The 72,089-nt window shown below is 35.2% G+C and overlaps 1 long non-coding RNA gene across 1 annotated transcript; it reads right to left on the bottom strand.

Moving 5' to 3' along the window:
* Window positions 1-29,006: 29,006 nt before the first annotated feature.
* Window positions 29,007-44,598, bottom strand: LOC150096583 (uncharacterized). Its single transcript, XR_016549823.1, has 2 exons — window positions 40,694-44,598; window positions 29,007-29,440 (listed from the first exon to the last, which is right to left on the bottom strand). It is a non-coding gene; the product is annotated as an uncharacterized LOC150096583 (long non-coding RNA).
* Between the last annotated feature and the right edge of the window lie 27,491 nt (window positions 44,599-72,089).

Raw genomic sequence — 72,089 nt, 5'->3', positions numbered from 1 at the left:
ATATAATATAAATATAATATAATAAATCCCTTAATAAATAGGGGATTTATTCTCTGTATAATAGTTTAACACCTCAGCAGAATGTGATGCAATGTTTCCATGGCAACGACAAGTTCCTTATAGTTACTCAGTGGATTGTTTCTCGATTAATTTTAATTTCAGTATCGCTAGATTTCAGTCCAGCTCAAAACGGCGAAAGGAAATACATAAAAACAACCGGAAATTGAATTAAATAAGCTAAGAAAATAGACTCTAAAAGATAGCAAAGTATAAGGAAGAACTGCGTGTGTATAAGAGAATGACTTCTGCTTTAACACCCTATGCATGATCTTTGTATATTTGTTATAATTATTACTTGTATGTATAAGTTAGTCGTAAACCGCTTTTGCTACATAATTAATTGCTTGTGGCATATTCGTTCTCATCCGTAGAATCTTCAACTCGCAGCTATACCCGGCAATGTATAGACAGACGTGCGTATTTCAAATTTCGAACAACGACCGTTGGGTAATTATTCATAGGCATAGACGATTGCAGTGCGCGTGTGAATGCCAGTTTTACCTGTACACCTGTGTAGTTATTCAATTCAGGTTGAATTCACTGGAGATTCCATACGCTCATTGATGTCTTCCAGCAGTGTATTTATAGTTATTGAATCAGTATGACATCATGAGTAGTTTCGTAAACTACCGATTTATGTTTCTAAAATTTGTCAAGTGCCAAGCAGATGAAACGTTTGTGTTCGCATTGTGTGGGGTTCAGTAACACCAATTGTGCTTAAGCACAGCTGATTCACCAGTTTATAATCAGCGGCTGCAGAATTATAAACGGGTGATTATAATTGAAGATTGTTATCCGTCTGTACATGACATAATTTCTCCTTTGACATAAATCTTAGATAACAGAAATATACAGTCTGTTATATTGCACATTTTTAATCTGGGTTTTATACTAAGATAACCATAAAAGTTTTATTATTTGATTTTCGTTTTATTTCTACTTAGTATATTTCATCAATGTAATATTGTTATTTAGAAACTTGTTATTTTTATCAAAATGAAATAATACATCTTTTATAATTTTCAATACTAAATATATAATAAAAGAGAATCTAAAGTTCATATGGTTTTCGAAGTTAGTTTTTCTGTATTGTTCGTTAATATTCCGTGGAGCATCAGACTACTTGTGGCTTGAATGAACGTATAGGCATAGAAACACGTCTATCTTAATGCTCAAGATGCGTGTCGATGTTATTTGAAAGGAAAATAAAGTAAACCTGTTCACCATTCATGTCATTATTACTGTTTTTCTCTTATTAAAAAAAAAATGCATTGTTTCTTAGTACCTGTGAGCGAAATATGTTTAAACAGACATCATAAGGCTTCCATTCTGAGTCAACATCGTATCACTTTGAGAATCATTAATAGTATATAAAACAGGATTAAAAAATTATTTGGCCAATTGCCAATTAACAAACAATGTCGTTAGCATTGTTCCGAATTTGGCACTCTGTCAACCTTTCTTTTGTTATTAACTTAACAAAAATAAAAAATAATATAGTTTACAATTAATTTCAAACAAATATTTTATTTGCTTTCATGCTTAATTTGATACCTTATTACTAAATGCAATTCTTTTCTTAGGATAAAGATTAGTAAAGAAATAATTTCAAAATAAACACATACCAAGATAAAAATGATTGCGGAATACAATTTACAGAGATATTCAAACCTGAAATCACAAAGACTTCAAAATGCAATTTATCCATTCATCAGTTTATCTATGATTAATTTTCAAGTCACTCTGCAAACGTAGGCTAAATTAAGTTATGTCAGCTATTAGTTGTTTCTCTCCCTTCCAACAACAGGGGGTTTAATGTAATCACATCTAGCTATCTGGAAGCATCGCTTGTATCACTGCGGTTGTGCTGATGGTAACGGAAAATGAAAACTCAACAGATTCATTATGTATTGATGACGGTGGCACTCTACCTTGACAAAGTAAAGGCAACGCGTGTCTTTAAAGAAATGTGCACAGTTGATTTTATCGATTAGTGACACAGATCTACGATATTTTTATTATTTTTTATTTTTATTTTTTTGACTACTTAAATCTTTTCTATGGTATAGGCGTAGTTGACTTAGTGAAGATTTTGCAATTGAAAATTTGAATAAAAGTACAAACGATTTATTATTTCCTATTTAGTAAGTTTATACTTTTTGTTTACTTTCTTTCTCCTAGAGCTCTTTTCTGATTTTCCAGTAATTTTTCGGTTTCTAGCCGTACAACACCAAAGACATATCTTAGTCCCGAATATTTATATTACACTCAAATATCTGTACATGAGGCTAGATAACAGTCAGTTAAAAAATCGTTTTATAATAAATATTCCTAATATTTATGGAACCTGATTCTTTTTTCAACTATAGAACACATATATCAATTCCCAACACATGTACAGCATACTAGGTCCTAATTTTTTATAATTCATTAGAATTATAAAAATAATACTTTTTAAAAAATATTTTACTTTTAAATGTACACTTTAGGAAATTCACAGTTGTAAAAAGTTCACTGGTTTTTAATATTAACGTGTAAATAAATAATTATAATGATAAACCCTTTATATCTCATATTCGAAAATTTTCTTCTGCACAATATACAACAACATTTACTCGTAATAAAAAAGAAACGTATCGTTTAATTCATTCATTAAAGCTGGATATTTTAGATAATTGAGGCATAAAGATGCTCCTCTTAAAATCTTTTTTTTTTAAACTTCACGTTTGAAAAATAATTTGCTCTCTTCTTACATCCGAGCAAATTAGCCATTTTCATGACATTTTCTTTTATTATCGTAAACTCTTAAGATGGGAGAGAGTCTTGTAGAATTGAAGTGGTTTTTTCGCAGTTTTTATATACTTAATTTTGTACCGTGTTTTGGTTTAAAGATTAATAAATTCATGATACATTCCGAGATCATTTTTGCAGCCATAGGAGTAAGTTGATTCTCAAACAAATTTATTTTTTTCATACTATCTTATAATAGCCATATAGCAATTCACAATGTTAAGTTATTGTTACGTACATTGATGTATTTAGCGTAGGTGCGTCTGCAATGTATTGCATGTACACTTGACACAGTCGAGCTCTAGGTTTGCGTGCTTCTATACACACACACACAGACACACACACAATTGCGCGACATAGATAAAAGAAATAGAATTTATGGCGAGCCAACAGGTGACTTCGTAACTTCAGCGCTCTCATGTGTTCGCTACAACGCACCACAGTGATTTAAATTCGTTTATAGGCAAGTATTTTAATGTCGAATATAGACGCTTTTTTGTAATTAATTAACGTTAATTATTTATATATGCAGAGGACATCATGCGTGAAGCATTGGATGAGCTCAGGACAGGAATTAGGATAGGAGGTAGATTGATCAGTAATCTGAGGTATGGTGATGATACAGTACTCCTTTGTAATGACACGGAAGAACTAGGACTAATTCTTAACAAAGTTAAGATGATCAGTAATAACAGAGGACTTCAACTCAATTCTAGCAAGACAAAGATCATGGTTCTCAAAGGAAAAACAAACAGAGAAGCTCTTGAGAAACAAGTGTACCTTAATGGAGAAAGAATTGAGGAAGTCAGTAAGTTTGAGTACCTGGGATTCTATTAATGTGAAGAATTGCTGTTCAGAAGATGTCAGAAAAAGATTAGGAATGGCTAAAACAGCAGTCAGATACCTGTCAAAAATCTGGAAGGATGGATCTATCTCCATGGGAACAAAGTTGAGAATATTAGATGAAGCTGTTTTTCCAACAGCGACGTATGGATGCAAGACTTGGAATCTAAAGAAGTCAGATAAGAAACGGATATCTGCTTTTGTGATGTGGTGTTACAGAAGGCTGTTGAGGATATCGTATACTGAAATGAGTACAAATGAATGGATATTAGAAAAGATTAGTAGAATTTTAAGGGTCCTTAAGGATATTGACAGAAGAAAGTTAAAATATTTTGGACACATAGAAAGGATGGAAGGAGGACTTCTCAGAACAAATGCTCGGTGATATTCCTGGAAAAAGAGGCAGGGGTAGACCATCAATGAGATGGATGGATGGCGTGTGTGTGGAGTGACTGATCTTCAGAGAGTTGAGGCTGCCAGAAAAGCAAACAACAGGACTATATGGCGAGACCTAGTGTGAAACATCACCGAGCATCGGAGTGACCATACGGCATCTGTAGATGCCCAGTGAACATAGAGAGAGAATTATTTATATATGACAGGCCGTATGTTGAACACCACTGCTATAAAGAAACAAAGCAATCGCTATCTTCTTTACATTGAATTATTACAACGTTCTTGATACTGCCAACAAGCTTTATTAAACCGCCCGCTGAATAATAATCACACAGTTCACTAGGGTCAGCTCAATCAATAAGTACGAATATTGTATTTGTATGCAAAGTTATGTTGAATACATGAATGACGTTGAATTTATGTTTCCATGGCAACGTTGGTTTTTTGTTTCTCAGATTAGATAATTAAACAATAATTAGACTTGAATGCAAAACATTTGAAAGTATTTGCATTCAAGTCTAATTTACGTTAAAAATTTGTCAACTTCGCTTTCAATAATGAAATATTGAAGCATGTCTGCTCACAATTAAGCATTAAAAGCAAAATTTTTAAATTTTGCTAATCCATAATAGATAAATTAGTTACATTTATTTAATGTAACTAAAATTTTTATTTTAGTTTCTGTACCATACATTTCTGCTAGGTAAAGCTGTGTAAGCAATTCAATGATCTTATTTCAAGTTTTTGATTTTACCTTCTTTCTCTCTACTCTGATTAGAGTATATTTTCGTCCTTCGTTTAATATTTTCTACATCTCTGTGGCTTAGAATGTAAATAAGATATTTCAAAGGTCACTTCGTTTTCTATTCGGTATGTCAGAATGCGAGAAAAAAATTAAATAGATTAACATTCACTGAGCATCTGGGAAATGATGAGATTTAAAACAAAATCTTATTTTAAATCGTTGTGATCACTGAAAAAATCATTATACCAATAAGGATGTAATCTGGTGGCTCATGAAATAAAATCTTCTATTGAAAGAAATATATATTTAATTATTTCCCAAAAATATTCTATTCATGAAATCTCTGCGACAATTTCAAAGCAAAGTGACTTCTCATACACCAAAATGGATCCAAACCAAACGTCCTTGTAATGTCATAACTAGAGTACAAAGAAAATAGTAGTAGGAAATACTTCTGAACAACCAGGTAGTATTTGAAGTTTATTTTATGGCTCCAGCTGAAATATTTAAAAATACATAAATACGCGAAATATTTTACCAAAAAATGTTAGACTTAACCATATTCTTAAATCCTTGTATACACAGGAATTGCATATTTGGATTAGTTGCCAAACACTCTCTGCAGCAAAGAGATATTTGCTTCCTGTCCCATTCTCACGTCGAACTTAATTGGGTTACAGGAAATTGGGTACTCTTTCGGGTATACAAAGGGTTATTTGAAATTTAAAAATCAAGCTAATTTTATATAACGAGAAAAAGGCAATGTTCTGACACCAGGAGATGAAAATCATCTAGTTTCCAAATCAAGTGTTCTAGAGCCAGTTTGTTTCTTTTATGTGTGCGTAAGAGAGGAAAATATTCCGCTATCGTATGGAAAACCAGCTAATCCTGAAATCTCTTATACCAGATCTTAAATGCCTCGCAATGATAGACATAAGTACATTTCAACTTAGAAGACTCCAAGCTTTCAGGAGACTGTTGACATTTTGGTATGACGGTGAGAAAGTTTACAGTTTATGCCAAATTTCGTCCGAAATCAACCAAATTCGTGTACACACGCTTTATCTGAAATTTCTGTTCATCTGTAGCACTATTGGTATCGACAAAAGAAAGTCACTGCTTTATAATGAAACAAGAGACCGTCATAAAGACTTTTCAACTTAAGATTAGTCAACAAGTCTAGTCTGCTGGAAGCACCATACATTCTTCCGTAAACTTAGTTTATTCTCTTTCCGAAAAAAAAAAAAAAAGAAAGAAAAAACTAGCTATTTAAGACTATTCACGCTTGCCTCGTAGTTATAGTTACTTGAAGAAAATTAACAAACAATGAACATAAAATTTATTTGAAGGAAACACAGGCGCACCTGGAGGAAAAGTTATAACCGTAATTCGAGACTAGTGAGATAATAAAAATTAACCATATATGTATGATTTTATTTAAGTACTAAAATGGAATACGCATGCAAAAATGAAATTCAAGATAGTAATATCATTACAATCAATTTTCTTGCAATCTCAAGTGGGCAACTCTTAACAATAACAAAATGTGTTTAATTAGATTTAAAATTTGAAACTCAGGCATAATTTCGATTACAACATAACTGAAAAACTTTAATCACTAAATTGAATTTTAAAAAAATTTTAAATTTACTACAATGTAAATTGCAATTATGTAATCTAATTTTTTTTATTAATTTTTCCTCTTTTTCCGCGTGATATTTTCTTTAACAGGTTTGAAGATTTTTGTCTTCTCTCTCACACAAAAATTTCTGTTTTGTTTTTTTTTTTCAGTTAACTTATGGATATGTCTGAAACCCCCACAGAACAAACAAATCTCAGAGATGTAAAAATTACCAGCTCGTAAAGGCATTTCGAAACTGTAACAGGAGAGGTATCAAATGACACCTACTTTATCATTTTTTCTTAAGATGTCGGCGAAGAAAATGGTATATCCATAATTTCTTGGTTATAGACCATCTTTGATGGGATGTTGGACTTGGTGAAAAAAATAGCGAACATTCGTTTTGTGGTTATTTCGCACAAATCGTGGTTATTCGTTATAAAAATAAAAGAAAAGAACACAACATCAGCTGCTGAAGTATTAACATTTTTAAAACACTCTGCCTATCACGCGGTTTGGATGACACAATTTCCGGTTTTCAGTTTTTGTTTGTAAAATTAACCAAAACTATTGCGCTGAAAATTGAAAGTATAAAAAAAAACTGTTATAACAAGTAGTAAACGCGATGAGTAGTCATCATTTAGATGATACTTTTAAACGCAGTTGAAACAAATCTTAATGTTATAAACTCTGTTATATGACTGCAAACTAACAGGATGAGAGAAGAATCCGGAAGAAATCCTCCAAGAGTCTCCAGTTATGATTTTTATATTTGGAATTGAAGAAAAGACCTTAATGTTATAATAATTGTCTAAGGTTACGTTCGTAAAATGAGAGATAACTTTTAGACAGTAGTGTAGGTTTAGATATTTTAGCAGGGTCCTCTGAGAGATTTCATTAGTCCTTCGAGTCTATTGGTTTCCATCCTCGTATTGTTGGATTAGGTAGCATGACAGCTAACTTACTGCCATCTGCATAAAACAGCACTGACCAGGAGTCAGAGCATGTTAGTCATATAGCTTCTGTCGCCTAGTGAGTCATGTTACCGGCACTGCACAAACAATGATTTGATTCCACTGACAAATGTAAATCACGTCAAACAAATTTCTGACCACTCTGCAGAGAGTGTTCAGAAATTAAAGTCATCTTACCAAAATTATTCTTATGAAAAAATCCAAATAAAATAAGTGCCCCTAAAACTTTAATAAACTTTGCTGCAATCTTCATTTCCTTAGACGTACTTCAGAGTTTCCAGCAAAATAAAAAATAAATAAATAAACTCTATATTACCAGGTAAAGATATTTAAGTACTTCAATTCCATTTACTTTAGGCGCTTTAGAACAAATAAAAAATTTATTTGTTCTATTTACTTTAGTAAATAGAACAAATCACATTAAAATCAATTTCACTTTAAAAAAAATTGGAGAAATCCAAGATAAGCATATGTTTATTTTGACAGTACTTTTGTATGGAGTGAGTTTGTGTTGCACTTATGATAAGGAGAATAATCGTATGCACTGATTGCGTTATAACTTTGGGGGGGGGATGATGAGGGTTTTGAGAACAGATAGTGCACCTTATTTCAATACATATAGGACTGAGGTAAATAAAAACTAAAGGCAGATATGCTTTTATGAGTGATTTTGAATTCACAACTCAACAACTGATTGTAAACAACAGCGTAGATACCACATAATCATCTCGATTGCAAGTCGTCTGCCATATGGATTCTAAACAATGAGACGAAAATAAAGTTACTAAAAACATAAATGGATAAACCTAAATAAATAAACCTAAATGGATTATTAAATTCACTGACTTGATTTTTATACTTTCTTAGGGGACAGTGAAAGCAGTAGTTCTTTAGCACGATTTTAAGTTCGCTTGCTCGAATATATCAAACTAATATTTTTCCTTTAATTAATGAAAGATCAGTCTACTATGAACAGTTTTAGCCATTTCAATTATCTGCCTATTAAGTGACAAATTATGACCTTTATTTTAATCCGACGAGTCTTTTGCATTAGAAGTAAGAATTTAATTGGCTGAGGAATAATAACTCTTAGTTATTATGGATAAATTAACCTATGTTTTTTTTTTCTCTTTCTTTCTTTCCACATCTTTCATCTGTTGATAATAATATCTTACTGAATATTAGTGAGGATAGTTTTACGGTCTTCGAGTAACGTATTTTACTAATCCTTTTGCAATTTCGTTTTTTAACATCCGTAATTGCTTTTTTTTTTTCATTTTCAATTGAAAATTTAAAATTTTCACTTGAAAATGAAAGAAGAAATATCTTCGTTCATTTTCCGATAGAAGAAATGTCTCATTTTCGGTGCAATTTAAATCTGATTATTCGCTTTTCTTGAGAAATTTTATTCTCTTGCCATTAAAGTGTATTCGTAAGTCGACTGCTGCTACGTGATTCTATTTATAAAACAAGCGGAGCGTGTCTGGTTCGGAATTTCTAATCAGATTGTTACGACAGATCACTTATGTTCATTGAATGGTTCGCATTTTCTGTTTGCGAGTCTGTGTTTTGTCTTTAAAAAGAGAACTAAATTGCTAAGTCGGAAGTCACGGATAAAATATGATAGATATTGGAGCAAATACCTGTATACAGAATTCAAGAATAAACTAAAATCTCTTATTACAGCAAGTGGATTATTTGAACTAGAGATCTCGGACTTTAGCAAGGAATAAAACAGGTAACATATACATTTTCTTCTTTCTATGAATATCTTCTTCTTTCTTCTTTCTACAGCCCAAATCCAGCCTTGGCTTCCTTGATTCATTCCTTCCAACTTTGTATCTCGTGGCCTTTCTTTCTGCTGTTCGAAAATTGCAACACGGTATTGCTATCTTGACTAATAGTATATATCCATATATCCAAGAACCATGTTGTTACATTGTTCTTGGTTTTCCTCTTGGTCTGTTACCAAGAATATTACTATTTAAAATCCATTTCAGAATACTCGTATTTTCCATATAAAAAAACATGTCTGCTTACTTGGGACATTTAGAACTTGTTTTATTCATTATCGAAAACATAAATTCAAATTCCGTCAAAAGCCACACCACTACTCATAAAATTAGTACTTTTGTATTGCATTATACTGTGTGCGTGTGTGTGTGTGTGTGTGTAAGGGGGGGGGTTCTAGAAAGTTCTCATAAACACCTAGAACAACAATTAATTAATTTTATTTGTTATTTATCCTACGAAAAAAGATATTTTCTAAAAAGAAAAATGTTTATACAAAATATTTTTGTTCTAGGTGGAAATCATAAATTTCCACAGACTCCCCTCATATATATATATATATATATATATATATATATATATATATATATATATATATATATATATATATATATGAGGGGAGATTTATGATATACACCTAGAACAAAAATATTTTGTATAAACATTTTTCTTTACGTAAAAATGTTTTTTTTAGAAAATATCTTTTCTCGTAGGATAAATAACAAATAAAATTAATTAATTATTGTTCTAGGTGTTTATGAGAACTTTCTAGAAACCCCCCCCCTTATATATATATATATATATATATATATGTGTGTGTGTGTGTGTGAGGGGAGTCTGTGGAGAAAAAAATACACACACACACACACACACACATACATATCCCGGCTTGGTTGGCCGAGTGGCATGGATGTCTGTGATTGTCTTCCACATTCATACGTTCATTCACCCAAGTATAGATACACTCTCCCAGTATGGACTGGGCCACTATGGGAGTAGTAGACTCAAAACCTCCCTGAATGAGAGAGGCCTTCACCCTGCAATGGGTAGAAAAAATAGGCTGTTCATCATATATATATATATATATATATATATATATATATATATATAATTTTATATTAGTTTTTGGTTTATTTTCTATAAACAGTTTATCACACATCATTTCCAGTAATAAATGAGAATCTGCTTGCTTTGTCTCCGTTTCTTTTGTTTGAAGTAAATCGGTTATTTAGTAACCTAAACAAGCAAACATCTGTAGCTTAGAGGTAATACATTCGTCACTACTTCGAAACGTTCTGGTTCAAAGTACTTGGAATAGGAAATTAAATCAAGTTTCTTGAAAAGTTGGTATACAGATCTCATTTAAAGAAAAGGGAGGGAAAAGTGCTTACTCCGTAGTGAGGTTCATGTATGATGGAAAGTGTTTGTTGTCACATTGCAACACACACACACACACACACACACACACACACACACAATTGACCAGCCTTTGTCGGTACTGTTGTCGCTCTTACGAAGCACAATAGCGTATATGCACAAAAGAGCGCTTAAACCCTCCAAACACCCACCGGAAGGTTAAAGATTATTGTTCGACCTCAGCCAGTGTCAACCTTCAAATAAGTCTTTGTTAGCATTAACATCATCATCTAAGATTGTTAACAGTGTTTACTCTTATGCCTCATGCTTCCGAGTGTTGTGTTGTGTCAAGCTGTGTTTTCTACGTTTAATGAAGCACCAACTTGGTATTTAATGCCTTCTGTTAAGCCGGCAATATGCAAATTAGTTTGATATGGATTGGAGTTTTTAAGATTTTTTTTAGAGTATTAAAAGCATCATTTTGTAACACTAACGTCAGGAAGTTTGTAATAAGTGACCTGTTAACATCTTGTTTACACGAACGAATATAGTTAATTCTATTCAAAAACTGAGAAGCTGCAATATCTGTATCGTATCAGTGATGTGCGAGCCATAATTTTATAGAAACAGTTTATGAATTTAACTGTTAGGTATACTTAGGGAACTGTTTGTAAATGCTGAAACATCATTATTTATTTTAAATTGTCCTCTTTTAAACAATGCCATATACATATAACCAACTTGTGGTCTACTAGCAAAAAGTCCTCACTTCATGTGAAATGATTTTATAATCAACGGACGAGCCCTCAGGTGCAAATAATAAAGGTTTACAATTATTAATATAGACAACGCAAACCACACCTATATTTTAACTAATAACTCTACTTACTAGCATCATTCCAGTCACTTCCTTTTTACTCTTTGCCCAAGCGATACTGTAGCATGAAATGATGTAACGCTAAACCTTTTTCGTAATTTATTTGCGGATTTTAATGATATTGTTATATGAAACTTAGATCAACGTCACATGAGAAATTTCGTCTGCAGTTCTATTATTTCAACTAAAACGATATTAATAACTAAATAGTATAATAATATTAGTGTGGCGTAATTTACAATATTACTTTAGCTTTCTTAGGTTAATTATACTCTTGACAATACTAAGAACACAAAATGTTATTTAAGCTTATCTGTAACAATAAATTCTACCTTTTAGTTGTCCACTTCTGTATTTCTATGCTTAGTAATTTTCCCTAGTAATATTCCCTACTAATTTTCTCATATTTTCGCCACCTACAAATTATTGAATTGAATAAACATATAAAATGAACTAAGTGCGGTTGATATCACCTTCTGTTCAAATTAAATAGAATTAGTGACTTAAAACATGCAGATATTGGTTTGGTATGGGATTTGATATTGTTAGCTTGAATATAAGTGCACAATTGAGCACGTAGTTTTATTCAGGAATAAAACAAAATATTCCGTTTTTATTCCGTCTGTGTATTTAAAATCTTTGACTTAATGCAGACTATAAATTTGCAGATTTTCCTGTTGTAAAAGAAGTCTGTTTGAAGTTATCGTTGTAGGAATTAATGAACTATTGCAGCCCACATTAAAGAGAAAGTGGTTGAAAAACCACCAGGGAAGGAATTTATTGGCACTAAATACTTCCGTGTAAAATAACAGCTCTTGTATTCTGTTTCTTTGGCCCGAAGCAGAGAGAAGGGTCTGTTAGGTTGTAAATTTCCCCAAAAACACTGCTTCCAACAACGACTATTCTTAGGCGTTGTCTTTCTCATTAATATTAATACTTGGCCTGTTCTTGGGGGACGATAAAAGGAATATATATATATATATATTTTGTTTTAAGAAAGTACTTAAGGGTCGACTTCCTCAGCGGCGATCGCATAAACTTGCTTTTGATCTGATACCGAGGTAGAGTATTTGATAGTAGGGTATCTATGGGAATGATATGCGCACACCGAATGAATATTTGCTTTTAAATATAGTTTTTATCCGTTCATATCCATTACCAGTGTTAAGATTACTAATATCAATTTAACTGATGTCAGTCACACTAATAACCGACGCAAAAGATTGTGCATGGTGCTATACCCGTCTTCAACTATAAACAATATGTTTTCTAAATGTACAAATAAAATGCAGTATTAAATAGCACTAGAATCTCTATTTAATTTGAATCTTCAGTGGGTCACACGCCTACTGCTAAAATTTTCGACAAAGGACTGTTTTATGGCAAACCCAGACGCATTGGTGTTTAAGAAAAGCATGGAGTTGTAATCACAAATAAATCGCACCTAATTACAGTTCCCAGTTAACATTATACACAAACACAGGTCCCATATAGACTATTTAACTTCGTATTCTTCACATTACTGAGTGACTCACTTAGACCATTCAATTAATTATGAATTATATGATAGTCAATGTAGAATAATTAGTCCCTCAAGAAAAAAGATTTTTTTTTCCGATATGGACTGTTAAGTCAAATTGCAAACGCCTGTCCTCTAACATTAGTTGTCAGATGAGGAAGTTCTTAATTGTTACAAGTCTTTCTTCAACTTCATTTCGTCAATCCAAGTGTTTCAGGATGTTGATTAATCGACAGTAGCATACCGATGTGCTTGGTAATTACCTCAAAAACCTGAAACCAGTTTGAAAACTTTCCGATGACTTCGTGACCACATATCCGACTGACTCAGCTCAACTGTAATATCAAACAATAAAACCGAGGACTTAAGAGTGTGTAAAGTATTTTCCCGTGCTGACTATATCATATTCATTATAAAATCGAAGGGCCAGGGCTTCATAAAGAGCTCCTTAATAATATATCGTCTACAATATTCTACTAAACTGTGTGCATGATATGCTAATTAACTAAATTGCAGAATAGCAACGTACAATAGCAACTAGGTACATATTTTCATTCGTTGCCATAGCAACGCATAATTTCATAGAATGATTTACTGATCTCTGCAGTTCTAGCATCTTTTATCTCATCAATTTCATCTAGGAGGTAATTTAACAGACGAAATAGCAAATGACCTGACCTCCGGTATACAATCATTCCAGTACCAGAAGCTTTGAAAAGGCATCACAAAGAATTTACACTTCAAAAGAAGTTTAGAAACATGTTCCAGAATTAGAGATCTTCGCGAAATTATTCAATCGCCGAAATCTGCTTTAGGAGTTCCACTGTGGTTCCATCTTGCCAGAACCACATCTCAATTGCACCCCCTCCCCAAGTCAGTCCTGTACCGTTGGGGGGGGGGGATTTTCATCATGGCGCAATATCGCTCCACAATGACTGTAACTGCATTACCGTTGTCATCTTGAAAGCAGTAAGGCTCGATGATTCCCTCTGATTACGCTACACCGCTTTCACCCTGTGCACCGCAAGTGCACAGGGTGCAATTAAAGGTGGTGAACAAAACTTGTATTATCCGAACCCAAATTCCTGCAGTTCTGCTTGTTTATGAAACCATTGAGGTAAAAGTGAGCTGATTGGACTTAATCAGAAGATAGATAAAGTCGTTTTCTTATTTAGCTAGTTGTTGAAAGTGGATTGGAAAATTTATTCATTGCAGATAGTCTATCGGTTTTAATGCCTGTACCAGTTGGATCTAGTATGGGAAGAGGCAAAAATGGTTTATAATGCGCCTTAGTAACGTCCGAGACACAACCAGCTGAACCGAACATCTTCGGGTCCACGTTGCTTGTTCTTCTTCAATACTGACCCGCACACGTTGATGCTTTCCTCAGACCTGACTGAAAGGGGTTTCCCGGATCGTGGCAAGTCACTTAAGGAACCCACTTGCTGGAATCATTCAATCAAGCGATCAGTCATTCTTTCAGAGGGAGAATTTCTGACATTAAAATGGCGTCCAGGTGGTCCTTGTATTAGAATAATCGAATGCTGATTTTCCAAACGAACTTGTAAGATTTGGTTCGTTGTTTGATACTGAACTTTTCCAAAATTAATTACCCAACTGTTCCATAAGATAACTTAAAATATATGAAAAATATTAATAATCAAAAGGTTTTTCTAACTTTTATCTCCTTTTTAACTTATGGGCCACCCTGCATTTTCAGGAACTGTCATGATCACGCCATCTTTCTAGTAGATTTACCTTTAGCGAACTGCCTCACTGCCTGATAGCGAAAAACATTAAACAAAATTTGTTTTCTTGAATTTTGTTCATGTTCTTTAGATTTTTTAAAAATTATTTGCTCACATTATTTTTAGAGCTTTCTGTAGGTATATATATATATATATATATATATATATATATATGTGGCGATTAGTTTTTACTCGGTTGTTATACATTTCAAAAAATAGATTTAATGACTCCAAGACCGAGATAACATTTTACAAGATTTTAATGATAAATACTACTAGTTTCGGCATATAGCAGCCTTCTTCAGGTATTTATAAAGGAAAGGAATACTAATAAACATTGAATTATTTAAATAAACAAACTGGAAATTACAGGTACAAATTGCCTCACATAATCGATACATAAAAACGTTGTATTTTTCAAGTTGTTCCAACTGGCGTGCCATTGTTTGTTGCAATTGTGCGTGCAAGTTCACGTGAACGCCAATATTGAATAACTGCAGCATGGCTATCTGGGATGTTATAACTTAAATTATTATTTAAGTGGACCGGGTTCAGTAGGATTTCCCTTGGGAAATCCTACTGAATTTCACTACTGAATTTTCCTACTGAATTTTCACCTACTATCTATATATATATATATATATATATATATATATATATATATATACAACATATATATATATATATATGTATATATATGTTGTTGAAGTGGAAGAAGTAACTGTTTACAGAGAAAACCATTTGTGAATTCTATGATGAACACCAAAAGGCTAGAAAATGTTTACTATGCATATGCAATACAAGCTGCTATGCATAAAAGGTTTTATGTTTCCATTTTTACGTCATTAAACATTCCATCGATTTTTTTTTAAACTGACAATGATTATTACTATGGTATTTCAGTATAGTCTTTATGCTAGAGTTCTTTAGGAAGAAAACATAAGAGAAATGATATTATTAATAGTCTCTGGCATATGTTTATCGTATTATCTCGCATTAAAAGTAATAATATTTATTATTTTCAAGTCCGCGCAGTTAGCCTAGTGGTTGTGCGCTTCGCAACCATATACCTGGTTGTGTCCTAGGTTCGATATTCCCGTCGGAGACGTGAGGATCTGAAGGATCTTCTTCAGCCATAGCCAAGTTAACCAGTCTTGGTCGTGGACAGTAGGATTTTTTCCCCAGAGAACTCAACACCACTACGGACATAGAATACACCGGGGCGTAGGGCTGACCATCTTATCCTCTGAATGGTTTAGGTCCGATGATTAAGAAACCCTCGACACCGCAAGGTAAAAGAGAGTAAAAGAAAGATTAGATTATTTTCGTAATTAGTCATACTGCATAAACATGAGCTGCAACACTTTTTGTTGCATGCAAATATTGGCAACAATGCAATAAACTTGACTTTTGCAGGCGAATAACATTAGCGACAACAGAATCATCTTCCTTTAACATTAAAAAATATCAGTAAATGGGAAATACAAAAGAAAACTTTTGTTTTAAATAATAAAAAAAAGATTACGATCAAGTCATTATTTTCGGTTATGGAAAATTCCGATTTCTAATCTCATTAGTTAGTATTCCATCCAAATTATCACTTTTCATAAATTATCATTAACTTAATTACTGTAACATACTTCCAGCCAGAACATGCATGATATCTCATAAATTATTACTAAGTATCACTTTCAATCAGATAAATTACACCTTTAACAGTCTCATCGTAATTATCCTGTAAATACCTTCCCTTTTAATGCTACAACTTTGCTAAAAAAGATCAAGGAACAAAGGTAGATTACTGGCAATATTGAATTATTATAAATAAAGCTAATTTAGTTAAGTAGAGATAAATGTGTTGAAGATAATTCCAATCATTGCAATACTCAAAAAACAGAGGCTCTTATCTGTTAAGCGCTGGTGCACTTTATACTCGTAAAGCTGATTTATGAAAATTCATTAGAAATGTAATGCATCAAAGGGCCAAGAGTAGGGAGCGGGGTTCAAAACATTTTTACACTGAAAACTTCGGCAACTTTAATGGACATGAATTTGCCGATTGCATATTAGTCGAATTAATTATTCGCTGTTTGATGTTCTCTTGTATTTATTTGTATAACATCGTATACCTATTTTTATACTTCAATTCGCTTGAATAAAGAGCGAGAATCTCTCAGCTGATGCATTCAAATTCAAAGTCACCGATCATTTGAAATGATAATTCAGTAAGCTCTGCAGAACACCTAGAATGACATCTGACACGATCAAAGAACCTGCTGCGTGTGTTTATTCAAGTGTATTAAACTACAGTATCTTCACACGGAGCGCCAGCGATAAACCATTAAACTGTACTGAACAATAAGATTTGGATAATTCTCTCAGATGAAAGATTTCAAAAGAGCACGTTGTTATGGTAACCAAAGGAGTTTCTGGAAAGATTACGATGCTTTTGTTTTATCTATTTTGTCTTCGTTACGTAATATTCAAGAATATTAAATATTGTTTAAAACTGCACTCTTACGGAATTTTGATTTCAACATACCATAATTTTGTTTCAAATTGCGCTATTCTGGAATTATAATCTGTAAGATAATAAGCGATATTAACTTACAATATTTTAATCCGAGAGTTAATTATCCATTTATAATTGAGTATTAGTAGGTAACCTTTTAATAAAAAATATTTTTTCTTGACCTCTAATAAAATTATTCTTTTTATTACACCTCCTCTTCACTCTCTCTTTCATTTCTATTCTAAAGTGGCACTCAAAGTAATTTTGGTTCTGTAGATTCCTCTTACTGTTCTTCCCAAACGATTTCTTGTAAACGTCAATAAGACTTTGTGAACCTTTTTGTAAGTTGTATTCTTCCAAATTCGTTTTAGTTCAATCCCGTCAACTTCGAAGCTAATATTAAGGGATGGGAAAATGTCATATCTGTGAAAAATGTCACCAACACAAGACTTGTAATAAAGTATCTATCGATCTACAAATCTGTCTTTTTCATTCGCCTGTCTGAGCTGAGTAACTTGTCAACATCGAACTATTTTTTAAATCAAAAACGTATAAGGATATGTCATCCATTATAAAAGTAATGGATATATGATTAAGCGAATAAACGTTCAGTTTTAGCAGTTTTATTTGATTAATGAACTTTTATCCTCCCCTTTGTGTACAAATTCGGGAGTCGTTATTTTGCACCATCTCTACACCTTAAGAAGTCATCATACAGAAGTGCAGCTGATATTATAATCAGTTTACACCATATCAATATTAGAGTTTTCGATAGTTTCGGATTCTCTCTACAACTATCATTGTTGCACTCGCTCTTGCTGAGGTTTTTGCATCATCGATGTCACAATGCCACAGCAAGCAAACAAGATAAATTATGCACATTAATCGACCAGTAGTAATATAATGCAAAATGATAATTCTTATTACCACGTATAATTGAATTACTTTAAAACAGTTCCTTTCGGATGGCATGTTTAATAAAGTTATTTATCGATTGCAGAGTATGCATACAATTTGTTGACACTTGTTTAATTAATACAACACCGTTTGGCTAAACTTTTTCTACAAGTCAGCTGTTTAATTATAAGCAGGCTGGCTTCTGTTCGGTATTTTAATTTTGGTTGATCAGGTAGCGTTAGAGTCAATAGAACTGCCGAATAAAAATAATCTGGGAATACCACATTGATTCGAATGTGCGTTGGGAGGAATGCCTTGGTCGATAACATCCCCCATAAACCTTGATTATTAATGTAATTGGAATGTAAATAAATCGAAGACGGGTATGTTACTGACCTTAAAAGGTTCTTTCTTTGCCTAGGGAAAGCACGAATGCGAACGATAATGTCAGGCAATGATGAGAGTGAAGATTAAAATTGATCTGTAAAATAGTCAGAGTTCATTCCAATGAAAAGAACGCATGAAGGTTTAATATTCAACCTGTTTCCTAGACAAAACACGAGCTTTTGATTGAGCATAAATAATGACGTATTGTGCTTACAACAATTCGCGCAGTAAAGTTTGTTCGATGACTTTCACACAGCAATCTCAATTCCACACAATACTTGATAAAGAGACCAAGGTGGCTGTCAGATTAAGCTGTTGATATCTCTTTGTAATGAAGAAGTGCTCATTATTCCTATTTTTCAAACTCCATAGTTTCTGCTATGTCTCTGCTGAGCACAGTACAATGAGAAATTCCATTTAAGAATTCGATATTGCCTTTAATGCAGTTTGCCTTGAAACTGCATTAAAGGATTCTAAGGATAGAATAAACAAATCGGATTCTAAGGATAGAATAAACAAATCGGATTCTAAGAATAGAATAAACAAATGTATTGTTCTATTCTTAGAATCCGATTCTAACCAATGAGCTATTTTAGCCGAGCTTTATCCTAGACTACGTTATACACACAACCTTACTTGACTCCCCATATAAAAAAGAGAACACTTTTTTTTGATCTGCAAATGAGAATTTGACTCAACCAATTACCATACGGAAAAGCATCCTTTTCCCAAACTATGACTACAGTCTCATCGTGCTTGAATTTATTTTATTAACGACTGGATGTTTGCTTGGTTATTTTGAGGTTGCTAATTAGAAACTTTTCCCAAGTCGACATTTATTAATTAAAAGCTTTGCAATTCTTCAAAGAAACAGAACTAAGTTTGTCTAATACTTAATGATAAGATAGGAAACAGGATTTTAAGAGTTACTTTGTTCACGAACTATCGCATTTCACTGATCTTTAGGGGTCGTATAATAATTAAAACAGCAAAAACAGCTTGGGATATGAAAACAGCCTTCATTTAAAATCAAAGCGAGGTCACAACTTAAGTTCTCTTTGAAGTCATTTCTCAATAGAGGAATGGCTGTAAATTTTGATATTGTGGTCTTATAACCCTCTCAGACTTCAAGGGGAGTTTTCGTATTGGGTACTGTACAACTTCCTGTTAAAAGTTTACATATTGACTGTAAAATGTTATCAGGAAGCAATTGTGCGACATACTACTTTTCCTTGCATTAACTTTACTGTATTTTCTGGCACAAATAAAGTGACTGAACTCTTCCATTTATTGCTGGTGCGTTTCACTGTTAAACTTTGTCCTTTATCACAAATGTATTTTAATGTTGAAGTTTGAAATATAATTGTGATTAATGGCATTGTTGAACTTTACCATTTATCACAGTTATATTTAATTGTTGAATTTTGCCAGCCATTTTGTACGAAATTCTAACACCGTCATTTAAATTCCGTTCGTGAAAATAAAACAGTGAAGAAATTATTAGAGTTAGTTTGAAGTCCGGAATGGCTTGTTTCCTAATTTATCGCACTCATAACTTTTCCTTTAACTCTTTAGTTATAATCACCGTCAATTATAGTTGCCAGCTAACCTTATCTATAATAAAATAATACGTACGTTAGCCAAAAATTCAGGATATTGTATTGTACTGATTAAAACTAAATCAGGAACATTTAGTATCGGTACCTTTCATTCTATACAAATTATTCATACTTTATGAATTTTCTAAGATAAGTGTATAATGGATGGTTTTCAATATATTTACTCCATATCGTTTTAATGCATGTAAAATATTTGCATATTTCTCATTTTAACCAAAGTAAGATGATTAAGAAAAAGTGGCATACATGCTTTTTAGAGAATATCTGTTTCTCTCATAGAGAAAATTCATATAAATTTTTGTCTCGTGCAACCTCATTCCTTACTCGAAGCCATTGACGGTCTGAAAATACTAGCAAAAGAATGCATCATTAGAAAGCATGAATAAATCATATATATGAGACATTTCAAATTGCAGTGGCGACTAATATTTATCTGCCTGGAATTCTAGACATCTCATAATATTGCACTGAGTTTTTTTTTTTTTTCCCTTGTGACTGAACATGATTATCGTCAACAAAAAATTAGCTAAGTTATCATTATAGTGGACACTATTCTAAGTAAATAAGCGTCTAACAATAATAGAAACGTTCTTTCTAGAATTAAGAAAAAAACTAAATGTGCAATTAACACTAAAAGTATTGCATATAGACTATAGGAAGGACAGGTAGAGTTGAAGGAACAGCGAGAAGGGGCCCATAAAGCATTATGTTATTCATGTTGTGTTCTTTCAAAATTATTAGTGTTGTAGTCGGCCTGTTTGGCAGAGTGGTTAGCGTATCGGCTCTCCAGCCAAAAGGCTGCGGGTTCGAATCCCGTCGTGATCATGGATGTTTGGGATTGTCTGTGAAAATACTAGCGGTGGTGGGAGTGGATGGTAGATGACGTTGGTGTTGCGGTTCGTTGTAGTTGGTGGAGACAGAGTTGTAGAGTAGGTGCCTTCCCTCGATGAGTCTTTGGACTCCCTGGAGGTGTCATTTAAGAATAATAATCATTATTATTATAATATAGCAGTCTATATGTGAAGAGAACCATGAGATTCGTAGGGTATACCAATGCATCATTAACTCCTGCTATAGACAATATATGCACAGATTTAAATTCTAAGATTTAACTGTAAATTAATGGAAATTCTTTGGCATCTAGAATTGTATAGGGAAAAAATCAGATGTACCCAGTTGGTGATTGAAACCAAAATATAACTCAGACTTTCAGGAACTTTGAATGCAACAGACCTTTAAGGCCAACAGTTCTCTGAAATGGAAATAAAGAAAATGGAAGAATAATATAAGAGGTTTGATATTGTATGTTATTACGTTAAGGAAAGAAAAGTATTCATTATATTCTATCAAGGACTCACTAGGAGTCATTTTATTCCCGTTTCTGAAATAAGAAATATATCGAACTAACTCCGTCATATTCATTATTGGTAAAAATACATTACAATGAAATGAGGGATTGGAAAGATGTTGCAATAACTTACAGGTGTTGCTACAGGTAACTACATTATTACTGCACATTTTGTATTGAAATTAAGAGAGAGGATATTATTAGGGGCCCGTCACTAGAAGACAGTTAAATATATTGCTTGGATAGAAGTTAATGTACAAGGTGCGTCGTGCCATGTAATGAGTCAGGGGTTTGTAGACGGTGTAAATTGGAGGAATATAATACTCCCAAGTGAGTGCAAATGCATCCGGTTAAATCACTGCGTTTAGTTCCCTAAACGCAGTGATAGGATGCCATGTTGCAGACCTCTGTTCAGCAAATTGTTGACAAATCGGACCATCCCCGCTGAACAATCACTGATACTATACTGATATGGATGCGCAGGGAATCAAGTGCAACTGCATATCACACCACACTCATCGAACGTAACAGTAAGGTGCTACGAAGGACAACTGTAAAAACAGCCATTCGTCGGTTTTTGTCCAAGGAAAACAAAATATAGAGTGTGGAATTTTTGATAATAAAACAAAAACTGAAATTGATCACAAACATGAAGATGCTAGAACTACATCTACAGAATCAAAAGTTTATTCTAAAAATATCACGTAATTTTCAGTACTGGAGCAACTCGTAAAAGTGGTATGACTTCACATCACTTGCTTTAGTATCCCATAATGCAAGGCACAATACCTTGCGGACATGTATAATGCTATGCATTATACATTATATACTGTACATTATACTACTGTACATATACATTATCCCATAATGCATAGTATTATCCATGTCCGCAAGGGGTTGTGCTTTTCATTATGAGATACTAAGCCAAGTAATGTGAATTCATACCATCTTTACCACGTACCTTAGTCCTGAAAATACTTCAGGCGCAAACTTTGTTTGTTTACACTTGGATAAAGGATCAAACAATTATATAATTTCTTGGTATCTTTAATTTATAAGTATAACCAAGTGAAAAAATTTCAATATCACGTAATTTTGCTCTTAAAAATATCTGTCTGTCTACTCTTGGAAAGAGACTCAAATTCCAGTTCAGGATAGCTACAATTTCTTCGGTGGTATTTCTGGTAGATAACACTGCCACTTTATAAAAATCGATACTAACATAGCTGACCTTGCTTTACGAGAGCTATATTTTTACTTTACAGTGATATAAATATTTCCCAGGCATTAATATTAAAAACCGTTTTTAATTTTAATGCCTTTTCATTTTAATAATTTATAAAACCATTTCTGTAATGGATTCCTGATCCCAATTTTTAGCGTTGTATTTTAAGTGTTTTAATAAAGCGTTATATACTGTTTGTAAGCTATCTGCTCCCCCCCACATACAGATGGCATATAAATATAACTATTTAGTTCACCATATAATGTGGGTTTGCGAAGTATCATCGACCCAGATACAGTAGTGCTACTATTTGCATCTGTTATAACGAGAACGTAAATAACCCTCCACATTTCTTGTAAAAACAGTTCCCTCAATAATTAATAAATATCCAGTCACGGTAAATAATTCTCAATGCGCCACCGTAGTTACAGCCGAAGAATCAACGTGTAATCATGGCGGAATTCAAGATTCAACTCCGGAAGTAGCACGTGACCCATAAACTTGGTTTATTGTCTCAAGAATTAATTAAGTTGTGTAGGTCCTGTATTGTGCAGATATCTAGGAGGACATTACTTACGACTCCATCTCCGTGTCGTAGACTATAAAGTACACCGTTTTCGAAGAGAATTCAAATTACTCATCTAGATGAAACATTATATTATTAATTTACAAAAAAAAATAGTCTACAAGATGAAGCACTTAATATATAAATAGGAGCACAAAGAGATGATGAACATATTATTGGAAAAGATAAAATAAAAGGAATCCTTGGTTTTTTAAAAGTGCCTCATCATTTAATATAGTACTTCATCTCTTAAAAATAAAGTAGTTATTTTCTAAAAGTATGTGCTCGTTTCTTAGAAAAAAAAAACTGGTCAAGCATATCGTCATCATCTTTAGTCTCTCAAAATGCAATACTCAAAACAGGCAACGATAAAATTCTTTATTCGAAGTTATAAAAATAATCAATAGGTAATTTTTAAGTTACATTAATGATCATTTCTAATATTTTGTCTATCCTTTCGTCAAGTACTCCGTCTATTAGAAACAAGCACTGTCGTTTTCAGCAAGTGCCTTGTTCTCTAATAGAAATGGATCTCTTTAACCATTTTTCAAAAATATTATGCCCTCAGAGAGTGAAGCAGTCAATACGTTTGGTCAAGCATATCGTCATCATCTTTAGTCTCTCAAAATGCAATACTCAAAACAGGCAACGATAAAATTCTTTATTCGAAGTTATAAAAATAATCAATAGGTAATTTTTAAGTTACATTAATGATCATTTCTAAAGATCTAGTGTTTCTTCATCTTTATCTTTTGGAATGAAGTGCTTCATCTTTTCATAAAATATATTCACCATCATTTTGTCTCTCAGAAAGGAAATATAATTGAAATAGGAAACATTTTTGCAGGAACAATCAAATTCCTGCATTATTTCAAAAATAATTAAAAATTGTCAATACTACAACGAAAAGGAAGTTTTGTAGAAAGAAATCCCCTTGCGCTGAAATATTAGAAGTGTTCCTGTCGCTTTTCTCAATGTCATTACAGGATATTTCCATAAAACTCCAATTTAGGATCATATCGCATATCCAATGGTGAAATTTCAAATTGATATTTCCCGATTTTGCATAGTTAGTTCCCAAAGAACACTTATCGAAGATTTTTCTTATTGGCTTATAAAATAACGATGCTACGTTCAGAATTTTATTGCGACCAATCACCCTTGCCACAATAATACACATTTATCACAGCAAAATATTTGCTTAAAAGCAAATCTGACAACTTAAATTTAGAAATATCTCCTTATAAATAAAACAAATATAATTATTTTAAATTATTTAATATTACAATAATTGAATACCGTGATAAATATATAAAAAGACATTCATCTATTGCGGAATAACGGGAAAGATCTTTCGGAAAGAAAGAAGAGTAAGCATTTTTCATCACATTAAAACGATGTATTAGTAAAACTTTCAATTTGGGGATATTTCATATCTCAGATTATTTCTTAATTTTTTAAGACCATCGAAAGGAATTTACTTCTCACGCGAGGAATACCACCCGCACTTAGGATATTGCAAACACCTCAGATATCAACTAATCTTTCTACGTTTTCTTTAACATAGAAAGATTAGTTGATATCCGTGGAAGTAAAAATTCACGCCTCTTTTACTTATTTCTTATATACTTTTTTTTTACTACTACTTTACTATTATTACTACTTTTACTTATTTTTGTTTATATATAATTCCATTTCTTCCTCTTTCCTTACTGCTATCAGCCTGGGCTATTGAATGATTCGTTGGATCGATTACAATCCAACCAATCATTCTCATAAAAAGACCAGCAATATGATTGAAGGATGAGGAAGTATATTATGTTTGTTAACTGTTGTTCTGGTAGAAAATTTTAAAAATAATAAAAATAGTAATCCTAATTCAGTTTTCCATTCAAAGGGCGATCGTGATTCTTTAAACTGCATCAAGCGAGAATTCTCCAAAACGGGAGGTGATGGACGTTTATTCAATATTCTGAAATGGTTGTTATAGTATTTAGTTTCCCTTTAGATAAGACGCCCCGTCATTACTAAATGGATTATGGTGTTGGCCTCATAGTGAGACTCTTTATTTCACAAACAAAGAAAATTTGAACAAAAATCTCACATTGTGTATAAGAATTCCTCACCTTTTTCCAATTCATAAAAGCAGCATCCCTTTTCATGGTTTTATCAAACCTTTTACAAAACAGTCAACAGCTGGTGCTGTCATTTTTCTTTTTAGAGTCAATACATAGTTTTTTCTCGCTGGGCTGAACTGTTTTTTATTAGAATGGGTCACTGTATTGCGATCCTCACTGAATCTTTGTCGAATGTATTCCTTTTCCTTCAGATGTTCGTTATCGCTATTTTCTTGATGGAGGCTGTGAAGTCAATGCCTACATAGTGTTATTTAGGATGAATTTAGAGATTTCTTTTTTATACGTCATATTATCGAATCAATATCAGAAGATACATACACACTAACGTTTGCTAGGAGTCTATGTTTTAACTTTCATTTTTAATGTCCCAATTTCGTTCTTAAGATAATCAGAATTTTCTTTAATGCTCCAAATGAATGCAAAATTACCGTAAAGAAAGTCGGCTTGGAATATTAATCAACTGAACATAATACTAAGATACTTTCACGAAAAGTGTATATCAAAGAGAAAAAAAAAAATAACTGGGTTATAAACTACGTTATGTTTTGTGTTACTTTAAAAATTCGAGGAGAAGCAAATGTTTCCAATAATACATCATTCCGTTGATTACACATACGATGATATTTTCGTATGACCTTCGTACATATTGTAGAGAAATTCTCGTATCCGAGCTGAAAATGCTGTCGTTTTTTTTTTTTTTTTTCTGATGTTGTTGTGGAGATGAGAAATTCTACAGGCAGGAGCGAGTTCCCAAATGTATCCAGAGAATCCAAATCTGGAGTTTGTCCACGTGACTTTCTTAGTATTTTCTTTCGTCTAGAAAGCGGATATTTTCTGATGTTGCATGCTATGATTACAGGCACAATGCTATGTTTATTAAAATAGTTAATTTAAATTATACACAAGAACAAATGTATTGTGTTGTTATTGGATTGCACTATTCAAAATTGCAATCAAAATTAATAAGGATTTTAAGCCAGCCTATTCTTTGTTAATGGAATGTGTTCTCCGGCTAGTTTAGTAAGTGAAAATGGCGACCTTCGTAGAGGGGAAAACGGTCTCGCCTTTATCTTTATATACATGCACGAATAAACTGAGAAGTGAAATAAATATACCAGGCTTGACGTTGGTGAGGACAATACGCTTTGATGGTCTTCAGGTATAAAGAATTGGCTTCTCACTTTGGTTTTAATTTCAACATTACGATCTCCGAAAAACTATAGATAGTAGCACACATTGGCATAGGCCAATCTGCAAATGGACCCTGATCAACAAAGGCAATATTTGAGAGCAGGTATGTTCGCAGAGTCACGTACCGACGTAAGACACTTTGAAGACATCCAATTTCCCTTAGGAGAATGCATGTGGTTATGACTTAATATATGGTTAAGCTTCAAACCAGCCAGATAATCATTGGGAAGTAAATGCCTTCTAATGAAATAACTAACATTCCCCTCTCGTCTATTAATGAAGCTAATAGATGAAATTTCAACGCCACGGCAAGGAACCTCCTCCATCTCCTAGTTTCGATTTTATTTTACATATTTTATTTCATTTTATATTAATATTTTATTTTAATTATTTTACATCATGACAACAGACGATTATTGCAATACTGACTCAGGAAGGAAATTTAAGTGATGCGCCTCCTAAAATGCAATTAAAATCAGCTAATGAGAATTACGGACAATTACCTCAACACTAACCCAAGACTATTTTCCCAGTCACACGCGTCCGAGCGATAAGTACTGCAAATTTTCTTCCGATTGACAACATGGCAGAATATTTATTTTCAAAGGTGTTTTTTTTTTTTAATTCATCTTCACCATTAAACATTAATCTACTTACCTGAGACTTAATTATACTCTAATTATTTGGAAATAATTAACAACCTAACCTAATATAACCTAGAAAGTTTTTTACCTTGGGTATAATATATGTTAAAGATGCCAAGCTATTTTAAACCCGGTTTTACTCCATTTCCCAAGTAAGCAAACTTCTTCTCCCTTCTACATATTAGGCCTATTGGCTTTTTACATGGCTATCTTAGGCTCTTCTAAGTCGTACCCGCCACGAGGATAAGGTGCCTACCCCTATGCCTCCTGGTATATCCTCTGGCTGTAGATTCCTGTGTTCATGGTACCGGTTTGCCTGCTTGCGTTAGGAAAAATACCTGATAAACTGGGGGAGAGGAACTTGCTGTCCACGTCCAAGATCCGCTAACTTGGCTATGTCTGAGAAAGATCCTTAAGCGCCTCACGTAGCGACGAGAATCGAACCCAAGACACTCATTTCCCAGCCATATGGTTGCGAAGCGCATAGCCACCCACTAGGCTAACCGCGAGGACGTGGATATCAGTTTTATTCTCAAGAAACAGATCATACATTCAAAAGATGAACGTAGTGAGACTAATAGAGGAAAAAATAATACAAAAACTCTGCACCACAGCTACGAATTTGCATTTTTTTTAAATCGTTAAGAAAAATTAAGATTTCGGTTCTCTTTTTTGACCCATGGAGTGGAATTAAATGCTTTCTTAAGAATCAAAGTTAAGAGAAGAATTGGTATTTATACTGAGGAAAAAAAACCTTCCCATCAGTGCAATGACTGATGGGAAGGTGGAGAACTAATGTGTTTCTTATTTCATCTCAGCTGCCGAGAACACTTCGGTCCAGTTCCATAATCCTAGCTTTAATCATGCTAAGATATGGATACGTGATATACTGTATTTGTGCGAAGAACAGGGGGACTGAGAATTGAGGTATGTGTGAAGGAACATGACACGATTACATATCGTCTGATTTGAGAAAATTTAAAAACACTAACTATTTTGTGAGCTAAATAAAAAGTAACTTCTTCCACACTTAATATGATTTGCCCAAATATGCATGTGACGCGAAAGTCTCCATTGCACGTCGTCAGTTGTCCAGTCCTTTGCATCGCACTGCGCCATATTTGACATTCACTAGTCAGTAGCAGACACGTATCATAGTGAATGCACTACAATAACGTTCGCGTCAGTTTAGTCCCGGGATAAAATCGGTGAATTCAACTGAAGCGATCACCTGGAAGAAGGGGGGGGGGAGAAACTTTCCCGCAAAAACTGGTTAAAACTGAAACACTGAAGTGTGCAAACCTTTATTTAAGTTCATAATTTCTGTGGATATTTCACTAATAGTTCATAGGAATGGCGAAAATCTCATTTACTTACAAAATGCACATAAACTGAAAATTTCACCAACAGATTTTTAAAAAAATTATACTTTAAAATGCAAGCTTTCATTTTCTAATTTACCACATATTATTCATAATTATTACTACGATTATTCCTATGCTTTGCTATTTTTAATATCCTTAGACTAAATTTTTTATTTTTAACATTGCGTGTTCGAGAATACATTCAGAATGATTTTTGTGGAGTGCTGAAGAGGGAGGGGATAAGAAAAAATTCCACTTTTACTATTTTATAATATTTAACCAGTTACAATTAATTGAGACTCAACGATAAGCAGCGCTTAAAGACAGGCAATGCTATTTTTTTTACTACAGATCTGACACGTGACTGGATTCGCTTACTAAGGAAAGACGCGTTCGAACGCTGACAGTGACATTTTTATTCGACACTCTATTTTCCAATTAAAACATTCTACAATTGAGAATTATAACTGGTTTCTAATTCCATGTGGCTATACATAAAAAAAGTCGTTACATTTCTTTTGGATTTCAGTTTGAGCCATTGTATTGAGACGCGATTAACAAGTTGCAATGTAACACTTCATATAACACGGAAAAAAGACGTACATTAAAAGTCAATGGAATGTTACAGCTTTACCTATTTTGCGGGATTAAAAACCCGCGTTACCGGGACGAAAAACCCTACAAAATCAGGAAAAGACTGGTTCATCTCATTGATCAGAGAAAGGCATAGAAAACTCCTCTCCTTCGTTGCGGACTGAATCGCCTTGAATGTTTCAAGAACAAAAGTTATGTAAACGAACTCCATTAAGCAGACCGACTAAGCTTTGTTTCTGAAAAAGAAATAAAAATTTCGAGTGAGGTTCGTTTCAAATAAATCTCAAAAGTTCAAGTAAGAAACAATTCCACTTTTACTATTTGGTAATATTTAACCGGTTACAATTAATGTATTGCAATGACACTAAAAGGTGTCATTGCAATACATTTTTTTTAAATAAAATCGATCACCACAATTTATGTAATTTTATTATTTATATTGGATTTGCAATAGAAATGTGGAATAACTAATTTTCATCTTTTCGCCAGGCCGCATAAAATAACTAAATACAGAAATGATCACCTCGTACAAATATTCAGTATTCATGTTTTTCCTCTACGAAGCCGGAAAAACGAAATCCTAAAATGGCATGAATTTTTGGAGATTATTATTATGACAACAGTGTCTCCATGGAGTCAAAAGACTCATCGTGGGAGACCCCACATTGACACACTAACCATTATTTACACAATACCTATCATACTTCTTAAATTCATTCACAGACGAAGCATTCACAACCACCTCTTGCAACGTATTCCACCCCTTCACAACCCTCCAAGCAAAAAATCTAGTTCTAACACCCCTGTTAACCACACTCTTACATAATCTCCAGGATGGCCCCTCATCCTCTCCTTTCCTGCACTGGTCTTAAAAATGGCATCAGTATCAATCCTGTAAAATCCCTTTAATAATTTATATGCTTCTATCATATCTCCTCTCCTACATCTATCAGCTAGTTTTTGGAGTCCATGGATCTTCAGTCTGTCGTCGTAGGGAACATCCCCCCCAGACCTGCAATGTATTAATGTAACTCGCCTCTGAATCCTCTACACCATTTCTTCATCACCAAGAAATCCAGTTGACAAGATCTGTGCACAATAGTCCAAATGCGGTCTTATTAATGCCTTATAAAGTGGAAAAATAACTTCTTTATCCCTACTTGTTAGTGTATTCTTCAACAACCATGCAATTTGATGTGATATTTTCGCAATCTTTGCAATATGCCCCTTAAACTTAAGTTCTCTGTCCACAATAACACCCAAGCCCCTTGCCTCGTCAACTTCTTGCAGTTGAGTTCCGTTAATATAGTAAACAGCATGTGATCTAATCCTCCTGAAGCGCATCACCTTACACTTAGTCACGTTAAAACTGACAGCCATTTACCTTAGTCCATACCGTCAGCCTATTTAAGTCATCCTGCAAGATATCTAATAATCTGAATTGACTATCGCTCTTCCTAATTTTGCATTATCAGCAAACAAGTGTATATTTCCTTTCAAAGTATTCCCAATATCATTGATGTACAAATTAAATAATAGAGGACCAAGCACTGAGCCTTGAGGTACACCACTAGTCACTTGCCTTCTCTTGGACTCAGCTCCTCCGTAAACCACTCTTTGATATCTATCCACCAGCCATCCTCTAATCCAAATCACCAGATTCGGATCCATACCCATTTGCTCTAATTTATGCAACAGAGTTCCGTGTGTAATCTTGTCAAACGCCTTTGCAAAGTCCAGCAGTATCGCCGAGTAAGGATTTCCTTTATCCAACTCTACTGTTACTTTGTTATAGAACGTAAGCAAGTTACCGAGGCAAGACCTACCGTTCACAAAACCATGTTGCCCCTTATAAAGTATCATACTGCTGTCCACCCAGTCCTGAATTCTAATTTTTACCAATTTCTCCAAAACCTTAACCACCACTTCAGATATACTGATTGGTCAATAATTTGCAACCTCAGTCTTAGAGCCTCCCTTGTGAAGTAGAATTATTTTCCCCTCTATTGGTACTTTACCAGAACTAAGGCTTAAATTAAACAGCCTGATTAGAGGTGGTCTATTTCTCTTGCACATTCTCGTAACACATGGTCCGATATGCCATCTAACCCAATGGCAGTGTTATCATTAAGGTTCTGTAATATATTAAGCACCTCTATTTCGTCTATCTCTAGACTCTCATCAGTCAATTACACATTTGACACTGCACTATCACAACCAAGATGGTACAATTTTGCAAAATGATCACTAAGCAACTCAACTATTTGATTTGCTTCTGTAATTTCCCTACCATCAACACTTTTTAAAGTAATCTTTCCGTGGTTATTCTTCCTTTTACTTGCCATATTGAAAGAACTCCTTAGGGTTTCTTTTGGATTCATCAGCTAGCTTCCTCTCATAATTAGATTTGGCTTTCCTTACCATACAGATTACTCTCTTTGCCTGTACCTTGTAATGTTCATGGGAACGCTTATCACCTTTTTCTTTATACTTCCTCCACAACCTTTTCTTTATCTGCAACTGCTGCTTAATATTATTCATCCATCTTACTCCTCCTTGATTTCTCCTTCTGACTCTAGAAATACAGTCTGATACAGCTTTCTTTAAATACTCCTTGACAATCTCCCAGGCACCATCAACATCTCTCCCCTTCAAATTCTCATGCCATAACACTGTTGAAAGCTGATTTCTCAGCTTGTCATAATCACCAGCCTTGTAATTCCACATATACCCCTTCTTGAGTGAATATTAACATTCAGTTAATATTCAGCACATACAATCTCCCAGGTGAAGACCACATGAACGCTTTCCCCAAATGGAGACAGTGTAACTAAATTTCTTATTGATATGTTCTCCAATGTTATGACCAGATCTAACACACTAGAATCTCTTGTCCCTTCCATTACATGCTGTCTCAGGTAGTTATCTCTTAACTGTATAAACTCCATTTCCTTTGTTCCTTGTGACCATTCCTTCTCCCAATCTATGTCCCCAAATTTAAAATACTCCCATAATAATTACTCGACCTTCACTCATCGTGCTAATTTGCCAATACTTACTATCTACATTCCCCCTTATACCCCTTGGATTATAGCAACAACCGATTAAGTATTTCGCCTTGTTGATCTCTATCTCACACCAAAGAGCCTCAAAATGACCTGTCCTCTACATACCAGTCACATTAAGGCATTTCTACTTTTTATGGCTTTAACTCTTCGTCTATCATTAATAAAACTCCTCCCCCATTCTGTCATCTCTGTCCTGCCTGAAAATACTGTACCACTTACATTCAATTCCTATAACTATATCATTGTTAGTTAACCAAGTTTCACTAATTCCTATAATTTTTGGCCAAGTTGTACTAAGTAATGACAAAAATTCTTCGCACTTATTCCGAATACTTCGAGCATTAGTATACATAAACTGCAATACTTCCTTCCTTCCATAATCTCCCTGTGTGTGAATTAGCCAACTCTTAATATACTGTTAATTTTATGCGAACAATTAATCCCAAATTCACAGGATTAATGACCTTAGTACTATTTACAGCTGACTCTATCACCTGCCTCCCTAGGAAATCACATTTCCCTGTTTTTGACCATTTACTCTATGCTTTATCAATAAATGTTCTAAATGTCAAGCGCCCAATCCATTTAAGTGCAAACCTTCTCTCTTAAAATACTCTTTCCTTTTGTCAAACTCATCCAAGAGATTCATAAAATGAATATTCAGTTTCATTTCTTTACAAAAGCTTTTACACGATCCTGCCGTCATTCCATTTACTATAATTGCTCTTCTGTTTAATTCATCACTATCAAATCTTGGTAGCACACTCATGATCTTTCCACTCATTGCTATCATTAAATCTTTCAAATCCTGTCTCTACCTGGATCATTCGTCCCTATAACTGCAATAATCTCACTCTCTCTATCTTTCTGCAATTTCACAGCCTCAGTTATATCCTTAATCTATGACCCTGGATAAGACGCTTTAATTACAGAATCCCGATACAGCACAATATCTTTTCTGCTCCTTTTGAACTTGACATCCTATACCCCCACTGATGCTTGCTTTTGTCCCTGATCTTCTCACACATTATTTTGAATATCGCTCAGCAATCTCTGTGTATGTATTTCTGCACTATTTATTTCATGCAAACACCCACTTAATCCGTTACTAAATAATATTTCATTCCTTGTCATTCTTAATCTTCCCATACTTTCTATTCCATAAAAAACATTAGAACATATTGGAATGCTAAAAGATAGACTGTACAATTTGGTCAGATCAAAATTATAAAATATACTACAATCATTTAAAAATGTCAGTTCCTTTATCTCAGGAGAACTTGCACTACACAGTTTACTCCACATGCTTCTATCAGTTACACTGGGATATGGCTGTATAAAAAAGGAATGTTTCCTATGATACTGATGGCACCTAACTGTGAAGTCTTGATGATCACTTAAACTTGGGACATTAGACAAACCAGATGTATCATTATATATTACACTAAAACTTCGGTGTTTATACGAGTCGATTAATACAGGCAAAACAGTTGATACATTAGATGTGAAATGGACTGCATAATCTTTCGTTTCTACCTTGATATCAGATTCAAAAAATGATACCATACACACACAAGATGATAAAGATGTTAAGTAATCTGGATTGACACCCCTAGCAACTACAGAAGAAATGGTTGACTCAGATGCCATATCAAAACTAGAATATAAAGGATTGATGTCATCACTACCCAAGATTTTGATTGGCTGGTGAGAATTAACTGTTGCATCAGAAACTGAATTGGACAATACACTGGTATGCACACAGTCATCTGAATTGATGAAAGAATAGTTGTCATCACTGGGGTAGAAAAAGCGCAGTGGTAGAAACTTCCACACCTTGGATAGAAAACAGCTATAGTCCTTATGTACCGTAATAATGAACACGGATAACGAAATCACGTATAGCGAAAATTACCATCTCAGTTGAGATGTGTGTTGAACAAATGGCGTTTATAGGAGAAGTAAAATTGTAAGACGACAAATGTAGCAAATAATTTACCGTCAATAACACAATGCTATGAAATGCGGGTCACTTCTCTTGACTTCTATACATCGAACTTCTCTTAGTCATTTATGTACGTTTAAATACTCGAAAGTATAAGCAACTTAGCCGCCTGTTTTATTAGCAATTTCACATCACTTGCGATTAGAGTTTAGAAATTATGAGCGCTGACTTGCCTCGCGAAGAGCATCAGCTAACCAAGTGAATTTCTTAACCTAAGAAATGGGTTATAAATATAAATGCTAAATCTAAACGTTCTATTCATTTTCAAAATTTTCCTAAAAAAATGTTTCAACATCTTTATTAAATTTTATTATTATAAATAAAGTAATAATAAGTTAGAATAATAAGAATGGTTAAATTTTGCTACCAAAATAATATTAAGTAGAAGTGGTAATAATTCTCGTTATCCGTGTTTTGTTACGGTACATAAGGACTATAGCTGTTTTCTATCCAAGGTTTGGAAGTTTCCGCGCATGCGCTTTTCTGCCCCAGTCCTGTGCATTTTGTATCCCTACTGCTTTATTGGTGCATCCAGTATCGTCTGTATTTGTAAAAAAAAATGCTGCGACTTTTAAGGGAGATTTCTGACAAGAAAGGAAAGTAAATGAAAGGAAGAATGTAAAAAGAAGGCCTAGGAAATCTCATTCTTCAGCGGTAAAATGGGAAGTTATGAATCGGTTTGATAGAGGTGAACGTAGTACTGACATTCAAAGGATGACTGGATTTAGGGATTCTACAGTAATAAATAACCGACAATTGCACAATAGCGCTCAATCGTCAATGCAATTATGTAAATGGAAAGGATGCTGGCTATATTAATTCTCTCGTGTGACCGTCCCTTTGTCTGAGGCGGTCACCCGAGCGAAGAGCAACAGACATCTTTTGCTGGAAGTTGTGGGTGGTTCAACCACTATAAGTCGATCCACCCACAAGTTTCTGCGGACGTAGATCATGTTGCCACGGAATGAATTTATCTTCAAAACAACGATAGCAGGAGGAGGTTAAAATACTAAGTTGAAAGCAGCTTTCAGTCACTTACGAGCCAAACTTCAGCATACAAGTTAAAGATGTAGGATGTATTAATCGCTAAAATAAATAACTACGATAGTTATTTCTTTTATATATACTGAATATTTTATTTAATACGCTTATGCATTAATGTGAATGAAAAATGGGTACATTTTTGATATACGAGTAGATTCTCGAGAATGCAATCCACTACCCCACCCACCCCATACTATTATTATGGGCAACTCGAAAGAGTCCTTAGACTCATCGAGGGAGGCCCTAAACATAATATCAAGAACAACTATTCGGCATTCACACAGTATCTATCATACTTTGCTTCGAACTTATTTACAGTCATGGCACCCATAACAAACTCTGGCAGCTTATTCCACTCATTCACCAAGTTAAAAACCTAGTTCTAACACCCTTGCTAACTACACTCTTGCTCAGTTTCCATGGATGGCCTCTAGTTCGCCCATCACCAGACCAGTTATGAAAAATTTGTTATGAAAAACTTGATATCAATAAAGCAAGAGGATTTGATGGTAGAGTAAGGTGCCTTAAGGGAATGTTCCAGGATATTTTAGATGGGATGAGGGATCTGGTACTGATGGTGGATAGAGATGTGAAATTTCAGAGCTTCTTTGTTAAAATTGTGAAGATAGTACAGATTTGGTCACCTTAATATTTGAAACAAAGAGCTGCGGGAGAGGAGACAGAGGATTCACATACACCTAAGTTAGCTTCAGGTCTTGGGAATGAAGACAGATTAAGAAAATGCAAATTACAGATTCACTGAGTAGAAAGAGGGGGAGGGATTACGTTATCAAGACATAACTTGATAAGGGATAGGGTGGATGAGGTTTTTGATAGAATGTCTGGAGGCAGAAGGAAAACAAGGGACCATTCCTGGAAACAGTAGATTTTTTTTGTATGAATTGGTAAGTGTTAATTTCCAGGTGTTTAAAATTTATCTGGAGAGAGAGCAATAAAGAGACAATGATGAATGTAATATAGACAATAGAGTTTTAAAATGGAATCTAGGGAACATTATATAAACCATATTCCCATATCAGTATAATCAAAAATGCAAATTACTGCAACTCCAAAAAATACTAGTTTACTAGAAATTATATAAAAAATTTCTAAATAAAATGAACAGAAGAAAAGTGAAACAGAATGGGATAGAATATTTAAATGACAGATATCTGAACCAAACAAATGATAAATTCAGATGTATAAGACTATATGAAGCTCAAAACAAATCAAAGCGACAGTTACAAAAAAAATAAATAAATAAAATAATAATAAATTAAATGCATAAGATAATCATGATTTCGAATATGGACTATCATGATCAGAATAGTAGTTCAAATCGTAAGAATTTCATTTCCGAATATGTACTATGTATTTGTAAACTACTTGGATAGAGGTTAATGGACAAGGTGCATTGATTCATGTAATGAGTCATGTATTTTTTGCTAGTACAAATTGGAGGAATATGATGCTCCCAAGCGGAGAAGGGAGACAATGTCAAGTAACACTGAGCCCAGTGGAGTCTAGAAGGGATAATGCTGGATATAGAAACAATGGCATATTTATGCTTTATACTAATGCCAGGAGTATCCGGAATAAGGGAGAGGAATTAGCCTGGCCAAAAATTATTGGGATCACTGAGACGTGGTTGACAGAAGGGGATATAATAACAGGAATAGAAGTCGCTGGGTATAGCATTTTTCGTCAGGATAGGAGGGGAAAGAGTATTGGTGGGGTGCTGCTAATGATAAGTGATGACCTATGTCCTCTAAGAGTGGGAAGGAAGGAAGTGAGACAAATGATTTTGAGAGCATATGGTGTGAGGTAGAGGTAGGCAAGACAGGATATTTAGTGGGATGTTGCTACAGACCCAGGAGCACAGAGGATGGGGACCAGGAGATGTTTAGACAGCTAAGTTTGGCAAGTGCAAGAAGAATAATTGTTATGGGAGATTTTAACTACAGTAGTATAAACTGGAGACAGGAAGATGCATGTAGCAATAGGGAAATGGAATTTCAGGAATTCTTGAGGGACAAATGTCTTGGGCATCTTAGCATCAGAAGAGTTGATAATAACTGAGATCACATCTCTCCCACCAGTTGGAGAGTGGAGAGAGAGTGACCATATGGTTTTGACTTGGAAAATGAATAGACATGCAGGAGTATCAAAGAGACGGAAACTTATGTGGAATTATAATGCAGGTGATTAAAATAGTCTTAGACGTCAACTTTGGGAAGTTTCATGAAGGGAGGAATTGGAAGGCTGGGATATTATTAGTGCGTGGGAAATTGTGAAAGAATATTTGTTAGCAGCAATGGTAAGTTGTATACCACGAGTGAAGAAGAGGACACGATTTGGAGTAAAGTGGATGACAAACAATATTAACAGGAATTGCATGTGAAAAAGAGGCTATGGAAGAGATATAAGGAGACTGGTGAAGAGAGGATGCATGAAGAATATAAGACACAGGCCAGAAGAGTGACTAATGTGGTAAGGAAAACGAAACTGGAATATGAAAGGAGATTGGCCCTAAGATCCAAAGAAAATCCTAGGGAATTTTTTAGCTATGTGGCCAGCAGGAGAAGAAATGACTGTGGAAGAATGATATTGTCGGATAAAAATGGGAATAGAGTGACTGATTCAGAGGACATAGTGGAATTGTTCAATGAACACTTTATTGGAGTATTTCATCCTAGAGAAGTCAGTTTTAATGCTAGAGGGATAGGGCTGGTTCGAGGTTTAGAGGTACAGGAGGAGAGTGTATTTCAGATACTGAGTACTCTGGATGTCAGTAAAGCTTTGGGACTGGATGGTATTTCACCATTAGTTTTGAGAGAATGTGCTACGGAACTAACAGTGCCTTTAACCTAGCTTTTCAATGAAAGTCTGGCTTCGGCAAAGGTGCCCAGGGAATGGAAGGAAGGTAAGATAGTGCCATTGCATAAGGGTGGTAACAGACTGGAAGTGTCTAATTATAGGCCAGTCTGTGTGTCATCAGTAGTTGTTAAGATCTTGGAGAAAGTAGTGAGGGACCGTATACAGCATTGGGCAGATGAGGGCAATGTTATTTGTGAGAGTCAACATGGATTTGTGAAAGGGCGCTCTTGTTTTAGCAATATGCTAGCCTTTTATAATAAAGTTACAAGAACATTAGATGAGGGAAAGGCATATACTGCGATTTTCTTAGACTTAGCAAAAGGCATTTGACAGGGTGCCACATGATAAGCTGATATTTAAGTTGCAGCACATGGGTCTGAATGTCAGATTGGTCAACTGGATTCAGGATTGGCTGTCTGATAGGTATCAGAGAGTTGTGTATGGTGGAGCAGTTTCAAGAAGGCAGAGGGTTACAAGTGGGGTCCCAAAGGGCTCAGTAATAGGACCTATATTGTTTAACCTTTATATCAATGACATTGCCAGTGGATTGCAAGGGGATATTCAGTTGTTTGCAGATGATGCGAAGCTGGGAAGGATTATTAGTAATAGTGCAGATGTGGTGGCCCTGCAAGAGGATTTGAATAAGCTAGATAGATGGGCAAATGAATGGGGATTTTAGTTTAATGCAGCAAAATGTATGGTCTTGAGGTTTGGGAAACATCGATGAGATGCTGAATACTCTATGAGAGGAGTTATGGGAGACAAGAGATCTGGGGTTGATGATTGATAGAAACCTGAAGTTCAGGGGACATATTGCAAAGGTGGTGAAGGTAACACAGAGGATTGCTGCAATTATGAGAAGGACATTGACCTGCAGGGATAAGAGAGTTATCATTCCGTTGTATAAGTCTCTGATCAGACCACACTTGGATTATTGTTCTCAGATTTGGTCCCAAGGATTTGAAGGAATAAATTAACTGTGGAAAGGATACAAAGACGGATGACAAAGATGGTTTCAGGACTGTACAAGGATAGTTATGAGGATCGGCTGAGGGAATGTGGACTGCAAAGTTTGGTGAATAGAAGGAGAGGTGATATGATTGAGACTTCTACAGGGTTGACCTGAGGACACTGATGGAGTGGTGAGAGTGAGAGCGGTCAATGAGTTTAAGGAGTGGTATGATAGACTTTGTGTTTCGTAGGGGGGACCTCCCCTCGATGAGTTTTGACAGACTTTATATTCTTAAGAAGGACCTCCCACGATGAGTCTTTTGACTTCATGGAGGCCTGAATAATAATAATAAAGTCAGTGCACCATGTCTTGGTAAAACGGCTACGAGAGGCATTGTGATAGGATAATTCTGCTAGTCTATCTGTTTGGAAAACTGTTTACAAATTGACCTATCCCAGGTCAACAATCACTGAGACCACGCTGAGATGAAAGCACAAGGAGTCAGTTGCGAGTGATATCCACAGTGGGCGACCCACCACAATCACCAACTGTGATTGTGGTGGGTCTATGAAGCCACCATCCAATGGCCAACAGGTTGATTGCAAAGTTTTGGCCATCAACTAGAACATGAATCAGCACAAAGACATTGAGCATGAAGGCACACAACATGAGTTTCCACAGGAGGATCACAATATGCTAGCCTCACATAACCCAAACCAACATGCACATTCAGTGCTGCAAAGAGTGTACAGTGGGATGTGGAAGCTTGGAAAGCTCTGTTACACCTAATGGTGTCTTTTAGCAAAGTGCATAACCATAACTATGAAATTCAGAAGTGGTGGTGTGATGGTATGGTTCTGTTTTTCTTGGATTTGACCTTAGCCTCTATATGTGGATCCATGAACAAATTCTGAGAGGTATCTTGGACTTTCTGGATAATGCAATGCCTTCCTACTTTTTAGCATTTCTATGAAACTGACCATGTCGCTTTCAGTAAGATTCCCCCCCCCCCCAAACAAAATGACTTGAGAGAAAGGAACCCTCATATGAATAAATAAAAAGTAGGACAATGCAGTGTCATAAAGGCTGATGATGTAACTGTGTGGTTCGTGGACATAACCATCACACACTTGACTGACCTTCATTGAGTCCTGATGTCAACCCTATTGAACATCTGTGAGATGAACTAGAGCATCAGGTGAGGTCAAGGGATATCTGTCCCATTAAATAGTCCAGGAAGGTGGGCTGTTTAGGGTATCCATTTACTTCTTTCCAAGCAATGTATATGTAAGCAATGTCTAATTTTCACCCTGTATGTGGATAAATCTCAACAATCTTGTAAAATATTACTATAATTATAGAATTTCTTAAGAAAGCAACACAAATTTGAATGTTTAACAATCATGGAAAAGCACATAACTCAATGATGAAATAAGAGAATAATTACCTGTAGATTGATGAAGGAATGCATGTTGCTAAATATGCAATATAAAATATTTTAATGTTATTTACAAATTACAAAAGATTTGTCAGTTATAGTTACCTGTAATTCTGCCTGCCATTTCCATGTGTTGTATCTTCATTTAGTTAATTTTGTTGGTTCTTCTCGCTCAGTTTCAAGTTGTGGTTAGAAAAAAAAAGTAAGCAATTAAATGAGATCACAGTCGAGCTAACAGTAACAAAACTTAGTTTTACTTAAACATATTATTTAAGACCATTACAAAGGAGTAGAAATTGCTGTAAATAAAGCTTTTAAAGTGGGGAGGGGGGAAAATAATAAATTATAATTTAAGAAATTACACATAGAGGATATTCCAAAGTTTCGCCAACTCAGAAGTCCATGCCTCAGAAAATAGAATAAATATATTAGATATATGAAGAGCCAAAGGCTTCAATTCGGCAACAGATGACTTGTTTAAGTTAAGGGATATTACATCCCATATCGTTTCTTATCCGAATAAGAAACTCAAAGAGTTTCATGCCAAATATAGTAGAAACTATATGAAGTTCGACGATTCTAAGCATAAGCAAATACCTGGATACTGCAGCAACTGACCCTTAAGGTAGTGCAAGCTGAGGCAACTCATGTCAAAGGTGGAACAAGGTCCGATCACTATTCTAATATTCTAACTAACTTATAGAAGAGTAAAATAAAATACTTCAGGTTTACAATTCTTGAAACATGTGAATTTATAAAAATTAAACACTCAATTATATGAAGATTTTTGTGAGCTATATTATATCTTTATACCAACAGAGTATAGCACACATTTGTGAGTGATCACAGCAAACAGCATCCTTCCCCCCTCAATACTCGCACAGGAACTGAGAGATGGAAGAGAAAGTAATAACAACAAATTTCCCATGCATTCAAAAATATGTGCCTAACATTAAAAAGTGGTGTAAATAATTATAGAACATGAAAGTTAGAAAAAGGACAAAAATTCAATTTTTAGTAGAGAATGCGAATTTGAACAAGAGTGGCTGAACATGAATTTCAAGTATCAAATTTGCAAAGTAACTATTAACTGAATAAAAAGAATTCCACTGAAGATAAATAAAATGAAGAATGCAATAACATCAATCAGATGGTAAGTGATTGTGAAATCAGAGTCAGTGACAAATGATGTTTATTTTACTCATTTCATAAAATGCAACACAAGAAACAGATCTGACATACTGCAGAGAGCTGTCAAGGAGATTGGGATGATCTGGACACTATGCTCAACGTGTTGGCCTTTGCGCATTTCACTAACAACGAGTGACTGATAAGTATCCTCTGAAATGTTAATGCAATAATGGTTCAACTTGATGTCCTGTGTGAGAAGATGCTGCATCTTGCATCAACACCGGTATGTGTTCAAGAACCCCCCTTTTGCTGCAGTTGTGGGATGAAGAGAGACTGCTCAACATGTCCAATCCGTAAGCCTTCAGCAGGCAGGTCAGAAGTCAAGTTGTATGGATTTCTTTGAATTAAAAACAGTGTGATAAAGAATCTGGCCGTAAATCTCATCTATACAGTTACCATTATCGAATGAAATGCATATCAATTCTCTGTAGCCCAAATAGGGAAATCTAAATGTTCTTCATCACTAAATACGATGTTCCAAGGCCAGTCCTCGTCGACTTCTAGGTGTGCCAGAAATGTTGAAAAGGCACGTTCCTCAGATGCTGGCATCTTCCATTTGCAAAAGTTTATACAGGTAGTATAAACATTTATACTACCCGTATACCCTGTGGCAAACGTTTATGCAGGTAGTATTACAACACTTTATGCAAAGTGCTTTATCCCATTTATGTCAACTCTGCATTGGCCAAAACCAGCATTCTCATTTGACTGCTGAACTGCAGAATTTCAGATTTCCATCCCCTTCCTACACCTAATGGTCACTGAATTAGAAACTTTTATGTAGATGTTAATAAATTTAGTTTAATCCTTCATCCAAGAATAAGCAAACAAAGTTTGCACCTGAAGTATCTTCAGGACTGAGGCAACTCGTAGAGGTGGACCAAGCTCTCATCACTCCTTGTATTAGTATCTCCCATAATGCAAAGCACATCTCTTTACAGACATGTATATTGCTATGCATTATGGGAAGTGTCAGTACCCAGACCGGATTCGACCTTTATTGAGGTCTCGTCCGTGGGAGCCAGACCCAGAAGTGGTAATACTAAGGCAGAAACAATGGAGAAGTCATATTTATTTATATGAGTTGCCAAAAGGTGTACCACCTTATTATTAAATTACTCTGGATTTAGAGAAAGATGTAAAAAAGGTTTTTTTTCCCTAGATATAGATGTATACGTAAACATTACTTATGTAGAGTATATGCAAAATACTTGGTCATGTGCATACTACATGTTCTTGGAAACTATTTATGAATGCCCAGAGTAGATTATTTTGTGAAGTACCTCATTATATGTGAAGAATGGTTGCAAATTCCCATTGATCGTCATTCTACTCTTGTGGAAAGCCCCACAGAATTGCTGCAGCAAAAGGAGGCTGTACATCTTATTAAGATGAGTGCTGTGGCTGTTTGTTCTTCACACTATGATGTCCATTGACATATTTTATATTTAATACTAGAAGCCCCAAAATTTTAAGATCATGAATGTGTGTGAATAGAATAGTAATTTTTTTTAAATGAGTATTCTACCAGGGAATAGAACTTGTGAACTTATGGGAATAAATATATTTGTTATACACCACTACCAATAATTATCTGGACACTTTTGCAATTTACAATTATTGATACCTAATATTAGTGTTTGGCTGTTTGTATGTCCACCTTTGGTTTGATCATTTCCTGCACCCTCTGAGAGGGGGGGGGGGGGCTTTCCACCAATGTGTGACAGGAAGGTGAAATTTGTCTCCATCCTCCATCAAAATAAAATAAAATATTTTATCTGCTGCTGTACTAAGTTCAGCAGCAGATTGAAGACTCTCTGCTCTAGACCTCAGGCCAGGACAGTCATTTAACACCCATCTCTTCATACCATTCCACAATAGCTGCAGCTTTGTGGCATGGGGCATTGTCATCTTGATAGCAATATGGGTCCATTCCATAAAAATTCCACAGTGTAGACAGAACCCAATTATCTGGAATATCCAGGTACTGAGCTGCCTTTGTGGAACCACTGACAATGACCAATGTTGCTGCTGCTCCAAACGAGTTGAATGTTCCATACCATCACTCCTCCAAACTTTATTGTGAATAAAACATGCTGTGGTAACAAGCATTCACCAGGCTGCCTCCACACTCTGCCATCAGACTGGAAACAGATGAACCTTGATTCATTGCTCCAGAGTATCATTTTCCATTGGTCAATTGTCCAGTTCCCACGCTCTTTGTACCAGGCCATACAAGCCACCTTGTTCATTGTCTTAATGTTCGGCTTGTTTGCCACTATTCTTCTATGAAAACCCAGTATATGGATTTTTTTCATACAGTATTAGTGCAGAACATGGTTAGATCAGAAATATAAGATCTAATAATGTTGGAGTAATCTTGTGAAGTAACAGACCGATTTGGAGCAAAATTGTAGATAGGAAGTTAATAACGACATAAATTTTTCATGTAGTACTATCATATTCTGTACACTCCTTGAGGGTACATGGCAGGAATTTGATGATGATACTTCAGTCATCACATATGGTTGTGAAACTTGGTCTCTAACAAAAGCACTGGCAAATAAGCTAGCAACAACTCAAAGAAAAATGGAGAGGCTGATGCTATGCATCACACTAAAAGTTAAAAACAAAATACCTAGATAAGAAGCCAGACTCATATCGTTCCTGACATCATTCTTCACCATAAGAGACTAAAATGGAAATGGACCAGAGATCTATTCAGAAGAGAAGATGAGCGATGGACCACCATACTAATGAACTGGATTCCAAAAGAAGGGAAACAAGGCTGAAGATGTCGTAAAAAAAAAGGTGGAATGATGAATTGTCAAATTTTGTTGAACAGAGAAAGGCGGAAAGAACTGGAGGAGGCCTTCATCCAGCAGTGAACAGAAAATAGTCAAAAAGAAGAAGAACGTGTTTCGGATTGAAATTGGTTGGTAACGACATTATACAATGGAATTTGTGTAATTTCATTAGTATCATTACATATGCAATTTTACATGATATAAAATTGCATATACATTAATATCAGAAATAAGGGGGACATTTTGACATTGGTCAGGTTGACTTGGCCAGAATTTATAGGCATCAGTGGGACTTGGTTGACAGAAAATGGAATTGCATTTTTAGGGAGGATAGAGGGAGTAGGACAGGAGATGGGATGTTGCTTATGATAGCTGAAAAACTACTGTACAAAAATTAGAAGTTAGAGAATTTTAGGTTTGGGAAAGATATTTATTTGATGTTGTCTGGTGTGAGAGTGTAATAGGACAAAATATGTTGATTGCTGCTATATACTGGGAGATGGGATCAGGAAGATGTAGATGCTATACAATGTCAGATTAGCAAGAGTACAGGCTGAGCAATTATGGGAGACTAACTCTACTGAGACAGACTGCATGGAGGAAAAGGAGCATGGCATGGAAGCGGAATTGGAATGACATGGAATTTGAAGTGGACATAGAATTAATACAGTTGCTAAGTGATATTTTACCCAAAACAGCATGTAATAGAAGTGACAGGGAGTTGAGAGCGCTGGATCTGGTAACTATCAGAAGATTATATCCACATCCAAGGTAGACACATTACCTCCAAGTGGGGAGAGTGCCAATTCAGTCTTTTCTGAGATGTGGCTAAACATGTGGAATTCTGTGAATAAAGTGTTTAGGTTGAAGTACACTGGTGTCCAAAACCTAAGGACAAACTATTTCTGAAGGTTACAACTGCAGATACAGACAAATCAACTTTTGGGCAATTTGTATAACTGATGATTTCTAGTAGAAAGTGTGTAGATTTAAATTTTCTAATCATGCAAAGGAGTCATGTAGTAGCACTCAACACGATAAAAGGCAAAAGACTATGCTAAGAGAATTGTGTTTGAAAGAAGTGCTTTTTGTGAAAGAATAAAGTTGGAAACTTTGATGTCTTATAATGTTTCAGACATCATCTGGATGATTTCATGTAGGGAATAATTATTGGAAAGTTTGAAGAAGGCCACAGAATGACTGATATGGCCATTGGAACCTCACATAGCATTGTATCCAGGCTCTGAGCAGTATTTCAAATCAATCGAATGTGTTCCAGACATTTGATAAAAGGTCACCCTCACTCTACCACAGAGCATGAAAACTGATTTTTTTTGGTAATAGCAGTAAAACATAATTGATGCACCACAGCAGGTCAGCTATGTTTTTAGTGATGCTGTATCCATAAAAAGCTAATGTTCTCTTTACAGATGAGTCATTTTAGTCTTACCTCTGATTCTAGTAAAATATTCAATCTTTAACTATATCCTTAATAAATTTGTAACTTTTGCCATAAATATATTGCAATTTAATTTGCTTGAAATTTATAATGCATTTTCTGTAATATAATTTATTAACATGCTGGCAATAAATTTATATCCAACGTTTGGCTATAGTCATGAAAATATTTACATATCATATATATGTAAACATGTAGTTCGTCCTTAGCTTTCAGATACCACCGTATGAAGCAGGCAATTATGATAGACTTAGAAGGCATGTTGGAGCAGTGCCATGGTCCTGTCTTAGTAATTTAATTGCATTTCATAATAAAGTGACAGCAGAACTGTATAGAAGAAATGGATACACCATGATGCTGCTGGACTTTGCAAAGATATATTAGAGAGAATATCAAATGGAAAGTGATTACAAAATGTTGGAACAAATGCTTATGAAGCTGATACCATGGATAGGAGGGTGACTGACAATCTAGAGAGAAGTATATGGTGGAATGGAAATTTAGGAGGGGGGGAGTAACTAGTAGAGTACTGAGGGTTCTATTAGGGTCACTACTCTATTTTGTATAATGAATGATACAAGAAAAGCTTTAATGGTACAAAATGACAGAATTTCATGCAGGCTGGGGCATTGCCTGGTTAAACAAGCCCCCCCCCCCAAGTTTTTCCAAGGGAACCAGGGCAAACAGCAAAAAGTCAGATACTAGAGCAAATCCTAAAACATACCCCAACTCAGCGTTCAAGATAAGTACTATCAATATAAGAAACCTGAATGGCAAAGAAATGAGCTAGCTGTGAATTTGAATAAGTACCAGATCTGGATAAGGGGTTACTGAAACAAAAAAAGACAACTGGTGAGATCTTTCTGAGCAATAAATACAAAATGTTATACCCAGGCAATGACAACCAAGGTATTCAACACTTATATATGAGGATAATCTTCTTGAATGGCAGGCAATTTCAAGTAAAGTGATGTGGGCAAATATCTTAGAAGGTTCTACTAAGGTAGAAGTGGAGGAAATTTTTTTGAGGCTTTAGAGAAAGCAGTTGGAATAATGAAAAATTAAAAGTTGGTCCATGTTGGGGATCTAAATAGCAGAGTAGGAAATGATTGTCAGATATACAAAAATGTTTTGGGAAAATTTGGAGAAAAGAGCAAAGCGAATAATAATGTCACATACCTGTTGGATTTTTGCTCAGGCCATGGACTGGTTATTACTAACACCATGTTCCAACTTAAAAATATGCACAAATTCACATGAAGAGAAGGTGCAAGGGATAAGAAAAGTCTCGTTGACTTTTATTGTTGATAGAGATGTTTGAAATCCTCTGTACACTCTGATGTCCTGGTGCAGGATATCAGAGTGTACAGAGGATTTGAAATTGGGAGTGATCACCATTTAGTCTTCAGCAGGATAAAATTGAATTACATATTGAAAGTTCATCATCATCATCATCATCATCATCATCAAATTCCTGCCATGTACCCTCAAGGGGTGTACAGGATATGACAGTACTACATGAAAAAATTACATCTTTACTAACTTCCTATCTACAATTTTCCTCCAAATCAGTCTGTTACTTGTCAAGACTCCAACATTATCAGATCTTATATTTCTATCGTCTAAGGCACTTTGTACCGTATCAATCCACCTATATCTTGGTCTTCCTCTGGGTCGTTTTCCTGCCAACCTGGCAGAGAACACTTGTTTTGCTAATCTTTCCTCTCCCATTCTATTTAAGTGACCATACCATCTGAGATTAGCTCTGCTAACGCATTCCTGGATGCTGACAATGTCAAGTTCTTTCCTAATATCCTCATTTTTAATATGATATTGCCATTGATTCCATCTGTTCACGCCTCTAATCTTTCTCAGGACTCTCATATCTGCGGTCTCTAGTCTTTGGTCAAGTGTTTTACTTCTGACCCAGCTCTCAGATCCATAAGTTAAAACTGGTTTGAACACAGTCTTGTATACAGCTAATTTAGTGTTCCGACTAATTTCTTTCTTATTCCATATGAATTTATTCAATTGACTTCCCACGATACCAGCTTTGCTGATTCTGTTGTCTATTTCTATATTTAGTTTACCATCTTCAGTAAAAATTGTGCCTAAGTAGCTGAAATGTTTTACTTGTTCCACAGGTTCTCCATTCACAACACAGTTGACATTTTCAATGATTCTGCCTATTTTCATTGTCTTTGTCTTTTTATTGCTGACCTTCATACCATATCTATTACAACAGCTATTCAATTTAGTCAGAGAATCTTGCAGACTTGTAGCGGATTTATTTAGAAGTATAACATCATCCGCATAAAGCAAAGAGCTGACATTAACATCTCCAATTTTGATATCAGGTTTAATACCACATTCCTTCATAATGTGATCCATATAGATAATGAATAACAGGGGGGATAATGTACATCCTTGTCTCACACCAGATTTAACATTAAACCATCTTCCTGTACTTCCTTCAATTCTAACTGCTGACTCACAACTCAAATAAAGACTAAGTATTGCTTGATATAATGCCCCATTGACACCATATAACTGCAGCGTATTGAATAGCTTCTCTCTTGGCACCTTGTCATATGCCTTTTCCAAATCGACAAAACTTAAATACAGATCTTTGTTATATTCCCATGCTTTCTCGACTATTTGTCGTAAAGTGAAGATCTGATCCTGACAGCCTCTATTTGGCCTGAATCCAGCTTGTTCTTCACCAAGCTTTTCTTCCACAATTCTTCTCAACCGTTTCTCAAGTATACTTGCATAGATCTTGCCAGGAACACTCAGTAGGGAAATACCTCTGTAATTCTCACATTCAGTTTTATTTCCCTTTTTATATATGGGTACTATGAGAGCTCTACTCCAATCATTGGGAATTCGTCCCTCTGTCCAGGCTTTCTGAACTATGCAGTGCAGCCACTGTAAGACTCTTATACCACCATACTTCAGCATTTCTGGTCGAATATCATCTACTCCTGCTGCCTTTCCACATTTCAAGCCTTTGATGGCTTTTTCTACTTCAAGTATGGATATGTATTCCTGACTGCATGCCTGGTCAGTGTTTTTTATCACTGTGCTGTCATCACTGCTTGTTTCATTTAGCAGTTTTTCAAAGTAATTACTCCATATTTCAAGGATATCTTTTTCTCCTGTTTTCATTTCACCTTTATCATCTCTAATTCCTTTTACAGCACTCTTTCCTCCATTCCTAAGCTTCTTCAACAACCTCCAGAATATTTTGCCACCTTCTTGATATTTATTTTCTATATTCTTGCCAAAGTCCTCCCATGACTTTTGTTTAGCTAGTTTTACACACTGTTTAGCTTTCTTACATTTGTCTCTGTATTCTGTAAGAGTAACAGCTGCCTTATTTGCCAGGAACTTTTGATATGTTTTCTTCTTTTCCTTCACTGCCTCTTTAACTTCCTGTGTCCACCAGGGAGTTCTGATTTTTTTATCCTTGCACACAACCTCACCACATGCCTCTCTGGCAGAATCAATCAATGTTTCCTTCAGAGTTTGCCACTGAATCTCCAAGGTTTGATTCCTGTTCTCAAACTCTTTCATTTTCTTTTCAATAATATTTCTGTATTTTAGTCTACAGTTCACATCTGAGAGCTGCTCAACTTTTATTCGCTTTAAAACTTTCTTACATGTTATTCTTTTCAATATGAAATTCAATTTTATCCTGCTCAAGACTAAATAGTGATCACTTCCAATTTCAAATCCTCTGTACACTCTGGTGTCCTGCACCAGGGAGAAAACATCACTATCAACAATAACATAGTCAATGAGACTTTTCTTATTCCTAGCCTCTTCTCTCCATGTGAATTTGTGCACATTTTTATGTTGGAACATGGTGTTAGTAATAACCAGTCCATGTCCTGAGCAGAAATCCAACAGATATTTGCCATTATTATTAGCTTTGCTCTTTTCTCCAAATTTTCCCAAAATATTTTTGTATGTCTCACAATCATTTCCTACTCTACTATTTAGATCCCCAACAAGGACCAACTTTTCCTTTTTCATTGTGTCAGTTGCTTTTTCTAAAGCCTCAAAAAATTCCTCCACTTCTACCTTAGTAGAACCTTCTGTGGGACCATAGGCACAAATAAGTCTCATTGTCCAGTTCCCCATTCTCATATTTGCCCACATTACTCTACTTGAGACTGACTGCCATTCAAGAAGATTAGCCTCGTATTTTGTGTTGAATACTATGGCTACTCCTTCTTTTCCTTGATTGTCATTGCCTGAATATAACATTTTGTATTTATTGCTCAGAAAGATCTCACCAGTTTTGGTCTTTTTTGTTTCAGTCACCCCTATTATGTCGATCTGGTACTTATCTAATTCCTCAGCTAGCTCCATTTCTTTGCCATTCAGGCTTCTTACATTGATAGTACCGATCTTTAACTCTGGTGATGTTGAGTTGGGGTTTGTTTTCAGATTTGTTCCAGTAGCTGACTTTTCGCTGTTCGCCCTGGTTCTCTGGCGAAAACAACGGGGGCCTTGTTTAACCGGGCGACGCCCCAGCCGGCATGAAATTTTGTCATGTTGTGCCATCATTTTTTATTTTGGTTTAACCAATAAGAATACAATTTGGTCGGCTAAATCCCAAATTGCCAGCCCATCCTCGTTCGTTCAGTATCAAAGTAGATACCCAACAGGGTGCACCACGAGAAGGTGAGGATTGGACATTAGGTCAGAAGCCCTGGTCGGTTCTCCGCATTCCTTTAAAGGCTATGTGGAGGTCTCCTCTCAGTTATACAGCTTTGACCCTTAAGCACCCCTTAAGCATATTGAAAGTTTTAAAGGCAAATAAAAGTTGAACAGCTCTCAGATGTGAACTGTAGACTAGACTAAAATACACAAACATTATCGAAGAAAAAATTAAAGAGTTTGAGAACAGAAAAACAAACCTTGGAGAATCAGTAGCAAGTCCTGAACAAAACATTGATTCAGCCAGAGAGGAATGTGGTGAGGTTGTCTGCAAGAATAGAAAAATCAGAACTCCATGGTGGACATAGGAATAGGCAGTGAAGGAAAAGAAGAAAGCAAATCAAAGGTTTCTGGCAAATAAGTCAGCCTGTGCTCTTAGAGAATACAGAGACAAATGTAAGAAAGCTAAATACTGTAAAACTAGCTGAACAAAGGTCATGGGTAGACTTTGGTAAGAATATAGAAAATATCAAGAAAGTGGCAAGATATTCTGGAGGTTGTTGAAGAAGCTCAGAAATGGAGGAAAGAGTGCTGTAAAATTAATTAGAGATGATAAAGGTGACTTGAAAAACTGGAGAAAAGGATATCCTTGAAGTATGAAAAAATTGCTAAATCAAACAAGTAGTGATGACAGTACAGTGGTAAAAAACACTGACCAGGCATGAGGAAGACTTATCCATACCTGAAGTAGAAAAAATCATCAAAAGCCTAGAAAGGCAGCTGGAGTAGATGATATTCGACCAGAAATGCTCACCTATGGAGGTATAAAAGTCGTACACTGGCTGCACTGCATAGTTCATAGGGCCTGGACAGAAGGACAAATTCCAGATGATTGGAGTAGAGCTCTCTCATAGTACCCATATATAAAAAAGGAAATTAAACTGAATGTGAGAATTACAGAAGTATTTCTCTACTGAGTGTTCCTGGAAAGATTTATACAAGTATACTTGAGAAACGGTTGTGGAAGAGAAGCTTGATGAGGAACAAGCTGATTAAAGAAAATAGAGGCTGTCAGGATGAGATTTTCACTACAACAATTAGTTGAGAAGTCATGGGAATATAAGAAAAATCTGTAAAAGCTTTGTAGATCTGGAAAATGCATATGACAAGGTGCCAAGAGAGAAACTATTCAAAACACTATAGTTGTATGTGTCAATGGGGCATTATATCAAGCAATACTTAGTCTTTATTTGAGTTGTAAGTCAGCAGTTAGAACTGAATTACAGGAAGATGGTTTAATGTTAAATCTGGTATCGGACAAGAATGTACATTATACCCTCTGCTATTAATTATCTATATGGATCACATGAAGGAAAGTGGTATTAAACCTGATATCAAAATTGGATATGTTAATGTGAGCTCTTTGCTTTATGTGGACGATTTTATACTTATAAATAAATCCGCTACAAGTCTGCAAGATTCCCTGACTAAATTGAATAACTGTTGTAATAGATTTTATTCTATATGTTGAATTTACACACTACATTCATACAAACACAGATATACATGTGTGGTGAATGCAGATACAGTGAATATGTATGTGAGAGAGTGAAAGATGTCCCTTGAATCTTGACTCCATGTAGGTCTGAAGATGATTATAATCAAAATATACAAAGAGGGTGTGGAAATGAGCTACAAAATTGACAAACTTTACCCAGGTCTGAGGAAAATTGATGTAATAAGTGTGCAAAAAGGCTACCCTTATTCTGATAAAAATAAATTAAAAAAAAAAAAAATTTAACTAGAAAAACACTAACCAAGTCTAGTATCAGTTTTTTACAAATTCTTTACAGCAGCTTTGAATCATAGGCTTTATGCAGAAACTATCAATGTGTGTTTGTTTTAAGGTATAACACAAGATGAAATCTATTCCGAGATTGTCCTAGAATATTCACTCCTCTTAACTAGGAAGAAATTGATCTTAAGATAAATTAAAGATATTCAAGCCATTTGTGCTTTGCAGATGAGATATTTGTATCCTTACTTCAACTGTACATGAATTACCTACTTGTGTTCATGAACTCCAAATTGCTAGCACAACAGCTGGTCTAAAGAAAACCCAAGTTATGTTCAACAGCCAGAAATAATAAAAATCATTGATCAAATTGAACTAGATCAATATCAATACAGTGGTGCACTCAGAGAGGGGGGGGAGGGGTTAGGGGTCCTGGCCCCCAATGAAAAAAAGGGAAAAAAAAACACTAGAAAATTTTCCAAAAATCTTTTCCTAATTGGTTATAGTGAGTAGAGATCTGAAAGTTAGGGGATACATAGCCAAAATTGTGAAGACAACACAAAGGCTTCTGGGAATTATGCTGAGGACACTGACTTGTAAAGTAAGGAGATTCTTGTTCCGTTGTATAAGGCTTTGATTATGCCACACATGGACTATTATGCCCAGATTTGGTCACCTGGTTTTCAGAAGGATGAAAAGGTGTTGGAGAGGGTCCAAAAGGCAACTTACTAATGTAGTTTCTGAACTCTGGAATGTCGAGTATGAGGAAAGATTGAGAAGATGTAATTTGCAGAGTCTTTATACATACACCCTCTTTATACAGTTTCCAGGGATGACCTCTGGAAACTGTATAAAGAGGGTGTGAGTAGGAGAGTGAGAGGCAGGTTTTTTCATGCAGAGTTGTGAATGATTGGAATGCCTTGCCTGATAGTGTGGTTTCTGCTGGGAGTTTGAGTGTGTTTAAGGAATGGTATGATGACTGTATGTGATAAAGGGATCGCCCAGATGAGTCTGACTCCATGAGGTCTTGGGTAATAATAATAATAATTGAAATTCATTTTTTTAAATATTTATGTTGTGTCATGTCTTCTATTTCTATACTACTTATGAATTGGCGATGACTGCAGATGCTTAGTCATAGGTGTTATGTGATGCATAGTGTGTATTCTCAAATCATCTACTCAACTCGGGACCCTCACCTCTCCCCAAGATTAAATCCTGAGGGTACTACTGGATCAATACATATACTTAGGACAACTAAATACATATACTTACTTACGTCAATTAAACAATATCAGACAAAATTAAGATGCACAATGATTGGGAAAGCATTTGAAAAATTACAGCCAACATTCAAAATGACAAAGTATTTTTCCTATATTGGGAAATTGGACAATGGCAACATGGACAATAAATGCAAACAAAAATTCAAATTCTATGAGTCTCTTGCTCCATGCATAAAAGTGGATCATAATAATAATAAATTAGGAACACAATATAGTATGGAAATAAGTATGTTTAGTATCACAAGATGGGATCAAAAGAAATAGGAATAGACATCAAATTAAAGTCTGACAACAGAGTGAAGCATCTGAAGGTTCAATGGGCTATGCATGTATTGCTTGAAGATAAGATTAGTTCTTTTTCCTCTCTTTCCCGGAGAGGAAAAAGAACCATGATGCCAACCAAAATGATGCTTGATTGATATCAGAGTTGAAGTGACAGGGAAGGAAAGCAAGACAGCAGTGTTGGAGTCATCTTGTAAAAAGGCCTTCATCCAGCAGTGAATTGACAATGGCTGAATATATATATATATATATATACATATATATATACATACACATACACACACACATATATATATATACATATACACTTTATGAAATACATAAAAAAGAGAACTTGGTTTATGTATACATCATAAATACATCAATCAAATACGCAATCCTGGCAATAGAAGATGCAAATTTACAGCAACACAGTTATATTCATAATTTTGTCATATAATATAAGTAAAAACAATATACATGCTAAGATAAAAGTAAACACAGCATCTACCTCTGAGATCTTAGCTATTAGATCTGCTATATTAAAATAAAGAATCATTTGCACACACCTTATAGTTGTTTAATATCGATTTCGATCCATGTATATATTGTTAGGGTGGGCACATCTGACTAAATTATTTGTAATGCAATATGCACTCAACATGACACCTCCAGGGAGTCTAAAGACTCATCAGAGGAAAGCACCTACTCTACAGCTCTGTCTCCACCACTCAATCAATCAACCAACTACCATCAACACCAATGCCATCTGCCGTCTACCACCACCACTAGTATTTTACTTAATTTACTTAATTTAATTTATTTAATTGAATAATTTGTGTTATTCTCAGCCATTACCATCTGGAGGGAAGTGTGTGTTAATCTGGTAATGATGTAATGTGTGGTTGGTTAAGACAATGATTTTGCATTTTTTTTTTTTTTTTTTTTTTTTTTTTTTTTTTTTTTTTTTTTTTTTTTTTTTTAGAAACCTCTCTTTCAAATCAAAGAAATGACAACACATGAAAACAATAACAAGTATATTAACTAAATTTTGTCTACATAACCAATTCCATCTTCAAAAAACCTTCAATATCCGTGCAATTTCTGAAGAGTTAATTTTATTAGTGTTATGTGATACCTCTAAGAACTCATTGTGAGAGGATATACTACTTCACTACAACTTACTCTCTCCTACAATTACAAAACACTACTACCATCTACCGTCTGCCACTACTAGTGTTACATATATATTTATATATATATACCTGCCTTGACATATTTTTTTAATACGAGTCTTGCACTTGGTCAAGTTCCTAAAGAGTAAAAGGAGGGCAAGACTGTGTCACTTCATAAAGGAGGTGATCGAACTCAAGCATCAAACTATAGGCCTATCTCTGTGTCAGGTGTTGTGGTTAAGTTGTTGGAGAAGCTTGTGAGAACTAGGATCCAGAGTTGGGTTGACAATGGTATAATCTTTGATGGACAGCATGGATTTGCTAAAGGGAGGTCATGTTTTAGTAATCTTCTTACTTATTACAATAAAGTGACTGTTTCCTTGGACACAGGAGAAGGATACACAGTAATATTCTTGGATTTTGCAAAGGCTTTTGATAGACTACCTCATAAGTTGACAGTCAAACTAAAGCAGATGGGGTTGGATATTAGATTAGTGCATTGGATTGGAGACTGGCTATCTGATAGGTATCAACAAGTTGTGTATGGGAGTGCAATATCCAGGAAAAGAAGTCACTAGTGGAGTGCCTCAGGGGTCTGTTTTATGGCCATTACTATTTAACTTGTATATTAACATTATTGGCGAAGATTTGGATGGAGCTATTCAGTTGTTTGCAGATGATGCAAAGTTGGGATGAACCATAAAGAGTAGTGAAGATGTTGTGGCCTTGCAAGAAGCCTTGAATAAATTGAGTGATTGGGCTAGCAAATGGGATGCGAGTCAATGTTGCAAAATGTAAGGTTTAAAAATTTGGAAAACAAAGATGGGATGCAGAATTTATGCTTGGTGAGAATATATTGTTGGAGATAGAGGAAATAAGAGATCTGGGGGTGATAGTGGATAAGGATCTAAAATTTAGGAGACACATCACCAAAATTGTGAAGACAACCCAAAGACTTCTGGGAATGATGCGGAGGACACTGACGTGTAGAAGTAGGGAAATTCTTGTTCCCTTGTATAAGGCTTTGATTAGACCACACATGGACTATTGTGCCCAGATTTGGTCACCGGGTTTTCAGAAGGATGAAGAGATGTTGGAAAGGGTCCAAAGGCGACTGACTGAGGTAGTTTCTGACCTCTGGAATGTTAAGTATGAGGAAAGATTGAGAAGATGTAATCTGCAGAGTCTGGTGGAGAGAGAGAAGGAAGAGGGGAGATATGATAGAGACCTACAAGTTGGCAAGGGATTGTTTTAAGATCCATGGTGGAGAAGTTCTACAGAAAATAGTGGGAGATCAGGGGAGAACCAGAGGTCATCCCTGGAAACTGTATAAAGAGGGTGTGAGTAGGGGGGTGAGAGGCAGGTTTTTTTTCGTGCAGAGTTGTGAATGATTGGAATGCCTTGCCTGAGAGTGTGGTGTCTGCAAGGAGTTCGAGTGTGTTTAAGACACAGTATGAGATGTGTGTGATAAAAAGACCTCCCAGATGAGTCTTTGACTCCGTGAGGTCTTGGGAAATAATATATCGTCCATAAATTGTGTATTATCATGGCTGATTTCCCTGTATTTTAGAGGTGCACATATTCTTTACTAAACAATATTCCATACAAAAAAAAAAGGTAATAAATTATAGCAAGACAATTACTTCTATAAGAAGCATTCCTTACCATTAAACTGGTATATAAACAAGTTTAATGGTAAACATCTCCTGGTGGGGAGTAGGAGATGGTAAACATCTCCTGCTCCCCACCCACAGAGAGGGTGGGGAGCAGGAGATGTTTAGGAAGTTTGAGCTTGGCAAGTGCAAGAAGAATGATTGTTATGAGAGATTTACTACAGCAGTATCAGCTGGGAAAAGGAAATGCAATAAGGGGATGGAATTTCTAGAATTCTTGAGGAACAAATGTCTTTGGCAACATGTAATAGAGGGAACAAAGACGTTCAAGAGTTTTGGATTTAGTCATAGCATTAGAAGAGCTGATAAGTGAGATGATATCTCTCCTGCCAGTTGGAGAGAGTGACCATGTGGTTTTAACTTGAAAGATGAATAGACATGCAGGTGTATCTAAGAAAAGGGAACATATGTGAAATTATAAGGCAGGTGATTATAATAGTCTTAGGTATGAACTAGGGAAAGTTCCATGAAAGGCAGAATTGGAAGACCAGGTTATCATCAGTGCTTAGGAAATTGTGAAAGGATATTTGTTAGCAGCAATTGTAAGCCGTATTCCACAAGTGAAGAAGGAGACACAATTTGGTGTAAAGTTGGTTACAAACAATATCAAACAGGAACTGTAGTTAGAAAAGAGATTATGGAAGAGATATAAGGAGAGAGGTGGAGAGCAGATGCACAAAGAATGTAAGAGACACAGGCCAGGAGAGTGACCAATATGCTGAGGAAGGCAAAACTTGAATATGAGAAGAGATTGACACTAAGATCCAAGGAAAATCCTAGGGAATTTTTTTAGCTATGTGGCCAGTAGGAGGAGAAATGATTGTGGAAGCGGTGGTGCACCCAGGAAGGGGGTCAAGGGGCCCCGTCCCTTAAAAAAGGAAAAAAACAACAAAATTTTCCAAAAATCTTTTCCTAATTAAAGTTCTTTCTTTTTTTTTTTTTTTTTTTTTATGCTGTCTTCTATTTCTATACTACTTATGAATTAGTGGCCACATAAGGTGGGAATACCATATAGCTCTCAGGAATCACAGCCGCTGTGAACACAAGGCGAACAAAGTAGTGCTCTTGAAGACCGAAGGCTACTTTGTTTGCCTGAGCCGGGCCAGAGGAGATCACGGGTATCATGTATTGGCGATCACTGCAGATGCTCAGTCATAGGTCATATGCAATGTAGTGTGCATTCTCAAATCATCTACTCAACTCAGCCCCCCCCCCCCCAAGATTAAATCTCGAGTGCACTAGTGTGTGGCAGAATAGCACTGTGGGATTAAAATTTAAAAAAAAAAATGGGAATAGAGTGACTGATGCAGGAGGAAATAGTGGAGTTGTTCAATGAGCATTTTATTGGAGTATTTCATTCTGGAGAAGGAGGTTTTAATACTAGAGGGATAGGTTCAGAGTTTAAAGATGCAAGAGGATGTGCTCTAAAACTGACAGCTTTCTTGACCTGACTCTTCAATAAAAGTCTGACTGTGGGAAAGGTACCCAAGGAACAGAAGAAAAGTAAGATAGTCCTGCTGGATAAGGGTGTGAAGACTGGAAGCGTCTAATTATAGACCAGTTTGTGTGTCATCAGTAGATGAGGTCTTGGAGAAATTAGTGAGGGACTATATACAGCATTGGGCAAATGAGGGCAATGTTATTTGTGAGAATCAACATGGATTTGTTAAAGGGTGCTCTTGCTTTAGTAATATGATTGCCTTTTATAATAAAGTGACAAGAGCAGTTGATAAGGGAAAGGATTATACTGCCATTTTGTTAGATTTTGCAAAAGGCATTTGAAAGGATGCGATATGATAAGCTGATATTTAAGTTGCAGCACATGGGTTTAGATGTTTGATTAGTCAACTGGATTTAGGATTGGCTGTCTGATGGGTATCAGGAAGTTGTGTATGGTGGGGAGATATCAAGGAGGCAGAAGGTTACAAGTGGCGTTCAACAGAGCTCTGTAATGGGACCTGTATTGTTCTACCTTTATATCAATGACATTCTCAATGCTTTAGTAATGATGTGAAGCTGGGAAGGGTTATCAGTAATAGTGCATATGTGGCAGCTCTGCAAGAAGATTTGAATAAACTAGAGAGATGGACAAATGAATGAGGATTTTGGTTTAATGCAGCAAAATGTAAAGTCTTAAAGTTTGGGAACCTTCAATGGGAGGATGCATACTCGATTGGAGGAAGTAGGGGAGACGAGAGATATGGGGGTGATGATTGATAGAAAACTGAAATTTAGTGAGCATATTGCAAAGGTGGTGAAGGTAACCCAGAGGATTGCTGCAATACTGAGCTGAGAAGGATGCTGACCTGCAGAGATAAGAGAATTATCATTCCATTGTATAAGACCCTGATCAGACTACACTTAGACTATTGTTCTCGGGTTTAGTCCCCATTATTTGAAGGGGATAAATTAACTATGGAAAGGGTACAGAGGCAAATAACAAAGATGGTTTCGGGACTGTAGAATGTCAGTTACGAGGATCGACTAAGGGAATGTGGACTGCAGAGGTTGGTGGATAGAAGGAGAGGTGATATGATTGAGACTTTTAAACTATTGAGAGGCAGTTACAGAGTAGACATTGGAAGAGTTCTTTTGCTTGGTTGAACAGCAGGAAGGAATGATGACAAGGAACCATCCCTGGAAGTTAATCTACTTCTTGGATACTCCATGTTCTACCATGCCCATTCCTGTCATCACTTATATTACACCTCTCCCCTACAAATATAATCCCTACATCCTTGATTATATAAGCAATCATTGTGGCCACATAATTCAGCTCCTCTTCAGTGAGGCATCCATTCACTGACCTGATATCTTTCAGATCTTTCTTGGTCTCTACCTGAATAATCAGACCATTCTATCTCCTCCTACAGCTAAAAGGGGAGACTGGCAAACTGGGTTTGCCAGTACCCTGGGATCAAATTTTTGACCCTATCAAATCACAATTTGCTTGAAGAAATATTCATTTTATTTGACTTGTAGCAAGCAGGCTTTGCTTTCATAAAATTAAGAAGTTGTTTATCATACAATGTTCACATGGGAGTTCACACATCCTTCTAACACCTGATGTTGCACAAAACATTAGTCATGTGTTGTTTTTATATCAGAAAATAGCCATAAAGTGACCATTACTCGAGAGGATAAATGCTAATTTGAAGGCATAAAATTAAATGAATATTACCTTATTTACTAAGCATTAGCAGAGTATGTTAAACCACTGCATGAATCTACAAATTATCATTCAATACCTTACAGTATCTCAACTGTATATACAGGTTTACATAGGAATATTTGAATATGTTTAATTTCAATATGGTATGGTTTCTACATGTACTGTGTTATGATATCAAACAAACATATCATCAACATCCTATACTTGTATAATGTGTACCATATTTACTTGAATATAACTCTCACCCTGATTTTGTTCTATGAAAAAATAAATTACAAAGTTTCCCCATATATCTCACACAGCAAAAAAAGTTTCAAACATTACGAACTAGTTGTGAATGTTGTTATTGAAGTGTCAGATAATTTGGAATTTGACTGAAGAGAATTGACATTTCAACTCAACAATTGTAAGCCTGCCTTTGTCGTTGAGTGGCATGATCTTTTGTTAATACCACAACAATATGAGACCAGAACTAGTGACAGAGAATACTAGATTCTTGGTAAGTCATATTCATTTTCATTTTTTTTTAAATCACGGGGATCTTATGATTCTGAAATGATAAAAATTATTCGTTTCAATTTAATGACAGAAGCCAAGCATAATCGCTAAATATTCAAATATATCATGTGATGAAGGTGAGCAGCTCATTGCGTAAATAAAGTTGATAATTAAAATTTAGATGCATCATTTTAAATAATGTGAGCAATCATGGAGGATATTCCAAATACACTCACTAAGGGACTTTTATTAAATAACTTTACCTGTGGAACATTAAATTCTCCCACTTAATGTATTATGATATAAAGTCCGTGCGGTTAGCCTAGTGACTTTGTGCTTTGCAACCATATGCCTGGGGAAGGAGTGTCCCAGGTTCAATTCCCATCATAGACATGAGGAATTTGAGGATCGTCCTCAGCCATAGCCTTGTGCATGGGCAGTAGGGTTTTTTCTGCCAGTTTATCTGGCGTTTTCATCCCACAAGCAGACAAACCAGCCCCGTGAACATACGCCTTTACAGTCAAAAATATATCCCCCCCAGCAGCAGACCAGGCGACAGGTCGTTGGGAGTAGTAATAACAAGAAGTCGCATCTAAGTAACATGCTGCCCCTGCATAGGAAGCAGGAATAACGCATAGTGAAAGAAGAAGATTGTATTATGATATAATAAAATGTTTCCATGACCCTCATACTTGAGCGAATGTATTTAGGATAAGTTTTTTATTATATACACAATAAGATAATGATAGATTAACATCTTTACCTTGAAGATGTTATAATTTCTACATATCATACTGGTGTAAATGATGCTGTTGAGTATATAGAAGACATGCAAGTATATATTAGGAGAATTGGAAGCGAAAGAATCAGATTTTGTCAGATGTTGGTTGGGTTAGATGTTAATAAGGCTGTGGGAATGTATGAAATATCACTACATATTCTTAAGGAATGTGCAGCACAGTTGGCTAAGCCCTTGACCTGGTTATTTAATAAAAGTCTTGCAGCAGGTAGAGTTCCTAAGGATTGGAAAGAAGGCAAAATAGTACAACTTCACAAGAATGGTTCTAGGACAGAAATCTCCAACTATAGACAAGCTGAGCCACTGTATAAAGCACTAGTCAGACCACAATTGGACTATTGTACTCAAATCTGGTCACTTGGTTTTCAAAGTTATGTTAAGAAATTAGAAAGAGTTCAGGGGCAAGTGACTAAGACAATGTCAGGACTTTGGCATATTGGGCTATAGACAGATGTTCAAGAGATGTGGAATACAGAGTTTGGTTGGATAGGAGAAAAAGAAGTGATAACAGACTTCAGTTAGGGAGATGATTTTATCAGATTAATACAGAGAAGATTATAAAAAAAGTTGAAGAGAGGGGAAGAACAAGAGGTCATCCCTGGAATTTATGTAACAATGTGTTGAAGAGGGGTATGAGGAGTAGATTTTGTTTTATCTGGAGAATTATAAATGAATGGAAAGCATTACCAGAATGCATTCTTAATGCAAGGAATGTTAACGATGTTAAGATTCTACATTATAAATATGCTGTCAGTTGAATGAAGCTCTCACGATGATTCTGCAAACTATATGGAGGGAGTAATAAAAATAATATTTACTATGTTACGATATCAACAAATATTTGCATGACACCTTATACTTGTTAAGTGAGTGTATTTAGGTTACGATCCACAATGTATATACACATTAAGATAAGGATAGTCCAATATCTTTATCTTTGGGACGTTATAATTTTTACATTTACTATGTTACGATATCAACAAATATTTGCATGACACCTTATACTTGTTAAGTGAGTGTATTTAGGTTACGATCCGCAATGTATATACACATTAAGATAAGGATAGCCAAACATCTTTATCTTTGGGACGTTATAATTTTTACATTTACTATGTTACGATATCAACATATATTTGCATGACACCTCATACTTGTTAAGTGAGTGTATTTAGGTTACGATCCGCAATGTATATACACACATTAAGATAAGGATAGCCAAACATCTTTATCTTTGGGTCGTTATAATTTTTACATTTACTATGTTACGATATCAACATATATTTGCATGACACCTCATACTTGTTAAGTGAGTGTATTTAGGTTACGATCCGCAATGTATATACACACATTAAGATAAGGGTAGCCAAACATCTTTATCTTTGGGTCGTTATAATTTTTACATTTACTATGTTACGATATCAACAAATATTTGCATGACACCTTATACTTGTTAAGTGAGTGTATTTAGGTTACGATCCGCAATGTATATACACATTAAGATAAGGATAGCCAAATATCTTTATCTTTGGGACGTTATAATTTTTACATTTAGTATAATTTATAGTATTATCATACTCTCCATACAGTTCGCAGATTAATCATGGGGGTTAATTCAACTGAGAACAGATTGATCATATAGAATTTTAAAATCCTTAACACTCGTTTCATTAACAGCTCAATTTTGGTAATGACTTCCATTCACTGACAATTCTCTAGATAAAAAAAATCTACTCCTCACCTGTCTTCACACTTTTCCAAAACTTCTAGGGATGACCCCTGATTCTTCTCCTCTCACCTACTCTTTTTATAATCTCTGCTGGATTAATCTGATAAAATCCTCTCACTAACTTAAGTCTATATCATATCACCTCATTTCCTCCTATCCAATGAACTGTAATCAGGCTACACTTGGCAGTGTAGCCTGACCAGTGCCTTAATACCGTGGCACAACCATTTCCTTATCCGTAAATGTTACAGTACTTCTAATCATAGCAGCACTACAATGTGTAACCTTTGGAACAGTAGCAATATGCCCTCTAAATTTCAGTCTGTAAACCATCATTAGTAAATCTCTAATCTTATTCACTTCTGGCAGTATAGAACCATCGATATTGTACACAGTCTTATATATCTGTGCACTCCAAAATGTAACACCTTACAGTTATTGATATCAATACTACAACCCAAAGTCAGCATTTGATACACCTCTGCTTCTTATACTACAAATTCTCCTAATGATTGCCTCTCTTCTATATTCTGCATGGCATCATTTACCTCAGTATAATATATGCTGATAAAATGCTTGTTCAATAATTCCACTATATCCTTTGCAGCTGTTCCTATGACTATCCAGTGTAAATCTGTCATAATTATTCTTCCTCTAGCTTGCCATATAGCAGACAAATTCCCTTGAGTTAACCTTGGCCTGACTAGCCAATCTTCTCTGATACCACATCTTTTCTTTCTTTACCATGCTCTACCTTTGTAGCCTGCATTTTATACTCCATGGATCTGATCACTGCCAACTGTCTCATACCTCCTCCATAACATTTTCTTTTCCAGCACAGCCTGCTTGATTTCACTGTTAATCTGTTTTCACTCCTACTCTATTGACCCACTTAACCATTGGTTAAGTCATACATTATCATACATTGCTTTTGTCAGATAGTGCTTTGCGAGTTTCCATACTTTGTCAACACCTTTTCCACTCATCTTATCTATCCAACATACTAATACTGACTGCAGTGCCTCATATAATCACCTACTTTATACTTCCACATGTATTCATTTTGGGCAGTAACTTTTATTGTTTCATCACTTCCCAAACAAGTACCTCATGATCACTCTCACCAGCTGGCAGCAGTATCAACATTACATTAACAACTACATTTTGTGAAGTTATCACCAAATTCAAAACAGTAAAGTCTCTACTTGTCTCTGAAGTCTCTCTTCAATCACATGCTGATTAACATACTTTTCTTTCAGAAATTCCACAAACTCACACTTCTTGTTCCCATATACTATCTCCTCCTTCCATTCTACTATTCCTGTAATCCCATCAATATCACCATTTTTACATGCCACCTAATTTGCCAAAACATTTCACAATTGGTATTCTCTGCATTCCCTAGCCTATAACAGCATCCTATCAGATACACTAACTTGTTTATCTGTGTGGTGTGTTCAACTTTACACCACACAGATTCAAAATCTGTGCATGCTCAATCAACTTCCACACTTTGTGGACACAGTTCCTCTGCAATCATTAAGAGCACATTCTCTTTTCACATTTCTATCCTTCCAGAAAATTATATATCCTTCTAATTCTATTCCCGACATCACATCCTCCTCAGACAACCAAGTTTCACTTATTTCAATTATCGTTGGGCATACTGTCTCAATCAATGCAACAAACTCAGCCCTCTTGTTTTAAATACTCCTTACATTTATGTATAAACATAACAATCCCTGTGTGTTTGAGGCGATTCTACCAGCACTAATAATTCTCTATTATAGCTGCTATACCTCTCTTCGGCCTGACCACTCCCATTTCCCTGATCGATTCCCATTCCTACCTGTCACATCCTCACTTTTTTCTTTTACAAGTAGTATGCTACAATATCAACAAATGTTTATTTGTGTTACACCTTATACTTGTTAAGTGAGTGTATTTAGGCTACCCTCCATATGTATATGCACCCAATGATAAGGATAGGTAAATAACTTTGGGATGTTATAATTTTTATATGTACTTTGTTTGATATTAACTGACTTTTGCATGACACATTATGTACTTTTCTATGATTTATTAAACATTTGAGATGTGCATCATATCTTGTATTTGTGCTTCTCTTTCTCTGTATATGTGCATGTCATAAATTGTTAATATCTGAACACTTTAGTAATGTGCCTAATTCTGTTGTTGCTCGTGTTTGTGTATTCTCTGGCATATCATACTCATTTAAAGCATTAATACAAACATTAGTTCAAATGTTTAGTTGTATGTATAGATTTGTTGCAGTTTTTTTTTTTTTTTGGTTGTATCGAAGATGTTAGTTTCGTATACTCTTCTGACAGTAATATTTTCACAGTAAATACTTAATATTTATTCTCTTTAATTAATAGATCTTTATATTTCGCATTTTCTTTTTTTCCTTTTGATATATTTGGTCTCAATACACATTTTTGGGCAATTTACACGAGTGTTTTTAATTTACATATTTTTATAAAATTTTACAGTTTGCTACTTTGAACAGGAATGTCAGTGTTATGTTAAATATTTTCAGTTATAAAGACACCTTTTGTGATTATTTAGTGATGCACCACTGTTGTGTATCTGTGATGGTGTTATTTTGTATTATTATTTCATGACACCTCGATGCCATTTCATATTATTACATGAAACCTCAATAGCAACTACTCAACAACTCTGTCTCCACCACTTAACCCACCAACTACACCGAACCACCACTACCATCATCTGTCACTAATGCCATCTACTGCCTACTACCAGTAGTATTTTTTGTCTGTAAACTGTGTTCTGAAGGCCGATTTGTCTTATGATTTCATAGACAAATATTCATAGAAGGTATTGTTGAGATTGTGCAAGGCATTAAAATAATATATCATTCAGCGCTGTATTGTAATTTACGGCCAGTACCATTTGATAGATGTTAAGCAAAATATGTAGAAATAATTTAAGTTAATGTTTTTAGAATGCTTCAAATTAACTACCTGAGCTTACAGCACCTTTGTAGGGCTATTTTGTATCCTGAAAACATTAACATGACAAACATTGTTTGCCGCAACGTCACCTGTTAAGATGTGTGGATCCTCCCATGGACATTCTAATACAACTGCTTGCTTACAGAATATAGCGTTTATTCTAGTTGAAGGAAATGAATACTTCTGCAATTGACAAATTTTTATAATGTGATAATCAGGTAGAATGAGCTGACCCAAGAGTGGAAAACCTGCATGACAGAAGTCATCTGATAGTTGACAAAGTCATGATGCAAGTAGGAAAGAGTAAACACAGGACAATGGACATTAGAGAACAAGACAGAGTCCAGAGATGAAAGATGGAAAGAGGCAGGAAGGGGTTAGGAAGGAAAACAGCGAGAGAGAAAATTAAAGACTGGACACCAGGCTTTCAAGAACAGCCATGATTTTATATCACAGTGACACCTTTAAGTTCACACAAGTCGAGATTAAAATACAATGGAAGTCCTTCCCTCGATCTTATGCATTGACAGCTGGTTGCAAAAGGGTCACATTTCTCTTTAATTACCTGCCTCTCAATCTGCTTATGCATATTTGTACATTCTACATATACAATGTGCTTATATCTACTTTTATAATAATAAAACAGTGGTTTATAGAAAGGTCTTGCAGAATAATTTTAACTTGTGTATGAAACATTGTTTAGTCAGGAATATGTATGATTCCCATAAAAATAGCCCTTGCAAAACTTGTCATATTGAATGTTTTTGAAGATAACTAGTAGACTTTAGTTAGTATAGTTGTTTACATACAATTTCATCATTTACTATAAAAGCTGGTTATTTAAAATATCATGCAAAATTTAATGTCTTATCTAACCATTAAACAATCAGAGTGATATAACTTATTACATGAACCATTCCTGCACCAATAGTAATGGCTAAGAATACTAGAAATGAATTTATCAAGTATAAACAAGCAAAAACAAATAAAATGAATAAAATGGTTTATTAGCTGTGTTCTACCTAACAGTGCTTTTTGTATTAGATTTTGTGTCCTTTTGTAGCAGCTGGATCACCAAATTGCATATTTGTGTAATTATGCCTTCTCGTTTTCACCACTTCATCCCAAGATTTTATTCTACTCTCACCTAATTAATTTTCTTTGTTTGGCATATCTTTTCTCGTCTTACTGGCAATCATTATAGGCACATAAATTGATGACCACTTCTCATTGATGTTAGTTTTGTTTCAAAAAGAACACACATTTTTTCATAGTGCCAGTGAGGACTAAAAATGTGTTGATTATTAATTAACCTGATTTAAGTTCCATGTATCAACTTAATACTCATTGAAATATTCCAAAATATTTTGAATTATCATTCAAAATCTTTATAAACCCAAACCTTTATTATTATTTGACACCTGCAGATTATTTCTTGTTCCTAATTTTCTGCTGTGTCAAAACAGCATGCCCTACTTTGAATTAGTATACCGAATTATTCTATCCAAACTGAATTTCATAATACTCATGCATGCCGTATTTAATTTTTAATGAAAGGAGAATAAACTAGCATTTGAAATATTCTTAATGTACTTACGGTTGGAACCTGCTTTCTTCTTATACCAGTAAAGAACTAAGGATATTGCTTTGGTTGGTTGTCAATTTTTTCCTCCTTTTCTTTTAAGCATGACACCTAAAAATTGTATATTGCCTTTATTAAATAGTAATTATAACCATATTGAAAATATTTGCAATGAACATTGTTTGATATTTTTATAATATTAATATATTTGTTCATTCTGCTCAGATTTTAATGAGTAAATATTTCTGCTCAATACATCAGCCTTAGGCCATGGTGGCAAGTAAAGAAAAATCTGCAAATTAATGTTTGTTTTTTTCATTATATTAACTTGCATAGGCAAGTTAATGAAATTATTACGTGTTCCTTTCTCTCTTCCAACAAACAAATGCAGAGTATAATGAAACTGATTAATTTGCAGATACCCCCCCCCCACCTTCTCTCTAAGTTCATTTAATCAATAGCATTATAGTATATATGAAAATTAAATATTATTCTTAGCATATAATAGAAATCAATGGGAGTTGTGGACAATTCTTCCTGTAGGCATGTAATGAAGTCTTGGACTAATGCGGGGCGAACGTCCGATGAGTACTCTCGACGTTCCATCTCACAGATGTTCAGTAGGGTTGATCAAATATAGAACCTCCCTTAGCTGCGATGACTGCAGCAATCCTACAGGGAATATGATAGAAATCAATGGGAGTTGTGGACAATTCTTCCTGTAGGCATGTAATGAGGTCCTGGACTATTGCAGGGCAGACGTCCGATGAGCACCCCCGACGCTCCATACCACAGATGTTCAGTAGGGTTGAGATCAAGGCTCTGCAAGTCCAGTCAAGTGTGATGATGTTCATGTCCACAAACTACCCAGTTGCAGCAATAGCCTTGTGAAGAGGTGCATTGCTTAGAGACAATGGACAGTTCTGTAGAAACTACAAGTAGGAAGCATTGCATTGTTTTACAATCGTTTTATGATATTCTTATATATCTCCTAAAAATAATATTTAATTTTCATATATACTAAAATGCTATCGATTAAATAAACTTAAATATCGCGAAACTTTAAATAATACAGACTATCTGCTATTTTCTTAAGCTGAAATTGACATTCTTAGTCAATTTAATCGGTTATTAATAAACACTAGAAACTGTTTTACTCACCGTGACATTTTACAGTTAGAAAACTCTAAACAGCGAAGAAATAAACAGTTCATATAGACAAAAATTTCAGTCGATTATTCCCTTGCTAGAGACAACCGTGCATGTAAACAAATATTATGTGCATAATGTTTATTGTGTCTGGTATTGTTCGATAATGATAACAATCACGATTGAGTTAGTATTGGCGCTCAGTGTCAGTTAATTGTTGCAGAATAAATTAAAAATATGATGCGGTTTTATTGAAAATGCCATAAACATTATTCATGCTTTGTCGAATTTTAATATTTTAAATCAATTACATATTATCGATTAAAATAAATAACGCAAGTAATTTCCATAGTCACTCTCAATCGTCTTTCGGATCCCATTGTCAATATTTGCATTATCCACATTCTCAAGCATGCATTTTCCTCAGTTATGTTTGTTGTAATGCCAATATTGCGACAACTGTATTAAATTCAATGTCGCGGAGTTGTCATTTTTATTAAGTACTTATCGAACACAATATCAAATAAGTTAAGTCGATATCCTTAACATTGTAAGGTCAAATTGAATACAATACTATATTATAAAAATAAGAAACCGTACCTACCTGTGTAGGAAAAAGCGTCCAATTTTCGCACTACCTCCACAATAAGTGTATTTCACTAAAATTAGAGGAATAATAACATGTCGGGTAGCATTCTTGTTTCAGCGAGCAGTTAACCGTAGTTAAATCCTAACTTACAGGTAATTTGTAAGTTAGGATTTAGCTTACAGGTAGTTGGAGAATTAAGTGGTGGTGTGGAGGATGAGATGTATTTGGCGATGTAGAGTAATGTGCCCTCCCACGATGAGTCCTTGGACTCCCTGGAGGTGTCACGTAATAATAATATGCGCCGATATTGAGTCCGTATAAGGGGAAGGTTCAACTCCAGGGTGAGCCCCCATATTCAGCTAGCCTTTGCAGCCCAGTTCACTTTGAACTTTCCCTTGTTCTTTTGAGCTAGAATTTAAGTTTAAAACTACTGGCACTTTAAGTAAAAGGAAGATTTCATTTTCAGCTTACCTGCGCCTCATACCGACAAATGGTATAGCTCCCCTCCTTTAGGATTCTGGTATGCCTAGAAGTTTACTCCATTCCCCCCACCCCCATTCAAAGTTGGTCAAGACTTATGAATTTTGTACGACTGCTGTTCCTTTGACTGCTGCACTATTTCAAGAAACTAAAACTGGAATTAACTTCATTAATATTGGTGTCGTCAATTTTACTATTTCATGTTCAGTTTTTTTGCACCTTTTTGTAGTGCTGTTCTCTTTACCAAACTTTTACGTAGTCTTTCTCGGCTGAGGATTTCGAAGTGGGGGGTCGCACTACTATCTTTTTCTGGGTGCCTCCATTCTCCCCTTCCTGAGTAATCTGAGGAAGTCGGCTAATCTGCTGATTGCTTCTGTTAGCGGCGGGACTATACCCCCTTTCCACTTTTCAGATGGCGGATTTTTTTTTTTTTTTTTTTTTTTTTTTTTCCCTAACAATCATGGAACTTCGTTATTTTCAGGACTGAGGAGTGTTGCTTTTTGTTACAGGATTTTTTTTTTTTTTTTTTTTCGTGTATGTGTGTGCTCTCGCACGCGTACCATACTGTTGAATTTTTTTGCATGGCATCGAACATTGCATACTGTTAAGGCCAAGGAACAGTTCACGCACTTTACTCTGTCACAACTGGAGCTAATATGGTTTGCAGAATCGGGCATTGGGAGATTCCAAATAGTAACGCATGACCCTCCGGGTAGTTTAGCATTATACCACCCACAAAAGACTATGTTACGGTGTTTTCTTTTTTTTTTTTTTTCGTGTATGTGTGTGCTCTCGCACGCGTACCATACTGTTGAATTTTTTTGCATGGCATCGAACATTGCATACTGTTAAGGCCAAGGAACAGTTCACGCACTTTACTCTGTCACAACTGGAGCTAATATGGTTTGCAGAATCGGGCATTGGGAGATTCCAAATAGTAACGCATGACCCTCCGGGTAGTTTAGCATTATACCACCCACAAAAGACTATGTTACGGTGTTTTCATGTCCATAACAACTATTACTGCACCCGAACTCCGACTCAGATCTTGGAAATTGTCTGTGGGAAACTGTCATATTTTGCCAAGGATGATTAAAAAAAACAAAAAAACTTGATTTAAAAATGAAAGTAAAAAACTAACCTTTACGACGATCACGTCAAGTCTATAAGTAAAAACACGGAAGAGAGTCTTATGATTAATCTAAAACACAAATAATAATAATAATAATAATAAAAAAAAAAAAAATACCCTCGGAAACCGCCGATGCCTTTGTATTGTGCTTTTTATGCCATGGCTCATTTGCATATTTGCTGACAGCGCCACTTGTCTACGATAACCGGAGTTGGAGTCAACATCAGTACCTAATTTTTATACGTCCCCACCTCCGTTAACTTCTCTGGTAAATGGAAGTTCTTGACTTTAATCATTTCATCTCTACTAGAGATTGATAGCGAGAAGTGGAGGTGAGTGCACGGTGCGCTCCATCTGAACTTTTAATGGCAGCTGGTATTGTGTCTGCTAGAATAGAGTGTGGCCAAACAAATCAAAAAGTTGATTTGTACTTCAAGGCTGCTGTTTTTTATGACTAAGTCACAGACTGTTTGGATAGAGGTCTCTGGCTTTTTGCTGATTTTAACTAAAACTACGGGGGGAGGAGGGGGGAATAAGTAGAATCTGTTTTGTTCTGTGCCTACAGTTGAATTTAATTGGTTTGAAACCTCTGTTTTGAAGATCAGTATTAATTTCTTTTGTGGAGAGTAACTCCGTTGCTCCTCGGAGTACGAGTTGGAGATTTTTATTCTCTCTTAACAGTGAATGCGTGAGATGCAAGTTGTTATTATGGACGAATTTGGTAAGCCCTCTGTAGCGGGAAACCGAATCAGGTAAAATGCGTATTCCTTCGTCTGTATTTGTAGACGTCTATTTGGGTTGGAGATATCTGTGTAGTAAGAAAATTTCCTTTTTGGATCTTGATCTTGAGGTGTGTCTGGAAGAGGATATATTACTGGATGGGGTAAGGTTGAATAACTACCTCTTGTGGTCTGAAAGCACCTGCCGGTTTTCGATTGATGCAAGGGGTTGATTATTGTGGTTATGTCATTAACATAAGAAAGAAAAAGAGAAATTATGTAAAGCTTTACTACTAGGTCATTTGGTAGCTAAGACTTTTTCGAGTTGCATAAACTCATTC

Source organism: Typopeltis vanoorti, chromosome 18 (assembly GCF_054136105.1).
Source record: "Typopeltis vanoorti isolate ZY-2024b chromosome 18, IOZ_Tvanoo_1.0, whole genome shotgun sequence".
Lineage (NCBI taxonomy): Eukaryota > Metazoa > Arthropoda > Arachnida > Uropygi > Thelyphonidae > Typopeltis > Typopeltis vanoorti.
Note: the sequence above shows the minus strand (reverse complement) of the source record. Positions and strands in the feature narration are given on the sequence as shown.